Below are 69814 nucleotides of genomic sequence, written 5' to 3'. Positions count from 1 at the left end.
AAGGGAGGGGGGGTTGGCAGGAAGGGGGGGTTGGGCCAGGATCCACGCAGAGGCTGAGGGGGAAGGGAGAGGGGGCTTGGGCCAGGCTCCACATGGGGAGAGGATGAGGGGGGAGGGGGGCATATTCATTCACCGTCCGGCTTGCCTGGGGGCAGGGCCTCGGGGGAAGAGGAGGAGCAGGGCTGAGGGTCCCGGGAGCGAGGGGAAGGAGGAGCAGGGTTTGAGGCCAGAGTCCTGGCACTCCTGTGGGGCCCTTAAATTGTCCGGGGCCACTGGTACAGGCCCCGTCGGCCCAGGCAGTAATCCGCCACTGGATACAGGTACATGAAAACAATGCAAGTCACAGCCCACTCGTTCTCGTGAGGTTGAAACACCAGCTACACCCTTATATATTTAACGATCACTTTGCTCTCGAGTTCAGACATGGCTGGGCCTGGGGCTCTGGCATGAGCTGGCACCTGGTCTGCCAGCGTAACAGGGTGGCTGTAAGAATCTTGGAAGTGCCTAGCAGGCCAGACAGCACTAGGATGGGAAACGGTTGTTGGCATGGCTGGGTGGCGCTTGTGGCTTTGAACTGCCCGTGTCACTGGTAAAAGTGACCTCGCTCAGCTGGTCGTGAAGGGGGAAGAGGTGTGACAAAGATAGGAATATTGGTGATATTCTCCAGGTTCCTGTGCGTATCTGTGGGCTTTGCACGGCTATACACTGAGTGTGAAGGGAAGGGCCAAGGGGTGTGACACACTCAGCCACCTGATTGGAGAGCAGAGCCGTTAAGACGCAAACAGCATGCACACAAGTGACTGGGGGATCTGAACAGACAATTCCCAGTGACTGGGACATTCACACCTAGCAGCCAAGGACCAGGAGGAAGGAGATCCCCCCACTTCTGTGCAGGGAAGCCCAGCAAAGACCCCTAGCAGGAGCTGAAGGGCGAAGGTGCCAGGTGGAGGGGCTAAGGGCTGAGCTCACAAACACACGAAGCTCACACCTGGGACAGCAGACAAAGGCACCGGGACAGACAGTGGGAACTGAGATAGTTCCTACAGCAGCCTGACCCCAGGGAGCCCTGGGTTAACCTTAGCCATGGCTGCTCTCTGCTAATCTCAGGGCTTCCCGGTGCTGGGTCTCAGCTGACCAATAAACCCGGCTCTGTTTGGAATAGGGTGACCAGATGTCCCAATTTTATAGGGACAGTCCCAATTTGGGGGGCTTTTTCTTATATAGGCGCCTATTGCCCCTCACCCCCCCCTGATTTTTTACACTTGCTGTCTGGTCACCCGAGTTTGGAAAAGGCTGCTGGGTGTCCCTGCAAATGCTGGCTGAGTGCACTGGTCCGTGCAGTGCAGGCAGGTCTCTGCCCAGCAGTCTGGGCAGAGCTCAGTGTGAAGCTGGAGCTCAAAGGCTCGGTCTCGATCCAGGAGGCGGTGAGGCTGCATCACCGTTCCTGAAGGAAGCGTGGGACCCTTGGGGGTCTGGCCCACCGAAGGGAACCCTCCAAGGGACTGTTTAGAAGCTGGGGGTAGCCCCGATCCTGAGGATCCATGACACCTGCCTCCAAGGAACCCCTCTTCCACCATGGCACCGCACTGCTCCTCTCTCAGACGTCTCCCATTGCTTAAAACTCTTTGTGACCTGCCACAACGAGCAGGGCTGGTCCCACGATCCATTTCCATCCTTCCTGAAAAACATCTCCCCAGCTGTATGCTGGGCCGGCGGACAGAACCCAGTGTCCCTGGGTGCATGTAAACGTTGGCTCCAAAAACTGGCATGATCAGATTTCAGCTGGATCTGAGAACAGACGGCGCAGGCCTGGCAGGGGGCTAGCTGTGTTTGCTTGGACAGCCCCTGGCAAGAAGCCTGCAAAGCACAAAATCAGGCGCAGCTCCCAGGATCCTATAAACAGGAGGGGACCTAGCTGGGGTCTGACAGATTGCAGGTGCCCAGCACTCAGCGCCGATGTCTCATCGAACCATGGACTGGCTGATGCCCCTGGGCTGCGTCTTGCTGTGGCCGGGGCTGGCGCTGGCTGAAGTGGGGTCATTCACTGGCTGCAACAAGTATTTCTACCGAGATACTGAGCCACGTGGCTTTGCCACGGCCGACACGGCCGAGATCTGCCAGAGGTACAGCAATGTGTACTACTTTGCGACCCTCTATGACAGGCCCCAGCGGATCCCCCGCTGGTCAGCGTACACCCTGGGTGACCCTAACTGCCCAGGGCAGGCCCAGAAGATGAGCCAGTGGTTCGTGGAGCCCCAGGTCAGTCCCAGCGCTCTGCACGATGCACTCAGGGGTCGGAATCGCTCAGGAGCCTGTGAATAAGGGGGTGCAAGGGGAAGGGGATGGATAAAAAAAAGGGAGGGGTCACTCCTCAAGCCAGCTTGGGCTGTAAGACGTCCTGACACTGGGGGAATGGGGCCGTGGGCTGCCCTGACACTCGGGGAACAGGGCCATGGGATTCCCTGCCATGCGGGGAATGGGGCTGTGGGATGCCCTGCTGCTCGGGAAAGGGGCTGTGGGACGCCCTGTTGCTCAGGGAATGGGGCCGTGGCACGTCCTGCCCCTCAGGGAATGGGGCTGTGGGATGCCCTGTTGCTGCTGCCTTCCTCGTTCCTGGACTCTCTTGGATCTGTCTGGGTCTGGACTCTAGATCTTGGCTTGATTTTTGCTCCAGCCATGCAATCCACTGTGGCTTGTTTAACTTCCCAGCACTTAACCCACCCCCCACCCCCGGCCCAGCTCAGTGATGTTCCTCTCAGGAAGGTGGATGCAGGTCACGTCTTGCTGCCTTCTGGGACTTAACTTCCTTTTCCTGCTGCAAGTTAATTGTTGCAAAATGCTCTTGGTGCATTCAGTGTCCCACCCTCTGCGCCCACTGTCATGGATCCCCAGGATCTGTGCTACGTCCCAGCTTTTAAATACTCTCTTGAATTTACCCCTTTAATGGGCCACCCTCCCACCCACCCCCAGGGTCCCACTGTTCCTTTAGGGTGATCCCCGGAGCCTCAATACCACCGAGACTGAGCTTGGGGGGTGGGGTCCAGCCTCCGGCTTCACACCGTGAGCTCTGCCCCCAGCTGAGGTAGATTCCTGCTCAGGGACTTGTCCCCTCCCCAGGGATCAATGCACCTCAGCCGATATTTGCAGGGACACCTGGCAGCCTTTTCCAAACAGAGCAGAGGGGTTATTAGTCAACAGGAACGAAGCATCGGGACGTCTTCAGGCTAGCAGAGAGACGCAAAGGAGAAGACATGGTCCCTTCTGGCCCAGCCAGCTCTGCACCCAGCCACGCTCTTGTGTAGGAAGGGACCACTTTGGCCCTGTCTCTCTGTATCGTTATCCATCAGTCCAAGGCGTGAGCCCCGTGTCTCTGAGCTCAGCTCATAACCCCTCCAGGTGACACCTTCCCCCTTTGTTCTCCATCTCCGGCCTTCGCTGGGCTTCCCTGCAGAAAGGTGGGGGGATCTCCTGCTTCGTGGCAATTGGTCACAAGGGGTGAAGGTCCCGGCCACTAGGGTTTCTGCCAGACCCTCCGTGACCCAGTCATTCCACCCCAGACAGCTACGTGAGACGCACACACCTCATGTCCTGGCACATTAACCCTTCTATGCTGACTGGGGAGCAATCTCTAGTTCAGGGCTGCCCAGAGGATTCAGGAGCCTGGGGCAAAGCGGGGGAGCTGCGGTGCTTAGACTCACCTGGCGGCGGTCCGGGTCGTCGGCAGCATTTCAGCGGCAGCGGCCCTTCAGTCGCTCCACGTCTTCAGCAGCACTGAAGGGCCCCCCGTCGCTGAAATCCCGCCAAAGACCCGGAGCGACTGAAGGGCCCCCCGCCGCCGAAATCCCGCCACAGACCCTGAGCGACTGAAGGGCCCCCGCCGCCAAAAACCCGCCAAAGACCCGGAGCGACTGAAGGGCCCCCGCCGCCAAAATCCTGCCAAAGACCCGGAGCGACTGAAGGGCCCCCGCCGCCAAAATCCCGCCAAAGACCTGGAGCGACTGAAGGGCCCCCGCCACCGAAATCCTGCCAAAGACCCGGAGTGACTGAAGGGCCCCCGCCGCCGAAATCCTGCCAAAGACCTGGAGTGACTGAACGGCCCCCGCCGCAGAAATCCCGCCACAGACCCGGAGCGACTGAAGGGCCCCCGCCGCCGAAATCCTGCCACAAACCCGGAGTGACTGAAGGGCCCCCACCGCCGAAATCCCGCCAAAGACCCGGAGCGACTGAAGGGCCCCCGCCATTGAAATCCTGCCAAAGACCCTGAGCGACTGAAGGGCCCCCGCCGCCAAAATCCCGCCACAGACCCGGAGCGACTGAAGAGCCCCACCGCCGAAATCCCGCCACAGACCCGGAGCGACTGAAGGGCCCCACCGCCGAAATCCCGCCACAGACCCGGAGCGACTGAAGGGCCCCACCGCCGAAATCCCGCCAAAGACCCGGAGCGACTGAAGGGCCCCACCGCCGAAATCCCGCCAAAGACCCGGAGCGACTGAAGGGCCCCACCGCCGAAATCCCGCCAAAGACCCAGAGTGACTGAAGGGCCCCCACCGCCGAAATCCCGCCAAAGACCCGGAGCGACTGAACGGCCCCCGCCGCCAAAATCCCGCCAAAGACCCGGAGCGACTGAACGGCCCCCGCCGCCAAAATCCTGCCAAAGAACCGGAGCGACTGAAGGGCCCCCCGCCACCGAAATCCCGCCAAAGACCCGGAGCGACTGAACGGCCCCCACCGCCAAAATCCTGCCAAAGACCCAGAGTGACTGAAGGGGTCCCCGCCGTCAAAATGCCGCCAAAGATCCAGAGTGACTGAAGGGCCCCCGCCGCCGAAATCCTGCCAAAGACCCGGAGCGACTGAAGGGCCCCCCGCCGCCGAAATCCCGCCAAAGACCTGGAGTGACTGAAGGGCCCCCGCCGCAGAAATCCCGCCAAAGACCTGGAGTGACTGAAGGGCCCCCGCCGCCGAAATCCTGCCAAAGACCTGGAGTGACTGAACGGCCCCCGCCGCCGAAATCCCGCCAAAGACCCGGAGCGACTGAAGGGCCCCCACCGCAGAAATCCCGCCAAAGACCCGGAGCGACTGAAGGGCCCCCGCCGCCAAAATCCCACCAAAGATCCGGAGTGACTGAAGGGCCCCCGCCGCCGAAATCCCGCCGAAGACCCGGAGCGACTGAAGGGCCCCCCGCCGCCGAAATCCCGCCAAAGACCCAGAGCGACTGAACGGCCCTCGCCGCCAAAATCCCGCCAAAGATCCGGAGCGACTGAAGGGCCCCCGCCGCCGAAATCCCATTGAAGACCCGGAGCGACTGAACGGCCCCCGCCACCAAAATCCCGCCAAAGACCCAGAGTGACTGAAGGGGCCCCCGCCGCCGAAATGCCACCAAAGATCCAGAGTGACTGAAGGGCCCCCGCCGCCGAAATCCCGCCGAAGACCCGGAGCGACTGAAGGGCCCCCGCCGCAGAAATCCCGCCAAAGACCCGGAGCGACTGAAGGGCCCCCGCCGCCGAAATCCTGCCAAAGACCTGGAGTGACTGAACGGCCCCCGCCGCAGAAATCCCGCCACAGACCTGGAGCGACTGAAGGGCCCCCGCCGCTGAAATCCTGCCACAAACCCGGAGTGACTGAAGGGCCCCCACCGCCGAAATCCCGCCAAAGACCCGGAGCGACTGAAGGGCCCCCGCCATTGAAATCCTGCCAAAGACCCGGAGCGACTGAAGGGCCCCCCGCCGCCGAAATCCCGCCAAAGACCTGGAGTGACTGAAGGGCCCCACCGCCGAAATCCCGCCAAAGACCCGGAGCGACTGAAGGGCCCCACCGCCGAAATCCCGCCAAAGACCCGGAGCGACTGAAGGGCCCCACCGCCGAAATCCCGCCAAAGACCCAGAGTGACTGAAGGGCCCCCACCGCCGAAATCCCGCCAAAGACCCGGAGCGACTGAACGGCCCCCGCCGCCAAAATCCCGCCAAAGACCCGGAGTGACTGAAGGGGTCCCCGCCGTCAAAATGCCGCCAAAGATCCAGAGTGACTGAAGGGCCCCCGCCGCCGAAATCCTGCCAAAGACCCGGAGCGACTGAAGGGCCCCCCGCCGCCGAAATCCCGCCAAAGACCTGGAGTGACTGAAGGGCCCCCGCCGCAGAAATCCCGCCAAAGACCTGGAGTGACTGAAGGGCCCCCGCCGCCGAAATCCTGCCAAAGACCTGGAGTGACTGAACGGCCCCCGCCGCAGAAATCCCGCCAAAGACCCGGAGCGACTGAAGGGCCCCCGCCGCCAAAATCCCACCAAATATCCGGAGTGACTGAAGGGCCCCCGCCGCCGAAATCCCGCCGAAGACCCGGAGCGACTGAAGGGCCCCCCGCCGCCAAAATCCCGCCAAAGACCCGGAGCGACTGAACGGCCCCCGCCGCCAAAATCCTGCCAAAGAACCGGAGTGACTGAAGGGCCCCCGCCGCCGAAATCCCGCCAAAGACCCGGAGCGACTGAAGGGCCCCCGCCATTGAAATCCTGCCAAAGACCCTGAGCGACTGAAGGGCCCCCGCCGCCAAAATCCCGCCACAGACCCGGAGCGACTGAAGGGCCCCACCGCCGAAATCCCGCCAAAGACCCAGAGTGACTGAAGGGCCCCCACCGCCGAAATCCCGCCAAAGACCCGGAGCGACTGAAGGGCCCCTGCCATTGAAATCCTGCCAAAGACCCGGAGTGACTGAAGGGGCCCCCGTCGCCGAAATGCCCCCGAAGACCCGAAGTGACTGAAGGGGCCCCCGCCGCCGAAATGCCGCCGAAGATCCGGAGTGACTGAATGGCCCCCGCCGCCGAAATCCTGCCGAAGACCTGGAGCAACTGAAGGGTCCCCACCGCTGAAATCCCGCCAAAGACCCAGAGTGACTGAAGGGCCCCCGCCATTGAAATCCCGCCAAAGACCCAGAGTGACTGAAGGGGCCCCCGCCGCCGAAATCCCGCCAAAGACCTGGAGTGACTGAAGGGGCCCCCGCCACCGAAATGCCTCCGAAGACCCGGAGTGACTGAAGGGCCCCTGCCGCCGAAATCCCGCCAAAGACCCGGAGTGACTGAAGGGCCCCCCGCCGCCGAAATCCCGCCAAAGACCCGGAGTGACTGAAGGGCCCCCGCCGCTGAAATCCCACCAACGACCCAGAGCGACTGAAGGGCCCCCCACCGCTGAAATCCCACCAACGACCCAGAGCGACTGAAGGGCCCCCCACCGCTGAAATCCCACCAACGACCCAGAGCGACTGAAGGGCCCCCGCTGCTGAAATCCCGCCAAAGACCCGGATCGAGTGAAGGGCCCCTGCTGCCGAAATCCCGCCAAAGACCCGGAGTGACTGAATGGCCCCCGCCGCTGAAATCGCGCCAAAGACCCGGAGCGACTGAAGGGCCCCCCGCCGCCGAAATCCCGCCAAAGACCCGGAGTGACTGAAGGGCCCCCCGCCGCCGAAATCCCGCCAAAGACCCGGAGTGACTGAAGGGCCCCCGCCGCTGAAATCCCACCAACGACCGAGAGCGACTGAAGGGCCCCCCACCGCTGAAATCCCACCAACGACCCAGAGCGACTGAAGAGCCCCTGCTGCTGAAATCCCGCCAAAGACCCGGATCGACTGAAGGGCCCCTGCTGCCGAAATCCCGCCAAAGACCCGGAGTGACTGAATGGCCCCCGCCGCCGAAATCCCGCCAAAGACCCGGACCACCGCCAGGCCAGGGCTCACAGGGCCCCTGCAGGGCTCGGGGCAAATTGCCCCATTTGCCCCCCCACCCTCCGTCCCCAGGCAGCTCCGCTCTAGTCCAGTAAGTCACTGCCCTGCACAGCATTTAGAAAACCATTACAGAAAACCCTCACTTCTGCCACACCAGGGTGGGGCTGGTGGGCTGGGGCTGGGATTCCAGAGAATGGGGGCAGTGGGGTGAGATCCTGGGGGTGGGAGAGATAGGAAGGGATGTTCCTGGAGGAGGGAGTAGAGGCGGATGAGGCATGGGAAGGGGGGATCCTGGGGGATGGAGGGAAGGACGGAAGACCCCAGAGAGGGCGGGACAGGGGTGAGATCCTGGGGGAGAGGAGGGTCCAGGGTATGTGTGAGATCCCACAAGAGGCAGGGGAAGCCCAAACAAAGCCAAGATGTTCTGACCTTGTGTCTCCCCAGCTGGCTCATCAAGATAAGTCCCCAGAAATGAAGACGGAGGCTGAGTCAACACTGAGCCTGGACGAGCGGAGATCCAGCCAGGCCATCAATCAGGACTATGAAGACACATCATATGACCGGGGCCACCTGAACCCAAACGCCTTCCAGTGTAATGTCGGACGCACGGCCACCTTCACCCTCACCAACGCCGCCCCCATGGACCCCTGCTTCAACCGGATCCACTGGTCCAAGCTGGAGAAAACCCTCAAGGCACAGCTATCTGGGAGCTGCAGAAATGTGGGAGGCAAACCCTACCTGGTGACAGGGGCTGTTCCTGGGGACACTGAGAAAATCCCCAGAGAGGGGGAGGACAAAGAAGGGGACCGTGACCGGCCATACAACCGGGTCTCGGTGCCCAGCCACATCTGGACAGCTGTTTGCTGCGACCATCGGGACAACAACCGCAAATTCTCCTTCACCTTCATAGGCGAGAACAAGGAGGCATCCAGTCTTCAAATCATCCCTGTGGAGCAGCTAAACACAGAGCTATCACGTCTGTACAAGACTCCTGGGCCAGTCGAGGTCTTTGCAGATGACTGTGGCTCCGAGAGCCAGAAAGGACAAGAGGTGGTATCAGCAATATATAAAGCCTTGTACAATACCTTCCAGAACTTTATAACAGACTTTTACCCCCAGCTCCTTCCACCAGCGAAGAGGAGTAGACTGGACAGGGAGACCACCCAGGTGATGACAAGCACAAACTTGGATAAGAAGAAGATGCAGCTGACGGGCATTGGGTTCCTGGTGGGTATTTCTAGCATGGCAGACTGGCACAGCCAGTTTGAGAAGACGTACAAACAGGACAACCTGGCCTGTGTGCTGGCCCCTGCTGCGGCTGCAGTGGCAGAGGCGTCTGGGATTTCGGACAGAGTCTGCACCCTCCAGGAGCAGAAACACCTGCCAAACTCTCGTGTAACAGCCTCAGGGTGGAGCTGTGTTGGGCAGGCCTGTGAGTATCATGGGTGCGCCTACAGCTGGTGTTACACGTCTGACAGCGATGACTGGAATTACTGCTGTACAGGGAAGTGCACAGTGAACCCAGTGTCTGAAGTATACGAGTGCTCACGAGGAGATGGCTCCACCATACAATGCTCACCCCAGTACTCCACGGTGACCATCTCTGGGAAGCCCTGTCGGGCTGACCATCCATGTGGCCTTTATGAGGAAAAATACTTCTGGTGCTATATAGATTATAAAGGGAACTGGGACTATTGCTGCTCCCCGCAGCACTACTGTGGGTACCACGGCTATGATTACCTGTGGTGTTACATCCAGGACCCAGCAGGATCCTGGGAGCCCTGCACCCTGTGACATGCCCACTGGGGAGGGAAGGGGCAAGTGGATGCTTGTCTGGCTCCTTCACACCAAAGCCGAGAAGAAATGAATCAGCTGCCTTCATCTATTAGTGCTACAGGCCCCACCCCTCGGCTGCAGCGACTCCGCCCATTTCCTCCATCTGTCTCTTTAGATTTTAAAATGCCATAAAAAATAATCTCCCTCCCACCCAGAATTTTAGACAGCACCTTCAAGCCATTTCCACAGGAGAGTCTCTTCCACCACCTGCCCTGGGTTCAAAGGTCTCCATGTAACAGGACTGGGCTCCATTTTTAAAACCAGCTACAGACTTTGGATGCCTGACTTCAGACACTTTAAAGAAGGCTGGTTTGCACAAAATGCTGAGCACCTGGCCTCTCCAACACAAGCCACCATAGGGGGACTGTAAGCTGGTGGTCGGGGCTCAACTCTCCGGCTGGCGGGAGGGGAGCCACACCGACTCGCTTCTTGTCCCCTCTAACTGGTGAGACGGCAAGACATCAGGGTTAGCACCGCCTCCCGTTCTCAGGCCCTCTGGATCAGAGGGCGGGGTTGAATAACAATAGTTCGAGATAAGCCCAGGCCCTCTGTAGCAGGGGGGCTGGGCAACAGCGATCAGTCTCCAATAGACCCAGGCCCTCTGGGGCAGGGGGCTTGGGTAACAGCAACCAGTCTATAAGCCCTGGCCCTCTGGAGCAGGGGGCGGGGCAACAGCGATCAGTCTCCAATAGACCCAGGCCCTCTGGGGCAGGGGGCTTGGGTAACAGCAACCAGTCTATAAGCCCTGGCCCTCTGGAGCAGGGGGCTGGGCAACAGCGATCAGTCTCCAATAGACCCAGGCCCTCTGGGGCAGGGGGCTTGGGTAACAGCAACCAGTCTATAAGCCCTGGCCCTCTGGAGCAGGGGGCTGGGCAACAGCGATCAGTCTCCAATCAGAAGGTTCACAGGTTCAGACCCTCAGGCAGGGGCTGAACACAAGGCACCCAGTCAGTTAGTGGAAGCCCAGGCCCTCAGTCAGGGCGGGGCAACAGCAGTTCAAATAGGCCCAGGCCCTAGCTCAGGGCGGGGCAGCAACACACAGAGGGCTCAGACCCTTAGGCAGGGCTGAGCAGTAGTTCAGTTTATAAGCCCAGGCCCTAGCTCAGGGCGGGGCAGCAACACACAGAGGGCTCAGACCCTTAGGCAGGGCTGAGCAGCAGTTCAGGTAAGCCTAAGCCTGAGCGCTGGGGTGAGGGGGAGACTGCCACCCGTGAGTGGGGTGGCAGGGGGGACACAGGCCCACCCACTCCACTGTGTCCCAGCCCGAGGCCCTATTAGCGGCTAGCACGGCCGCTGGTCAGTGGGGTCCTGACCGAAACACACCGACATGGGCACCTCGGTGCCTATAGCCTGACAGGGGTCGGCTATCCCCGGGCTACAGTCCATCTCCCCCTCCGTGGGTACCTGCTCCTCGGTCGCCGGGAGGTCGGGCCAGTCCATCTGCATGGGCTCCTCGGGACCAGGGCTTGGGGGCAGGTCCGGCAACTCCTGCGGGAAGTCCGGCCCGGCTGCCTCCGATGGCTCCTCCGGGTAACAGCAGGGTGGAAGCGGCGGCGGCGGCTCCTCCTCGTACCGGGCGGGAGGAAGTCTTGGCGGCTGCTCCGGGTTCCGATCCCGGGGAAGTTCCGCGGGTTCCTCCTCGTACCGGGCGCGGGGCAGTGGAGGCCAGTCCGGATCGCCGCCTCGGGTCCTGGTGGGTTCCCAGTCTGGAGCTCCCGCCGGCACGTCTGCTCGCGGCGGTAGCTGGCTCCTGACTGAGCTCTGGCGTTCTCCTTTTCTACTTCCTGTCCCGCCCCTTGACTTCCGGGGGGCGGGGACAGGAAGTGGTGGCTCAGCCCAGCTGGGCTTCTGGGAGGGAGCGCCCTCTGCTGGGCAGGAGGGGAGCCACACCGACTCGCTACAGGGACATTTTTAAAGGTGCCTCAGGAGTTTAGGAGCACAAGTCTCTTTAGAAGTCACTGGAAGTGGTGCTCCTAAATCTCCCAGATGGTTTGAAATGTATCCCCTTAAAGCTTCTCATGTCATGCACCCAAAACACAGGCATCTAAGCTTTGTCATTAGAATTGGTTGGGGGCAGTGAAGTCAACGATGATGTCATTCAGATGTTTTTTTAAAGTCCTTTTGTGCAGGAATTTTCCACAGATTCTTTTTTAAATCAAAATTGGCTCAAATTTTAAGCAGTGAGGGGATTAGCCATGGGAGCAACGTAGTGGGAATGTGATGGATTTTCTGTCACTTCAAGTCTTTAAATCAGGCTAGGATATCATTGTAAAAGATCTGTTCTCATTCAGCAACCCAGTACTGGCCTCAGTGCAGGAACCACTAGGTGAGGTTCTCTGGCTTGTGTGGCACAGGAGCTCATGTAGATAAATCTCTGCATTAAGCAGCTTTGCATAACTTTCATATGACTTTGTATTATGCCTCTTCAGATAACCTTGTATTGGGTCTATCCATGTATGACCTCTGTTTTCATGCAACTTTGTGTCAAGTCCTAGATATGGGAACTTTGTATCAAATCCTCATTTAGAAACTCTGTATTAAGCCTTGGTATAAGGTCATAGCCCCTAAGGATAGATAAAGTAGAAGAAAAATGTCTTTTTGCTCAGAGTAGAACAAGATCTCCCCTCTGTTAAATGAACGAGGTGTGAATGAGGAAGGCGTGAAAGGCAGCACCTCCAGACAGCTGCAATGGTTTCAGAGAGGATGGAAGCCAGACCCAAGAACAATAAAACTTATCAAGTGGGCTCATTAAGGAAGATGGCCTTGGGGGTTAGGAGCAAGCACCTTCTTTTGAAAACACCCTCTTTGAAAATAAATGTGGCAGCATTAAGACAATACCCAGAAAGTGGCACCAGAAAGGACCAACGGACACAGACACAGATTTTGGATCTGATACAAATTTGCATGACAGGGAAGCTGCTATAAATGTGAGGTGTCTTGCAGAGTACCCCGGGTCTCCTCTTGTCAACATGGGAGCATCGATCCAGATCAGCAAAAGCTCAGCTCCACCCCTTCCCCATCTAACGCACCTGGCCAGTGCAGTTAAGGGGAGAAACTAATTGGTAAAAACAACAAGACGGAGTGTGCTTGTGTGTGTGTGTGTGTGTGTGTGTGTGTGTAATATATAATTGTATGCATGTGATACAGTGTTGATTGATACGTGTATTACCAATAAATGTGGCGCTTTGCTTTATCCCCCCTGAAATGATCCTGTGCAGTACTCTAAGTACAACACTCAGACAGGATGGTTAGAAAGGTCCCTTCTGATGTGCCAAGACTACTTCTGCCCTTGCTTTCCCTGCCAGCCTGAGGCCCCAGCAGCACCCTGTCTTGTTGAGCCAGACACTCCCGTCTGCTCCAACACAGACCCAGGGTCTGAAACACATGCCCCAAAGCTGCAGGCTTAACTGAGAGCAGCTTACAGAAGTGTTCCTGTCTTTAACACTCAGATGCCCAACTCCCAGTAGAGTTTATACAGGGTAAACTCATACATTGTTCGCTCTCTAGATAGAGAGAGATGCACAGCTGTTTGCTCCCCCGGGTATTAACACATACTCTGGGTTAATTAATAAGTAAAAAGTGATTTTACTAAATACAGAAAGTAGGATTTAAGTGGTTCCAAGTAGTAACAGACAGAACAAAGTGAATTACCAAGCAAAATAAAATAGAATACACAAGTCTATGTCCAAGAAAACTGAATACAGACAATATTCCTAACTTCAAGTACAAAAATGACACATGCCTACAAATAGAAGGAATGTATTCAGTAGATCATAACCCTCACAGAGATATGTTACATGGCATATGTAGCATAAAACATATTCTAGTTAATTTCTTTGGGGATAAGAACCATGAGCTGGACTGAGTGAAATGCTCAGCACGTTTGCGACCGGAATAGATATTCGGTGCACTGAACCCTTGGGGGACACTGGCTTTTCCGTTCCTCTGGGAGCTCGGCGGAGGGATTTTATGGAACCAAAGCTGACCTGTTATCTGTGTCGCCACCTGGCCAGCTGGGGGCTTGAGTGAAGCAGCACAGAGACAGAGGAAGTTAAACAGGGGGCACATGCCTAGCCTCGAAGGACATACACAGAGCCATGGGCGGGGGGGGGGCTCTGGATCTGGATCCCGACTGACAAATAGGGCACCCAACCGCATGCCCCAGAGAGCCCCAAAATGGCTGGCACCACCCCGTGTGAGCACAGTGTGACCAACCCTAAATGTTCAAAATCACGACTCAGATCCCCCCAGAAATCATGAGGCTGCCCCAAAGTCATGGGAGTGTATAGGGTGGGGGTTTTTTGGTCTGTCTTCTCAGTTTGAGCTCCCCCTGCCGTGTGTGTGTGCGTGTGTGCATGTGTGCACGTGCCTTACACACTCTCCCTGACATATTATGTGTAAAGGGAATTTGGCCTCCACACCTAAATTGTGTCCCATTGCACAACATTGTACAAAGGGCACCCGGAAGGTGTGTTATCACTCCGCACAGCAGCATGACCAACCGTACACCCAGCTAGATGGCATGAATGCTCCCAGAGCCGCTCACGAATCACACAGCATAAGGCACCAGCCAATTCTTCCTAGCCTTGCACCCCAGCATGGTCCTGTCTTGCCCCGCTGAGAAGTCCGACCAGTGTAGGTTCATTACCCAGGCTGCCCTGCCCTCGATGTGCAGAGGGCACGCACTAGCCTTTGTAACCCGAGCTGTGATTTCCCAAGCACTTCATGCAAAACATGCTGTGTTAGGTAAAATATATATGTTACCCTTCTGCCAGGCCGAATTGATAGCGGCAAGGGCCAGGTTCAATACATAGGGGTCCCTTCCCTAGAACGTAATGCAAAACCAGCTCAAGCCCCCACCCAGTGACCTGGGAAAATCTTACACACACCCCTGGGCGCCTCGAAGAGGCAATACTCCCCCTCTCGCAAGCACAGAGTCTCGGTGTAGCAGAAAATGTTTAATAACATGAGATAAACAACATAGCATTAAATTGGGAAAACACCTCAACTAGGCCGTGTCCTTTTCCCTGGGCTTCTGAGTCCAGCACCCGATCTAAACACCCGATCTAAATCTTAAACCTTCTTACGCTAGACACTATTTACAACAAGCAATTTTCTCACCCCTCTGGATGTTATAGTTTATAATACACAGGCCTCTACCTCAAGCCTGGGGCCTGTCTCCTGAGCTGAAGTCTTCTGAGCATTCTTCTTGATTCTAGCATCGGTGGGGAGGACATATTTCACTAACAACCATACAGCAAAATCTCAGAACTTCATACACACGAATGATATACATATTTGGACACAACAACGGGTTTCAATATATCATGACTTTTCATAAGATATCGTACACGGTGTGCTTTGTGTGAAATATCACAATGGCATGTGAATGATGAAGATGGGGGTTCCAGGTGCTATTCTGAGGTATAGAGTATCACATTGGGTTTTGCTGAACGTCTGTGAGACCCAGGGGGAGATCCTTACCGATGGTTGGGAGGCACAGCAGGAGAGAATTTTGGTGTTATGAACATCAAGATTGGGGACCACAAGGTGCCCCAAGTAGTCAGACACACGGGATGACATGTACCTAAACTGATGCCAGAGTGCAATGGTATAAAATGAATGTCCTGTAACCAAGGAAATGGAGGCAGTGTGTTGGGGTGAAGATTTGGTTAATAATTACTCTTATGGGAGGGAGCTGTCCCTAAGTGATTTTTTAAAGCTGAGTTGTACATGATGAAACCTCCGTTGAGTTAACATAACACGGTGGAAACTTCAGCCCAGTGGAGTTGCGGAGGAAGATGCCCGAAGTGCTGAGTGCACATGCGGCTGTGCTGATGGGCTCACAACAGCATGTAGGTGGAAATTGTTCTCCTTGGCTTGGTGGGTGGAATGGTACGGGCAGGGCCTGTCATTTGGGGGAGCGAAAGGGGGCTCCCTGTGCACTGTAGGAGACGGCTGGTTTGAAGTGCTGGCTGCAAACATAGCTCCACAGTGTGCTCCCACAGAGCCGTTTGCTTGTACACGATGTCCAGGATCCTCTCCTGCACCTCCTTTCCTTTGCCCACCAGCCCCCTTGAGAGCAGGGGGAGGGTGTAGCCGATAGGTCAGGCATGGGTATAAGTTATAGCAGTAATGCATGGAGCCTAAAACACCACAAGGCCTGTAAGACAATGGTTTAGCTAAACTAATCGAAGCATCGGGCCCTGTGATCAATGAGGGGGAGCAGCTCTCTTTCATGGACACCCAGCCAGTCAGTAGCTATAGAATCCTCCTTAGCAGCTGTGCCCCAATTGCCTTACCCGTAAGGGTTAAGAGGTAAGCTTAAAATGAACTGGCACCTGACATGGGGACCCAATAGGGAAGCTGCACCTTTTCAAACTGGGAAAAACTGCTGGGTGAGGGGGGCTTTTGTTCTCTCGGCTGAGAGCTAGAACTGTAAGGTGTGCTGTAAAGCTCGGGCCAGGTATGGAAAATCATCAGCAGCATCATACCTAGAAAGGACTCATTTGGAATCTCAGACATGGTAAGTAGATTAGGAATGTCTAGATAGATGCGATTAGATTTAATTCTTTATTTTGGCTTGTGGATTCCTCTGTGCTAACCCCAGGTGCTTTTGTTTTGTTTTCTTGTAACCTTTAAACTGGATTCCAATAAAGTTATTTTTGGTGTTTAATCCCTAACAGTCTGAGTTTTCAGATGTGTTGTCTTTTTTTTATTTTTTTAAATAAAAGTTACATTTTTTAAGAATCTGATTGGATTTCTCTGTCTGAAGAGGTTTGTGCACATTTTTTAGTTAGCTGGTGGCAACACCTGATTCCTCCCCTCGCCCCCTTTCTCAGCTCTTCTCTGGGGCGGGAGGTGGTGAAAGGGCTTGAGGGTACCTCACAGGGTACCCCTTCCTGGGTTCTCAAAGGGATTCTGCACTTAGGTGCTGGCAGCATTACCAGTCTGAAGCGTGTAGTATTAATCTTTGGTGTCCTTGCAGGCCCCCACCTTCTGCACTCGAAGTACTAGAGCGGGGAATCGGCCTGTGACAGGCCCAAAAAAGCCTGAACTGAAGTAGTTAACCAGAAGTATCCCTAGATGATAAGATAGCATAAGCTAGAATGCTGTGCTGCCCAAACTGCTGACAGGCGACGTATGATGCTAGTTGGGATATTTTAAGTTGGAACATAAGCAGATGTCCGACCATGGGAATGCCATGGTAACTATGGCTGTATATGCTAATGAACTGGAGGTAACAGGATTAGTGACCTATGGGAGAAGGGCACTCCTACATTAGTGCGGTGAGGAAATACAATGAGGAAAAGGGGCTAAAACCCTACTGACTCTGCATTAGGCATAGCGGCTGTGTCCTGGCCTAGGTGCTTTGAGAGCAGTAACTCTGGGGAGGTGCCAGCGCAATGACCACTGATGATGGTGACAAGGAAGAAGCTGATGAGAAAAACAATGACTCATGGGTGGGGTTGTTCTGAGAGGGCTGGTGTGACTATGTGGCGGCTCAGATGTACATTCTGTGTTAGGCCCGGCTACCCGGCTGGGCTGGCAGGTTTGTAACTTTACTAACTGTGGTAATAAAACAATTGCAAATTGCAAAGGCTTTTCCTGAGTGTGTGTGTTGCAACTCCACAGTAATTCTAATAATCCTGGGCCTGATCCCAGGCTAGAACCTACCGAGCCAGAAATTCTTACGTCATCAATATAATTGATGCACAATCTATAGATTGTGCAGCACAGGGCACTAACTTCATGTGTGCCTCACCGGCTCTCCTTGCATTAGAAACTGTCACCCCGAAGTGAGGCCCCAAGAGACGGAGAAAAGGCTTATTCAGGACAGCCGGGGAAATGATACACCCTGCGGCTCTGCCAGCATGATGTCATCAGCCCCACCCCCACAATCCCCCTGGCCAGTACAAGTGTGGAAGGGAAACCCCAGGGAAGGCTGCATTGCCTTGCAGCGCGAATGTCAAAGCACAGCTCTCCCTGTGCCTTCAATTCTTTTGTATTACACCTAAAGATAAGCACAAAGAGCACTGCAAAAGGAATCGACTTTTGCAGTAGTTGGTCTGAACTAGGGTTGTCAAGTGAATAAAAATATTAATTGCATGATTAACAAAATAGAATACCGATTATTTAAATAGTTTGGGGTGTTTTCTACATTTTTCAAGTCCATTGATTTCAATGACAACACAGAAGACAAAGTCACTTTATATTTATTTTTTATTACAACATACAGTGGCGGCAGCAGGAAGCGAAGAGCCCAGATCACAAGAGGAAGATTTTGGGGAGGGGGTGGGGATTTAATGACAGGGGGGAGGGGAGAGAGGCCACATGGAGGAAGACTCACTGGCAGAAATGTCAGAGGGGGAGGAGATCCAAGAAATGGGATGGGAGGATCCTGGGGTGGGGCAGAGGGGAGGGATCCAGGAGCAGAGAAGGCTGGAGCCAGGGAGGAAAGGGAGGGAGGGATGGGGAGAGGTCTGGGCCCTGCCTGCATTCTCACTCTTGTTCTGGGAACACCACTAAGTGCCTAGTGGTTCCCAACACCCTCAGAGCACAGCTGGGCGCTGCAGTGTAGACAGGACGGACCCAGGTCCTATTGAGCCCCAGGGGGAGTCTGCAGAGCCCTGCGCTACTCGGGGGAAGGGGATTGTGGATCAGAACCGGGTTCTACTGCAAACCCCACTCGGGTGTTTGCCGGGCCAGAGTCGCTCTGTCTAGTGATCTGAGTCCGTGGTGGGTGGTTTGATGGTGCAGATGGGTCCACAGAAGGGGAGGGGTGAGGAAGAACAGGCCACTGATGGGGAAACAGGATTGCCAACCCGAGATGTTCAACAATCATGAGTCAGGCTCACCAAACCCCAGGAGATTATGTACGAAGAAGAGCTTTGGGGTTCATTTTTATGGCCTTCCGCTTTTTGAGCCTTTAGGGTGCACTGGGGTCACATTCTGAAGCTTCCTCCACAGCCACGAGGGCTAGAAACTTCCTTTTCTTTGAGAATGAGGGCTGAAATAATCACATCTTCACATGCCTCCAGGAGCTGGGGCTTTAAGGGAAACAATCATTATCATGAGTGTTGGCAACACTGGGGAAGAGGCAGTGACCAGCAACGGGGGCAGCCAACTAGCAGAGAATGAAAATGGGACAGAGATAAGGGAGTTACAATGGGATCGTGAAACAAGAAATGCCAGGGACAAAAAATTCCCCCACCCCACTCCTTCCCCCCAGGTTCGATTTCTCTGTATCAGGAGACATGGGGGGTGCTGGGGGAGACATGGCTTTTGCCGGCAGATGGGCCCCTCTGCCCCAGTGAGTTCTCCCGCCCTACCATCTCAGGCCCCCTCACTGCAAGGAGCCCACGCTTCAGTCTTGCCCTGCACCCTACGTCGTCTAAAATGGGTGGAAAATGAGGCATGTGTGTCTCGTGTTGCAAATGTTTTGGATCCACTTCTTTCTAAAACGAGTGGGAGAAACGCTCCCACCCAGCCGGGGCTGCACAGAGAGCCGTGAGCAGGGGGACCTACTGTCCACTAGCCCCCTGCCAAGTCACTGCAGCCCGTCAGCACGTGCTTCCCGCCCATGTCGGGTGACCAGCTGTCCCGGCAAGTGGGGCTTTATCTTATATAGGCGCCTATTACCACCCACCCAATCCAGATTTTTCACACTTGCTGTCTGATCACCCTAGGCCCATTGAAGTGAATTCAGCCCCGTTACACGCAGTGACTGACGGGACAGAGACCTTTATCTGCCCTGATAGGGCCTACGCAGCATCATCTGGGGGGGGGGGGGCAGTGAGAGCGGGAGGGGGGATTTCCAGGGCCCGTCAGGGCTCTGAACTATGTTCTCAGACTCCCAAAGGAAAGGCAAACCCAGAAGCCTAGTGAGCATGATGGGGCCAGTGAGCGGCAGGTACGTCCCGGGCTTTCCTGCCCATGGAGGGGAGTGAAACGGCCCCAAGGGGCAGCGTGGGAGCAGGAGTCCTGAGAGCATCAGGGTCCAGCTGTGGGGCCTGCTCTGCACTGCAGACTCAGCCGTGTGGGGGGAGCTGGTCCCAGCACGATGGAGGGAGGGGTGGGGAGAGCTGGGGGAGGGGAATTCAGGAGCTGGGCCGGGGGAGGGGAGTGAGAGCCCAGCCCCAGCGATGGGGCCACTTTTCACCCCTGGCCCCTCAGATACGCGCTACCCCGGCCACACACACACACCTTCTCCCCTCTGCCTGGACCCTGCTCCCCCAGCCTCCACCCTCCTCCCGCCCCTCCTCAAACCTTCTCAGGGAACGTCAGCCCTTCCCTCTGGGCCCGCACGGATCAGTGCCCCAGGCTGTGCAGCAGGTGAGCGCCCTGGCCAGGGCTGTGTCTGCGGGGCTGTCTGGGAATCACAATAATCCCACCGGCAGCGCAAAGGGTCTGCGAGCTCGCAGCGCAGGCTCCTGGCTGCCTGTCCTGTGCTCTGTGCACACGGCGGGAACCGCAGCCCTGCTAGTGGTTCCCAGGCAGCGCAAAGGGCCTGCGAGCTCGCAGCGCAGGCTCCTGGCTGCCTGTCCTGTGTCTGTGCACGCGGCGGGAACCGCAGCCCTGCTAGTGGTTCCCAGGCAGCGCAAAGGGTCTGCGAGCTCGCAGCGCAGGCTCCTGGCTGCCTGTCCTGTGCTCTGTGCACACGGCGGGAACCGCAGCCCTGCTAGTGGTTCCCAGGCAGCGCAAAGGGTCTGCGAGCTCGCAGCGCAGGCTCCTGGCTACCTCTCCTGTGCTCTGTGCATGGTGGGAACCGCAGCCCTGCTAGTGGTTCCAAGGCAGCGCAAAGGGTCTGCGAGCTCGCAGCGCAGGCTCCTGGCTGCCTGTCCTGTGCTCTGTGCACACGGCGGGAACCGCAGCCCTGCTAGTGGTTCCCAGGCAGCGCAAAGGGTCTGCGAGCTCGCAGCGCAGGCTCCTGGCTACCTCTCCTGTGCTCTGTGCATGGTGGGAACCGCAGCCCTGCTAGTGGTTCCCAGGCAGCGCAAAGGGTCTGCGAGCTCGCAGCGCAGGCTCCTAGCTGCCTGTCCTGTGCTCTCTGTGCACGCGGTGGGAACCGCAGCCCTGCTAGTGGTTCCCAGGCAGCGCAAAGGGCCTGCGAGCTCGCAGCGCAGGCTCCTGGCTGCCTGTCCTGTGCTCTGTGCACGCGGTGGGAACCGCAGCCCTGCTAGTGGTTCCCAGGCAGCGCAAAGGGCCTGCGAGCTCGCAGCGCAGGCTCCTAGCTGCCTGTCCTGTGCTCTCTGTGCACACAGCGGGAACCGCAGCGCTGCTAGTGGTTCCCAGGCAGCGCAAAGGGGGATACAAGGCAGGAAGAAGCAGAACCCGGGGTGTGTGTGTGAGAAAAGGGCCCTCAGCATCGCCAAGCACAGACCGTGCAGGGAACAAGAGGCAGGAATTCAGCTCCTTTCCCTGCGTGTTACTCACCCAGACACGGAGCACAAGGCTCCTGCATTTATTCGTTATTCCAAGTGTTTTGCCAAATCAGCCTGGAAACAATGCGAATGCGCCAGCTGTTTCCGACTGGCCCGCATCACAAGCTGTAATCCCTGTTCCCTGACGGGGTGAGTGTAACGCTTAGAAATGAGGTTTACCCCATGCGGGGGGGAGGACGGGCCGATGACAATGGGCTGGGTGCCTGCGTATCCCACACACCTCCTGGGTGTGGGGCTCTGTCCCATCTAGGGGCAGTGAGACCACTGAGAGAGGGGTCACAGGACTCTGCTCTGCAGCCGGAGCTAACAGCCGGTTGGGTTTTAGCTCATGCTGCAGAGGCTCCTGCACTGAGCTCCGGAGACCCAGGTTCGATCCCGGCTGCTGACGAGCGGGATCTGTTGGCGTGATACCTGCACCAAGGTTCTGCATCCCTGAGCCCCCTCTCCTAGCCCAGGGAGGGTGGGACCCTTCTGCCCTGGCCTAGGGGAGCAAGCGGTGGCACAGGCGAGGTCCTTGCTGCTCTGCTGCTCTCTGGATGCAGCATGGAGCCCTGGAGCACCAACCTGGTGTGTGATTCCTATTCTCGCCTCCCCAGGACTCCAGCTTCAGCCCAGATGCCGGTGGAGGGGAGGCGGGACCAGGTCCTGGAATGTAATATCTCAGGGGATTTGCAAAGGGGAGGGGCCCAGCTGCGGTATTTTGGGGTCGGGCCCAGGGGACAGCAAGGCAAAGGGGGGAATTCAGAGGAGACGGGGTTGCAGCAGCAGCCCCAGCAATAGGTGACCACGGCGGGACTGTGGTGAATTGCTTTATCCCTAGGGGTCTGGAAGGAATTGGATGGGAGGGCTCTGAGAGAGCAGGGGAAGGCTGGCAGGATGTGGGGAGATGGGCAGAGAGGAGCTAGGTGGGAGGTGAGGAATCTGGGTGTGAATCCCAAGGGCTGTATGGCTGGAATGAACAGTCCCAGCTCCTCTCACAGATGGACTGGGCACTGAAGAAACAGATTCCAGATCTGTCTGTGTCTGCAGGTTTTCTTCACCAGAACGAAGCATAAGGAGAAACGGCCGGACGATGGTTCTGGGAGCAGGACGAGCTGGAGTAGAGGGGACAAAACGTCGGGCCCGTGGATCAAAGAGAAACTCCCTTCGCTGAACCCCCTGTGACCAGCGTGTCACCACCCAGGGTCGCACTGACCCTGCCCTGTGTTTGGAGAAAGGCCACGTGCACGTCATTTATAGGCATCCTAAGAAGTTTCATCAGGCTGGTTCCAAGGAACAGAAATTAACTGTTGCTGGGGACTGTTTTCTAGCGTGAGGGACTGAAAAGAAAGGGGACAGTAACTGTGTTTTAGTTAAAGCAGCAAAGAGTCCTGTGGCACCTTATAGACTAACAGACGTATTGGAGCATGAGCTTCCGTGGGTGAATACCCACTTTGTCAGACGCATGTAATGGAAATTTCCAGAGGCAGGTATAAATATGCAGGCCAGAATCAGTGTTTTATTTAAATGTCCAAATTACCTCCTCATCCATTGATATAATCCAGATCCTTCACACACACACACACGACACCACGTTGCCAGCCCCAATTGCAGAGAATTACTTTAGAACTGCGCCCTCGTTGCTCTTGACATTTCTTCGCGAGGCAGAACCCCGGCCATTCGTTAAATTCCCTTTGAGTTCACTGCACTCTGTCGGCATCTTAACCAAATGTTACAACTGCCAGAGAGCGCGCTAGGGCTCTGGCTGAACTCCCTGAGCTGAACCCCCGTCTCTCTCCAAGCCGCTGGCCGCTCCAGGGGCTGCCAGATCCCTTCGGACTGTGACGGCGAGCCAGCTGCAGCTGGGCAAATGCTGTCTCAGCTTCTCTGGGTGTGGCTGCGGCTGCTGCTCCTCTTCGTAAGGATGAGCTGTGCTCTGCTAGTGCAACGAGTTCTCCAGTCTCTGCGCTCTCACCATCACTCACTGATTCACACACTCAGTCCCCGGGTTCCCAGAACCCGTCTCTCCTAGTCCCTAAACACTGGATGGCCCCAGGTCCCTGGGGCTCTTTGTGAATAAAGGGAAAAAACGGTTCCCCAGCTACCCAGTCCACAGGACACTGGCTGGGGAACCAGGTAAGATGAGGGAGAAGATTCCAGCTGGGACAGGGACTCCCAGCAGCTGGGAGGGTGGACAGGCTTTTCCTTTGCTAACCCAGGCAGAGCCAGAGGCGGGTGGAGAAGACTGGGGCTGGCTGCTGTCTCCTAACACCAGAGATGGGTCACCAGACTCTGAAAAGTCACATGGTGGCAACATTTCTGGAATCAGCAAATCTATTAACTGTCCAAAACCTTGGTTAATGCAGAGCTAAGGCTGCCCAGTGCTGTCTTGTGCCCTTCTCCAGTGCAGCGAGTGGCTAAACCTACACCTGTAAAACCCAAGACATGAAGGTAAATGTCATTCCCACAGCGCAACCTTAACTCTGCCCCTTGGAGCTGGCAATAGCTAGTGAGAACGGTTCAGTGAAGGTGTTGCCATAATAAGTAGACATGAAGGACTAAGAAGATGGACCATTGCTCGTGTTGTATTCCGTAGATCTGAATCCTAGAATTCATCTGCATGCACTTGACTACCTTCGCTGTGTGAGGCGCCACTGTACTAAGTGGGAAAGAGATTCGCTGGAGTGGGCTGGCAGAGCTGGCCCTGGAATAGCAGGAGAGGTGCAGGTGTACTTTAAAAGGGTCAGTTATGCTTCACTGCAGTGCTGAGTTCTGCAGGCTCTGCCAGTAGAAATGCACATCTGACTCCGGGGCTTACGGCGGGGTCAGCGAAAGCCACATCTCCCAAGGAATCCTCAGGGCAAGGGTGAAGCAGTGGGAACATTTTGCTGTTCTGGGGTGGATTGTGTGGAGCAGGCTCGGTTTTTGAGTGTAAGTGAGAGCTGCTCACTATGCCTGACCTACCCCAGTGTCTTCCCTTAGCAACAGAAGGTGGCCAAATTTGTCCTACACTGCTAATCAGTGCTCGATTCCTGAAGTGTTCTGTAGCATCTGCAAAGGTAGAGAGCAAATGTGTGTTATTGGCCCGTTGGGACTTCACACAAAGAGGGCAGAGTTAAGGTTATGTTGTGGGAGTAGCATGTACACTAATGTTATATTTCCTGCTTTTCATGGGGGTTAAATTGGCACAGGGTTTCAGAGCAATCTGAATGGTAAAAGCAGCTTCTTATTGGGGGGCTGTATCAGAGGAACCCCTAGACCAAATGGCCACAACCCCCGACCCCTAGCTCTGCCCCCGGCCCAGATGAGGCACAGCAATTTTCAGGACAATCCAAGTCCACATGTGGACTTTAAAGCACACAGAAATCTGGCAGTTAAAAAGGAAGCTAGTCTCGACTGCTCCAGTCTAACTCACTTCAGCCAGTTCTAGTCGGGGCATTTATTCGTTTTCTCCCCAGTGGGTTCTCAGATGTCTACTGCGGGTTGATTTCTGACTGAAGCTTTTCCCGCACTTGAGGCACTTATAGGGTCTCTCCCCAGTGTGAACTTTCTGGTGCCTGGTCAGGTTTGAGCGCCGACTGAAGCTTTCTCCACACTTCAGGCAGTTATAGGGTTTCTCTCCCGTGTGAGTTGTCTGATGCCTAACAAGACCAGTCCTATCACGGAAGTTCTCCCCACACTCAGGGCAGCTGTAAGGCTTCGCTCTCTCTCCGGTGTGGATTCTCTCATGTCTAAGAAAGGATGACCAGTTACAGAAGGTTTCCCCACACTGAGAGCATATGAAGGTTTTTGCTTCTCTGTGGACTCTCTGGTGGCCTAGAAGGTGTGATCGCTCACCGAAGCTTTTCCCGCAGTCGGGGCACTGATAGGATTTTTCTCTCGTGTGGATTTTCTGATGTTTTTTCAGGGTTGGGATGCCAATAAAATTTTTCCCACACTGAAGACATTTATGAGGTCTTTCTCCTGTGTGGGTTCTGCGGTGTATAATAAGGTATAAACTCCGGCTGAAGCTTTTCCCACATTCGGTGCATGTGTTTTTCCCCTCCCCTTTGGAGGATCTCTGGTGCATCATATTTTTGCTAAGATTCTTCGAACCACCTTCACATTGAGTGGATTTACCCATGTTCTTCCCTGGCTGGTTTCCCTGCTGTCTCTCTGGGCTGTGCTGAGACCCACCAGCTTTTCCACACTCTGGACTCCAGGACACAGTCGCTTCAGCTCTACCCAATAAAGTTCCGTGAGTTTCAACTTGCTCAGGATCTTCCTGCTGAGGATTCTCTTCCACATTCTCACTCATCATCTCCTCACCTGCTGGGACAGAGAGAGAGAATCCAGACATGAGTCATTCCCTGCGCTGGAGAAGGACAGGAGAGAAACAAGTCCAAGTAGCACTGGAGAAACTGAAAAATCAGGACCAGAATCCTCCCCAAACCCTTTCCCAAGGGAGAAATCTGGACACCACATCCCATGTGACAAATCAGAGGTAGTGAGGGCAGGAGAGAGGGAGCTACCGCCAAGTGTCCAGAGTTCTAGGAACAACTCTGACCTGGCTAAGATGAAGCAGACCCTGGGGGACTTTAGAAGTAGGGTTGCCAACTTTCTAATTGCAGAAAACTAAACACCCTCGTCCCGCCCACCTGCCCGGAGGTCCCACTCCTGCTCACTCCACCCCCTTCCCTCCATCACTCGCTCTCTCCCACCTTCGCTCACTCACTCATTTTCACTGCAAGGCCCGAGCAGGCACCAGGAGAAGGCCAGGAGCTGCAAGGATTTGAATGTGGGAAATGGAACGTGTGACTCAAATACCCTTCGCCTCCCCAGGGAGAGATTTTAAACATTACTGTCAATTAAACTTTTTAACTTCTTCTGCAGTGTAAAGAAGATACAAACAAAATAAAACAAACCCAGGTTTAAGGAGCGTGGCAATTGAAACGACTTACATTTATACTTCTGTTCTTTTCTTGCTGCCACCACAAGCTCATTCGCTGCTTTTGTCTTCAAAAATCCAGCAAACTCGGCACATGTCATTTTACAGTTGAAGTACACTAATAACTCAGCTTTCACCATGTCCACATGGAGCTGATTCCTTTTGTTAGTGCACAGGTTTTTCATAACACTGAAAACGCGTTCCACAAATGCGTTGGTGGGTGGTATAGCAAGCACATGCTGCACAATTTTAAGCAAGTTCGGGGCCTCCCAGCGCTTAAAGAATTCTACCCACACCTCAGAGACATTGATTCGCTCTTGTTGCTGTGGGGAAAATGTCGATCCAGCATCATTTGTCAAACTCTTTAGGGTTGGTAGCGCATCATTCAATGAGCACATTTCTGTAAATAGTTCATCTCCGTCTACTTGAATGTCCCAGCTTGTAGTCAAAGCGCACAGTTTGTCTAGCTCAAGGGGTCCATCCAGATTGAGTGGTGCACACAACACATAGAAAGAGTTTTCGCTGAAATCAAACCACTTTTCCAGGTACTGTAGCGTGCGTGTGTAAGCCCGTTGGGCATCGCCAACAAATTTATTCTGCTCATTAGGTGGCAGTTTTTTCAAGAACTGTGTCACCTTGTACCCGTAGAAGCCTTGCTCTTGTCGATTCTGAATCTCTCTTCTCAGCCTGCTGAATACGCCATGCAGTTCAGTTACCTGGATGAAATCACTTTCAAGAACCTTTATGGTGTTGTTAAACTGGCTCAGAATGTTGTGCACAAAGTAGATGTACAGCTCGGGAAGTGTAATAATGTCACCATCGGATACTGCGTCCTCTTGCTGAGGAAGAAAGGCCCATATTGTGCAGCTCACTTTTTCCTCTCCTTTGTTCACAAAGTAAGATTTGAGGGCAGGCCAATGCTTCAGTAACCTGTCTACGGCAGTGAAAAGGGTCACAAAACGTGTAGGTACATGGCGTAAGATTTCCGAATATTCTGTCTCCAGGAAGTCAAAGAACTCTTTAAGTTCACTAATATTCTTTGCACTGGACGAGAATTCACTGAACACCTTGATGACCAAATTCTCTACATCATAAGAGAGCATTTTCAAGCCATGTTTCGCTGTATTGTGCACTATGTGAGTGCTGCAATACCCTGGCACAAGGTTTGGTAAATCCAACATTTGTTTTAGGTGCACCAAAACAGACTCGTGTTTTCCAAAATTGACAGATGCGTTGTCTGCTCCATATGCCACAATTTTATTATGTATCAGACCAGCATTTTGAAGACAACTCCTTAAGTTGTTTGCGATTGCCTCTGATGTTTCATCTGCATCCTCTAAAAAGTCTACGATACATGTGCAGCTTCCCTTATTTTTGTTAAAGTAGCGGAGGGCAACTGGGAATAATTTTGTGTTCCCTTTATTAGAAGCATCTGTCACTATTGAAAATGATGTAGAGCCAATGTCTTGCACAGCCAGTTTTAGTGAATGGGGTGCCAATATATTCTCAATCAAAGCCTCCGCTTTACTCCTTCCACAGTGAATTTTGGAAGCTATCTTGGAATCAGTGAAAATGGAGGGGTACAGTATATTTCCACAGTCTTGAGAATGGTAGCTGTGCTGGTGTTTAACTCCATGGTATGTTAAGAGCAATTCAGCCATGCACACCTGTTGTTCTTCGGAAGTATCAGTCTTTACGAAGAATTTATCGATTGGACTGGACTGGACTTGTCCTTGTACTTTGATTTTGTGACCCGCTGTCTCTGCATGATGCTGGATAGCTTTTACAGAATCCAAGTGAACCTTGAACTGAACACGACAAATAGAACAGTATCCCGACTCTTCACTTGCCTTTGTAAGCCAATTCCGATACTCTGGGAGTTGCAACCACTCGTCTTTAAAAGAGCACCGCCTTTGAATCTTTTTCTTTTCGGGTTCCGCCATTTCACCTCGCACTAGTGTGACTGCAGCATAGTTTAGCTGATAGATAGATAAAACAGCGTTGACTGTGGATGGCACAACGCTAACTATGTTGCTGACCATTGATGCCAGCTGACTAGGTCCTTAACTCTTTAAAGGCTAGTTGGTCCCTACTGCTTCTGACTGTGCACTGAAAAAGTTATTCAAAGATTCAATCAAATATATTGTTTTGACAGATATATTATGCTAATTTCAGGTTTTATTTTTTACAGCACACTAGAAAACTAAAGAAAATTATGGTAACTGGACTTATGGTGTCCGGTCAATACTTCTGACGGCACAGGTCCCCTTAAAACTGGACTTTTACTATTCTATTCCATCGTATCATATTAGCTTCTATAATTTGTCATAAGCTATTTTTTCGGTTTTCAGTGGAGCTAGAGTTAACACAGGTGTTTTGAACAGCATGTGTAACATCCAGTTCTGCAAAGACCTCTCTAGATTTGCATCAGTTCAGTTAGCACCACCCTGGGAACAGCATGAAGTGCTGCAGCTGGCACATCAAATGGAAAACGGCATGCTCACAGGGTCACCGTTTTTCATGATTAGTACAGTTTTATTAAGTCACGACAAAATGATGTGAAATAGGATAACAACATAATTTACATTGGATAGCAGCTACTCTCAAGATTAACAAAACAAGGCACTAGCATGTTAATATATTAACTCAACTGTATTAAGATAATATATTCAGAATTTTGTTTGAACCTTTAAGACAATTAAAAGACCCACCCAGAAGAGAGCAGGGCATAGTTTAAAAAATATCAATCTGCCATATATTTGTAAGATGGGGATTTTCAATGGTCATCATCCTGTCCTGACGCTTACATTGTCACCTCACCTCAAAATATCCCCATATTGGCGATGGGCTCTTGCAATGGGGTGCTACTTTTTATGGGTGCCACGTGACCTTGAGACTTGTGACCATACCTAAAACGGTGGCTTGCCTGCACAATCTGGAGTGAGGGCAACCCTGTTTTTAGAGGATTTGGACCTTTTATTAGACTAGTGGTTATTGCTAAATGTTGTACAAAAGAGGTCACAAGCTAACTGGAGAAAATGCATGCAATAACCAAACCACCCCCACCCCCAAAGCCGTGTTTTAAAGGTTGTATATACATACAGATAAAGGAAAACAATAGCACATTACATGTAAAATTGGTTATAAATGGCCCTAGGCAGATTTCAGTAACATCAAACGGCATTCTGCTAGCTAATTATCATTACTATTAAACATCCACCTTAGTGCAAAATACTGCACAGGCGCTTTAGGGCTCAGACTAATCAAGCAGCAAGATTAGCAACTGATGCAGGCCATCTTTGCCATAACTCAGTCGATACAAAGCTGCCACTCACTGCTTTTTACCACCCAGTAATTTATATTGGAAAAAACAAAAGGATCTGAGATACTGGATTAATGACATTCTTATTACTTGGGGACCAGCCACAAGTCTCACCATTCCAGTGCAAAAAACTAGCTGTATAGAGGACAGAGCATTAGATTCAATCCAGTGATATATCTTCTAGGTCAGTGCTTCCCAAACTTGGGATGACGACGTTGGGGAAGGGAAAGCCCCTGGCGGGCCAGGCTGGTTTGTTTACCTGCCCCGTCTGGAGGTCCAGCTGATCGCGGCTCCCAATGGCCGCAGTTCGCTGCTCCAGGCCAATGGGGGCTGCTGGAAGTGGCACGGGCTGAGGGACGTACTGGCCACCACTTCCAGCAGCTCCCACTGGCCTGGAACAGCAAACCGCAGCCAGTGGGAGCCGCGATCGGCCGGACCTGTGGATGGGGCAGGTAAACAAAGTGGCCCGGCCCACCGGGGCTTTCCCTGCACAAGCGGTGTCCCAAGTTTGGGAAACACTGTTCTAGGTTATTCCTTTTTATAAAAGTGCTACATGGTTCCACCTTAAATGCTCACACATTGAAGGAAGGTTGTAAACATTACTTATTTGTATTACAGAGGCACTTTCACCAGACAATTATGCTGCTAAGCAATGTACACATCTGTAACATACAGTCCCTGCCCCAAAGATCTTACAGTCTACACATTAGCCAAAAGGTGGATCTAGAAACAGACGGGGGTAGCAATGGTAGTGCAAGTTTCATCAATGTGCCTCAACTGTGCAGTGGAGCCTCCCAGCCATGAGATATCTTGATGCTCCTGATTCCCACTTCTGTGTCTTTGCTGGGAGTGCCAGTTGTAACAAGAACGTGGGGCTGAACCTAGGGCGTGATGCTGCAAGCGCTTGTTCACCTGGATATTCGTATGGAACCGAATGGGACTAATTACAGCCGGATTCATACCCTTGATCTGGAGAGGAAAGGGTGTGGCTCCCATTACCAGTTCTCTGAGCTTCCTAGTCTCCCAGCCCTTCACTGTTGGGAGACTGTTCTCCACACTAATCGATGAGGCTGCACTTTAGTCATGGTTTATTTTCAGTAAAAGTCATGGACGGGTCACGGGCAGCGAACAAACATTCACAGCCCCTGACCTGTCCAAGACAGTAACATTACAATATAGTATAGCCCCAAGCGAACTGACAACAGGAGCCCTTGGAAGAAATTCCATCCAGGGAAAAAAAATTCTCAAAAAAGGAGAAATGTTCAGCAGATCAACCTCAGGGGGATAGAAACAGCTGGCGAACCCAAATCCCTCCAGCTTATTTCTCACAGCCACTGGGGCGCCCCTACAGAATACAACTGAACTGGTTGGAATTACTTACCAGCTGTAAACAGCTCACAAGAATGAACTCGCATACAAGATAATTAGCTGTACCACAAGGCCATGTTACTCACTCATCCATCGTTAGCCTTTCCTCTGCTCTGCCACCTGGCTATCAAGTACCCCTCTGCCTGCTGCCCCCCCCTCCCCGACAAGGGCTCATATGTAGCTCCTGAGTTTGGAGTTAGATGTTACCATATCTTGTGTGGGCAAGGTTTTCCTTATGTAAGAGCTCTCCCTTTTCCAAGAGTCCTCAAAAAGAATTTCAGAAATTAAACATACAAGTCCTAGGTGTTATTAAAGATCGTGTATATTTTCTTAATCATGTATGATTGTACATGAACGTCTCTTTTGGTACTAAAAACAACTTTTTGAACATTAATTTTACTTACATTTGCTGTTTCAAATTTAGAAGCAGAAACACAAATCCTGAATGATTCAGCTTGAATCGTTCTGTTCTTTGAACTGGACTTCCCCACTCTGTAGCTACGTTTCTTTGTCTGTGTCACCCATCACAGTAGTAGCTAAGCACATACATGTTAAATTAGTGGACTTTTATAATCCCACTGTGATTTTTATCTTGTAATATCACTTGTAAATACATGTGGCAATTTTAGCAATGGTGGGACATTTCCAAATCCTTGATTGATTTAAAGTTTGGACGTGTTTTTTAACTCTATGCCCTGAACACTGAAGGGAAATCTCAGTTAGGAATATCAGATACTGCGGTGCCTAGAGCAAACAGGGCCCTTAATTAGTGAAGGACAGAACTTGCTTTTCATTCCTGCAGCTACAGGACCTTCGTTCATTGCCTGTGGACTGTAGTTTGTTCGGGAAGTTTTGCAGCTTTAACAAACAGGGTTGGCACTTGCTTAATTCTCATCCCAACCTCTAGCTTGCTCCCTGGCCCGCCGAGGTTAGCAAACACAGTGGGGGTGGCAAGGGGCAGCCCGTAGCACTGCTATAGGCCCTGGCCCCAGGCAGGGCCAGGCCACGACACCAGGGCCCGGGATTGGCAGGAGCCAGGGGTCTGAGGCCAGAAGGGCCCCACTGGCGAGCTGGGAGGAAGCCGAGGCCCGCAGTGCTGGCAGGATGTGGGCCCTACGGGAGAGGACATGCAGGAGTCCCTGCTGGCCACAGGGCACCGAAAGGGGCTGTCTTGTCCGCCTCTCCTCCAGCAGCCCCATTCCCAGAGCCCCTTGCAGCGGTCCGAGATGGGGATACCTCGAGCTCCTGGGTGTGGGCGACGGGGAGAGAGAGTGCAGGGTCGCCACCAGGGCATGGACCGCAGCTCAAGCCTTGGCCAATGGGAGTGGCGCCTGCAGGCCAGGGCAGCACCTGGAGCCACCCTGGTGACCCCTCTGCCTGGGAGCCGAACATGCTGTCCGTTTCCCAGGAGCGGCGCGGAGCTGGGCAGGGACCCTGCTCGCCCTGCTGCACCTCGCCAGCGGGACTTTTAACAGCCCGGTCAGCAGTGCTGTCAGCCACTGGAGTCCCTTTTCGACTGGGGGTTCTCGTCGAAAACAAGACACCTGGCAACCCTATTTAGAAGGCACTGGTGGGAGTTACAGCTTCGCTTGCTGATTCTTTACTGTGTCAAGTTATTTGATTTCTCACCCGTGTGGGCACCTCTCAGCAGCTCCCTTTCCTCAGAGACCTGGAACTCCAGACGTCTGGCTCTTCACCCCACTCCAACCGGGAAACCACCTTAACCCTGAAAATCCTGCTATGGAGAAAGAGAACAAACGAGACCTGATGAATCTGCGGGATATTTCTCACAAAGCATGTTCCGTGATTTTAAACCTGAACCCGTTTTAAAGCAGTAAAATCCTAAATACACACTCAGCAGTACGTCTTCATCAGTCACATTTCTTTCCAAATACAGACAAATTCCTGCAGTTCAAAAGGTGTATGTATGGGGGGAGGGGGAGCTGAGAAAACGTGATATAAACATTTTAAAAATAGGGGGAAAGGAGGCAAGGTGTGAGGAGGTTTGCTTTTTTAAATCAACCTTTGAGGATGAGATGGAAAACAGCAAAATCTGAGAGATTTGATATTAAAAGTCGATAACTGGAGAAAAATGTGAGGGGATTTTATGTCATTCAATAACTAGGGAGAAAAGAGGCAACTACAGGGGAATTTAGATCAGTACTCAGAATCGGAGTGGATATTCAATTATTAATAGGTAAGATGGTAAGAAAATCGCAGGCTGTGACTTTGTTGCAGAAAGCACAATGTTTAGCACACACTGCAAATGTGAGCGCTGTTGCGACCCCGTGCACCAGGTCGCAACACCCACCTACGTTCCCTGTAAGCTGCACGGCCGCGCACCAGGATCTCAAGAGCCGCCCAGGCAGGTGGGGAGAGGCGCCCCGCCCCTGGCCCACCCGAGCTGCCGGGGAGAGGAGCCCCTCCCCTGGCCTGGCCTAAGCCCACCGGAGCTGCCGCTCCCTGGGGGTTGGAAGAGTGGGGCACTCTCAGCTGAAACATTCCGGTGACCCAATTTTGGGTCCCGATCCACAGGTTGGAAAGTCTGATCTAGAGTACATGGAGCCCCCTCCCCGAAGGCGTGGGAGCACGTGTCATTCCATGTGCAAGTGAATGACAGAAAGGTAAGAGACGTGTCGTTCCATGTGTAAAAATCTACAGAATTGTAATTTCAGTCGTGTCACCCTCTGCGCTGTGGCGGGGGACTCGGTGTCACCCGGATCCCAGGGCCAGGTCCTGCAGTTGGTGGATATTTTCACTACAGTGTCATCGGAACTGGGTTGAGCCGGGTATCACTCGAAAGGCCTCTCTCCCATGGACACGCTGGTACCAAGCATGTTTTTAATTTTTTTTAATTATACTTTAACACAGGCATGTCGGCACAGGCAGCCTCACAAAGAAACTCTGGCCCTTGACCGACTGTCCTATGACAAGGTGGGGGAGGTAATATCTTTCACTGGGCCAACTTCAGCGAAGATGCTGCAAAGAAGGGCTGTCTTACGAAAAAAAGAGGAGTGGGTATTTGGGGAGACATGGGCTTAAACTGCTGCAAGGAAGGTTTGGGTTGGACATCAGGAAAAACTTTCTAACTCTCCAGGTGGTTAAGCACTGGAACAAATTGCCCAGGGAGGATGTGGACTATCTGTCACTGGAGGTTTTTAAGAACAGGTTAGACAAACACCTGTCAGGAACAGTTTAGATATTAACAGAGAGCCATGCTGTCTACAGGACGGATCAGGGCAGTCACCCCGGGCCCTGCGCTTTGGGGGGCCCCACTCCTCCACCCCATCCCTGCTTCAGGGGGACCTGGCGGGGCCAGGGCGGCGGGTGGGTGGGGGCCATCAGCCGTGCTACCAGCCCAGCCCTGCTGTGCCCTGCCAGCGCCTGGCGGCGCTCAGGGGCAGGGGTTTGGGGGAAGGGGTGGAATGGGGGCTCGGCTGGGCAGTGGCAGAGCAGGGGCTTGGGGGAAGGGGTGGGGCCTAGGGTGGAGTGTAGGGGTTGTCCCGGGCCCTGCACCTCCCTAGGAACAACCCTGGTTATTACATGGTCCTGGCAAGAGTGCAGGGAACTGGACTAGATGACCTCTCGTGATCCCTTCCAGTCCTGCACTTCTATGATTCTATGCCGTATTTTCTCTTCTTTCTGCCTTTTTCCCCTTTCTTGCTGTTTTAAAACTTTCCCGATTATCACTGAAGGTGTAGCTAGGTCTATGATTATAGTTTCTCTTTCTATCACTCATATCTGGAGACCTTTGTGAAATTGTTTAATCAACTTTATTTAGAATGGCATTAACCGCAGACATCATGCATGTGATGAAGTGGGTTTTAGCCCACGAAAGCTTATGCCCAAATAAATGTGTTAGTCTCTAAAGTGCCACTGGATTCCTCGTTGTATTAACCACATTCAAATTATTTTTCTCTAGTGCTTCTATATATGTGTTAATACTTCTTTATTCTGCTGTTACTCAGGTCTGGGCTATAATACAGACTTACATCAATCCATACCCGGAATGGCATCGTTATAGCAACCTAACCCCTAGGCCGTGGCTACACTGGCACTTTACAGCGCTGCAACTTTCTCACTCAGGGGTGTGAAAAAACACCCCCCTGAGCACAGCAAGTTACAGCGCTGCAAAGCGCCAGTGTGAACAGTGCCCCAGCGCTGGGAGCGCAGCTCCCAGCACCGTAAGCTAATCCCCTCGAGGACGGGGAGTACCTGCAGCGCTGGGAGAGCAGTGCTGGGAGAGCTCTCTCCCAGCGCTGGCGCTGCGACCACACTCGCACTTCAAAGCGCTCCCGCGGCAGCACTGAACGGCTGCAAGGGTAGCCATACCCCTAGAGTAGCCAGTGCTATGTCAGTGGGAGGGTCTCCCGTCTCCTCTCCCGCAGGTGGATTCACTATGCCAATGGGAGAGCTCTCTCCCGTCAGTGTAGAACGTCTTTACATTAAAGTGCTGCATCAGTGCAGCTGTGCCAATGCAGGGTTTTACGTGTAGACCTGCCCTACGATTTTGTAAATTATTCAATGGCTATTTAGAAATGCACAGGCTGCATTAAAATTCGTTTCCTCTAAGAATGCATGTTAGCACTTGATTCTTTTGTCATTAAGACTATGAACACCTGTTTGCGGGACTTGATTTAGAATTGCACTAAATGTACAGAAACCATATATTTTTTCTCTAAAAATGAGGAGATGGCATCAAGGTTATATTTACTTCTTTCATTGTAATGCTTCCAATAAGGATACATTAGGTGGAGAAGGGACATGAAAGAGGGCTCCTTTATATCTGGGGTGACCAGATCTCCCGATTTTATAGGGCCAGTCTCGATTTTTGGGTCTTTTTCTTATATAGGCTCCTATTACCCCCCACCCTCTGTCCCAATTTTTCAGATTTTCTGTCTGGTCACCCTATTTATATCCCAGGTGAGTGCTCTGACCACTGGGCTAAACGCTGCCTCTTCCTTGCTAAAACGGCATTGGTGCCGAAGGCCAAGAAAGGGTTTGCAGTTGAGATTCCCACGCAGAGGGTGGTGCCTCCCTACAGGCTGGATTTAGGGACCTCTTTCCAAGAGCCGAGCGGGGCCCTACCGCATTTAAAAAAACAGGACTTAGGAGCCTTTGAAAAGCTGTACCATCCAGCCTGCCAGGGCCACAAAAATATTTCATCGTCCACTGAAATCAGTGGGAAATGTTGCATTCGATGAAGTGGGCTGTAGCCCACGAAAGCTTATGCTCAAATGAATTTGTTAGTCTCTAAGGTGCCCCAAGGACTCCTGTCCTTTTTAGTGGAAAACAGGGTGTCCAGATGTCCCGATTTTATAGGGACAGTCCCGATATTCAGGGCTTGTTCTAAGACCGGTGCCTATAACACACACACAGACACACACAGAGCCTGGCCCGATTCTTCACACTTGCTGTCTGGTCACCCTCACAAGAGCCTGCATGTCTTTGTGGCTCTGGGCCTAAGTGATTTCCCAGCCTCGCCCCAGAGCTGAACACCGGGCCGGGGCCCGAACAACCATGGGGCAGTTTAACCAGAGCCTGCGCGGGGTGGGAAGGGGTAGGGGGGTCCGGCCCCGGGGCCCCACGCCCGCCCGCCCCCCGCCGGCAGGTTTCCCCACGCGAGTCCCGCTCACCTTTGCTCTGCGCTGGGGGCCCCGCCGGGAGACGGGCCCGGGGAGCAGCGGCCGCGGGGGGGTGGCGGGGAGGCGGGCGGGGCTGGGCTGAACGCGGCAGTGACTCCGAATCACTTCCTGCCGCGGGACCCGTTTCCATGGGACACCGGTCCCCGGGCGGAGCCGCTGCTGCTCCCAGCGGAGGGTGCGGGGAGAGCCCGGCCGGGGGGCGGGGGGCAGCCCCGGCCCGGAGCCTGCAGGCGGGGGCAGCAGGAGGTTCCCGGCTGGGGGACGCGCTGCCCGGGGGACCCCCCAAGGCGGCTCCCCTGGCCCGGCTCCGCCCGTGCCGCTGTGAAGGGACCCGCTGAATTGCTGCTCACGCTCCCAGGTACCGGCTGCAGCCCCGGCCTCGGGCAGCGCCGTGTCCAGCCCCGGGGCTGGAGGCCTGGCGCGGGGGGGGAGGCCCCCCAGACCGGCCGCTTTGGAGAGGGGCCGGGGAAGGAGCTGCCGGGATGTTTCGGGTTAAAAACTCGTTTTCCTTTCTCAGCAGCGTCGGTGCCTTTGGCGAGAGGTGTTCCCAGTGACTCCCTAGCGGGACAGGCGGGGCTCAGCCCGGGACCCCGTGTGGCAGGCTCAGCGCTTGTGAGAATCCGGCCAGGTGCTGAGCGAACTGCGTACGGATTTAAGCGCCGAAATGTAGATGCTTTTTCCTACATCTTAACTCAGCCGGTTCCCCAGGAGAGCAGCGTCTGGAACCGCTGGCTGCGGGGGAGGAGTCTGAGCTAACTGGAGGATTTCAATGGACACAAGCCCCTTGGGAAACCTCCAATTTCCCTTCTCCCCTGTCAGGCTGCAGAACCACGTCCCGTTTGGCTGGAGACCGTCCCATCCTGCCAGGTGCTGGGGAAGGGACATGGCTGCCGCGGAGCCGGTGACCTTCGAGGAGGTGGCTGTGTGTTTCTCCAAGGAGGAATGGGCCCTGCTGGCCCCGGGTCAGAGAGCCCTGTACTGGGACGTCATGCAGGAGAATTACGAGACCGTGACCTGGCTGGGTAAGGATTCCTGTCCCCTCGGGTATGAGAAGCATCTGGGTCAGATTCCGTGCAGGGATCTGCACTGGTGCCCCAGTATTCAGGGGGATCAGGCCCTGTAATTTGCAGCTCCTGTGTGTAAGACACTGTCCCTGGGTCAGGGAATGTTCTGGACGTCAGCGTCCATAAGCCGATTATTGTGAGGAGAAATGGAAACGTGTATGGGGGTGAGGGATGGGGACAGATTCAGGAAGACAAGTGGTAGGTGGAGGGGAATGGGAGTTAGGGGGAGGGGCAATGGGGGCACAGAGAATCCCTGTCGGGGGGGGGGAGGGGCGCACAGAATCACTGGAGGGGAGAGATGTCATCTAGGAATAGGGGGCGGGGGGATGGGGAGAGGGGGAAATGGGGGCACGTAGAGCCTTTGCCATGGAGGAGAATGAGGCACCCTGCTATGGGAGAGGGAGGGGGTGGGGCACACATCACACTCCCTGGAAGGGGCAATGGGGGGCTGCAGTGAGTCCCAGAAATAAAGGGGGATGGGAGGGTGTGGAGGAGGAATGGAGGGATGCCAGGAGGCCCCGGGGTGTGCAGCGAGCTTGGTCTGCACAAGCAGCACGGTGCGTGACCAGAGTGGTGCGGGAGGAGTGTGGGGGCTGTTCTCTGCACAGACACAAGAGAGGAAGGCTGCTCTCCTGTTCCAGGAGCTGGCCTGGGACTCAGGAGACGGGGTAGATCCTTGGTTGTGCCACAGACTCCCTGTCAGTCACTTAGGCTGGTTTCAAAGGGACCAGAGGGAGGTGACTTGACCACCTCTCCCCTTATGCTGCTTTGAAAGTCCCAGCTGTGGTCTCTCTGGGCCCCGGTTCCCCTCTGTGAAATGGAGGTAAGACTCTGCCCTTTGTCTGGCTCGTCTATTGACAGCGAAAGCCGCTTGGGGCAGGGACTGTCTCTCACTGTGTGAATACTGGGGGCCTGCTGTCAGAGGAAGGGTGACCCAGTGGTTGGAGCACTGACCTGACACTCTGGAGACCCAAGTTCAGTGCCCTGCTCTGCCCCGACATCTTGCCTGCCCTTATGCTAGTAACTTGGGGCTAGATTCAGAGAGGAACTTAGCTGTGGTGACACTGAACATCGCCAGGACTCCCAGAGCCTGCATTATGTGCCTGCGCTCCCTGTCGTGAGGAGAGGTTGCACGTCTGGATGGGATTCACAGCTCCCGGCAGCCTAGGTGGCGCCTCCCCTGACCTAGCCAGCTAGCGATGCCCAACAGAGGGGCGTTTGCTCAGCCCTGCCCCTCTCTCTGAAAGAAACGCCTAAATCCAGTCTGCAGGGAGCCATCTTGCTCTGCCTTGGAGTCTCAGGTGCAAGTGTGGGCTGCGGGCGATCTATGGCTCTAGCCCCCTCTGTGCCAGAGATCTCTGGTGTCTCCTAGTGCTCAGACCCTGTGCTAATGGTAGGGGACAGACAGATAAGTACCACTGACAGCACAAAGGGGCCTTATTCGGGTTGGGGATTCCAGGTCCTGCTGTAATTAATACTCTCTTTCCCTCCTGCTGCAGCAGCGGCAGAGGGTTACAAGAATTCCTTGTGCCCAACTCCCTGACTCTGCTGGGGTTCCCCATCATCGGTGCTCCACTGTTCTCCCTCCCTGCTTTAGCAGACACCTCAGGATTGTGGGGGGCTGTAGGGAGGGGCTCTGCAGTGCCAGACGGTCGACAGCAGCAGTGGGGAACTGATTGTCATGCCTGGCTAATTCTTTTCCTCCTTGTCCCGTGGCCTGTGTGGAGTTTGCATTCAGTCAGTGCTGCCATTGTTTGAGGTTCATGACTTTCCAGCAGTGACACATGATGGGAATTGAACAGATTTACAGGGCTTTGTGTCTGCGTGTGAGACGCGCTGTGAGCAGAGAGGTTACTCCCGGTCTCTGGGGCTGTGGTGCACAGAGCAGCTCGAGTGGATATACAGGGCAGTTCTGGCATTTGACATCCGTGCCCAGTCCAGGGTGTAGCCAGCTGCGCTGTGGGAGCAGAGGAGCAAATGAGCTGGACAGACTGAGGGGAGGTTTTGTGCTGCTGTGTCTGAGGAATTATCTGTGTGGTTGTCACTGTCCCCAGCACCATGAGCCTGGTTCATCACCATGTCAGACAGTGTCTCTGTGCCCTGCTATGGGGAGCTTTGGGGAATCAGTGGCCCTGGTGGAAGCCATCTGAACATGAGCATCTGGTGTGATGCTGTAGCTAACAGAGTTAATGTGATCCTGGGGAAGCTAAACAGAGGACTATGAAGTAGCAGTAATGAGGGGCACTTCATTAGTTCATCATATGGCATTAGTTAGACCATTAGTGGGAACTGCGTCCAGTCCTGGTGTTCACACTGCAGAAAGGTTGTTGACAAATTAGCACGGGTTTAGAAAAGAGCTACAAGAATGATTAGCGGACTAGATAACCTGCTTTATAGTTTCATAGTTTATAAGGCCTAATTGGATCATTGTGATCATTGAAGCATAGAATCTCAGGGTTGGAAGGGACCTCAGGAGGTCATCTAGTCCAAGCCCCTGCTCAAAGCAGGACTAATCCCCAACTAAATCATCCCAGCCAGGGCTTTGTCAAGCCTGACCTTAAAAACCTCTAAGAATGGAGATTCCACCACCTCCCTAGGGAACCCATTCCAGGGCTTCACCACCTTCCTAGTGAAAAAGTTTTTCCTAATATCCAACCTAAACCTCCACCACTGCAACTTGAGACCATTCCTCCTTATTCTCTCATCTGCTACCACTGAAAACAGTCTAGATCCATCCTCTTTGGAACCCCCTTTCAGGTAGTTGAAAGCCGCTATCAAATCCCCCCTCATTCTTCTCTTCTGCAGACTAAACAATCCTAGTTCCCTCAGCCTCTCCTCATAAGTCATGTGCTCCAGCCCCCTAATCATTTTTGTTGCCCTCCGCTGGACTCTTTCCAATTTTTCCACATCTTTCTTGTAGTGTGGAGCCCAAAACTGGACACAATACTCCAGATGAGGCCTCACCAATATCGAATAGAGGGGAATAATCACATCCCTCGATCTGCTGGCAATGCCCCTACTTATACAGCCCAAAATGCTGTTTGCCGTCTTGGCAACAAGGACACACTGTTGACTCATATCCGGCTTCTCGTCCACCGTAACCCCCAGGTCCCTCTCTGCAGAACTGCTTCCTAGCCATTTGGTCCCTAGTCTGTAGCAGTGCAAGGGATTCTTCCTTCCTATGTGCAGGACTCTGCACTTGTCCTTGTTGAACCTCATCAGGTTTCTTTTGGCCCAGTCCTCTAATTTGTCTAGGTCCCTCTGTATCCTATCCCTATCCTCCAACGTATCTACCACTCCTCCCAGTTTAGTGTTATTTACAAACTTGCTGAGAGTGCAGTCCACGCCGTCCTCCAGATCATTAATGAAGACATTGAACAAAACTGGCCCCAGGACCGACCCTTGGGGCACTCTTCTTGAAACTGGCTGCCACCTAGACAGGGAGCCATTGATCACTACCCATTGAGCCCGACGATCTAGCCAGCTTTCTATCCACCTTATAGTTCAATCATCCAGCTCATACTTCTTTAACTTGCTGTCAAGAATACTGTGGGAGACCGTATCAAAAGCTTTGCTAAAGTCAAGGAATAACACATCCACTGCTTTCCCCTCATCCACAGACCCAGTTATCTCCTCATAGAAGGCAATTAGGTTAGTCAGGCATGACTTGCCCTTGGTGAATCCATGCTGACTGTTCCTGATCACTTTCCTCTCCTCTAAGTGCTTCAGAATTGATTCCTTGAGGACCTGCTCCATGATTTTTCTAGGGACTGAGGTGAGGCTGACTGGCCTGTAGTTCCCTGGATCCTCCTCCTTCCCTTTTTTAAAGATTAGCACTACATGGGGGGAGGGAGCGCTCAGTGGTTTGAGCATTGGCCTGCTAAGCCCAGGGTTGTGAGTTCAAACCTTGAGGGGGCCATTTAGGGATCTGAGGCAAAAATCTGTCTGGGGATTGGCCCTGCTTTGAGCAGGGGGTTGGACTAGGTGACCTCCTGAGGTCCCTTCCAGTCCTGATTAGCCTTTTTCCAGTCAGCCGGGACCTCCCCTGTTCGCCATGAGTTTTCAAAGATAATGGCCAATGGCTCTGCAATCATATCCGCCAACTCCTTTAGCACCCTCGGATGCAGCACATCCAGCCTCATGGATTTGTGCTCGTCCAGCTTTTCTAAATAGTCCTGAACCTCTTCTTTCTCCACCAAGGGCTGATCACCTTCTCCCCTTACTGTGCTGCCCAGTGCAGCAGTCTGGGAGCTGACCTTGTTTGTGAAGACAGAGGCAGAAAAAGCATTGAGTACACTAGCTTTTTCCACATCCTCTGTCACTAGGTTGCCTCCCTCATTCAGTAAGGGGCCCACACTTTCCTTGACTTTCTTCTTGTTGCTAACATACCTGAAGAAACCCTTCTTGTTACTCTTAAGATCTCTTGCTAGCTGCAACTCCAAGTGTGATTTGGCCTTCCTGATTTCACTCCTGCATGCCTGAGCAATGTTTTTATACTCCTCCCTGGTCATTTGTCCAATCTTCCACTTCTTGTAAGCTTCTTTTTTATATTTAAGATCAGCAAGGATTTCACTGTTAAGCCAAGTTGGTCGCCAGCCGTATTTACTATTCTTTCTACACATCGGGATGATTTGTTCCTGCAACCTCAATAAGGATTCTTTAAAATACAGCCAGCTCTCCTGGACTCCTTTCCCCCTCATGTTATTCTCCCAGGGGATCCTGCCCATCAGCTCCCTGAGGGAGTCAGTCTGCTTTTCTGAAGTCCAGGGTTCGTATTCTGCTGCTCTCCTTTCTTCCTCGTATCAGCATCCTGAACTCGACCATCTCACGGTCACTGCCTCCCAGGTTCCCATCCACTTTTGCTTCATCTTGTCTGACCTCCTCTGTTACACAGGTTAATAGGAGTTCCCTGAATTAATTCCTGTTTAAACAGGGTGATTCTTTTGGAATAAAACTCTGTTCTTGATATAAAAATTTCCAGTGATGGTGAAACCACCAGAGCCCAGGGTAAGTTTTGTCCAATGGTCAGTTAGCCTCACTGTGAAAACTTTACAACTTATTTCAAATTTAAATATCTCTCACTTTGACTTCCAGCCATTGGCCCGTGTACTTGTGTCTGCTGGATTGAAAAGCCATCTATTGTTTATTTCTGTTCCCTGTGTAGGGACTTTTAGATTATCACGTCACCCCTTAATCTTTTCTTTGATAGGCTGGATGGGTTGAGCTCCTTTATAGGACCTGTTTTCCGATCCTTTTATGATTCTTGTGGCTCTTCTCTGAGGGCTCTAATTTTTCAGCATCCTTCTTTAATTGTGAGCACAACTGTCACATACAGAGGTAATATCACCTCTCTAGACCTCCCCCAGATATGCCTCCAGGGATGTCTGTAGCCACTTTTGTCAGAGTCTACCCTCACTTGGAACTGGGCGGTTTCAAAGTGAGGACCCGCATGTATTCCCCCACCCTAAAATCCTAGGGTAGGTCTCCCCTTTTGCTGCCACCACCCGGTCAATTTCGTGGGCCGGGACACCCCTGTTTCCCCCGTCTCCCTTCAAAGACACTCCCTGGGAACACAGATCAATTCATAGAGGAGGAACCTTCCCCCTCCCCCCTCTCTCCAGCCTGCTCTGGAGACAGAGATACCGTGATTCAACTCCTTGAATCCCACACACACAGGGAAGCAGCCCACTTCCCCCCCCCCTCTCTCTCCCAGCCACCCTGGAGAGATATACACTGATTCAACTCTGTGAATCACTGAGAGAGAGTGTCTCGGCCCCTTCCCCGATCCACAGTAGAAGGGATTTAATCAAATCTTTATAGAAAGAATTTATTAAAAGAAAAACAAGAAAATACAGAATCTCTATGAGTCCAAGCTGGACACTCATAGGGTATAACCTTGCTACGTTCTGGAGAGAATCCTCTCTCTTTCTCAGTACAACCAGTACAAGCAGAATTAAGAATAATCAACAACAAACACACAGAATTGCAAACATAGGATTATTAGATAAGGTTACAAAGTATCTTTCTAATACTCACTATCTTGACTAGAAGAAATTAGTTCAGAAAGGTGGAAGCTGGTAGACTTGATTAAAACATCTGGACTCTTGTAATTCCAAACGGCCAAAGACAAAGACCCCCCCAAACAGAGGGAAAAGTTCCCTCCTAGGAGTTTCAAATTCTCTTCCCTGATTGGTCCTCAGGTCAGGTGCCCACCAGGTACTATGCTTTAACCCTTTACTAACTATTCATGACAACTTTGCTCACAGCAATGCACTGCTTCCCAGGATAGAGTTCCCATCCTACCCGTATGGCCTACATTCCTCGTTCTCGTGGTAAAACTTCACATTGAGCAATACCGAAAGCGTTGTCCCCAGCAAAGGAAGTGATGCAGATTGCTCTGTGTCAGCGACCTGCCTTTTTCGTTATTTACCACTCCCCCAATCTGTGTGTCATTGGAATGGGGTTCCCACGAGGGCGCCTCCTTGTGTCTAGGTCAGGGAATGCAGCTTTCCTGGTATCATCTGCCTCCTGGCCACTTATTGCTTGCTTCACTCTCAATTAATCTTGGGCCTCCCTCTCTCAGGTGATGCCAGGTCACCTATTTGGCCTCTCGCAGCCTGGTTGAGGTGCGCACCATGGGACAGTCATTTGTAAATGTTATCACTAATTACTTTGTTTTCTTCCAGGTCACTGATAAAAATGTTAAGTGGAGTAGGGCCAACAACTGATCCTTATGGGGGACTCACCTGAACCCTCCCACCCTTGTTTGCAATTACATTTTTAGACCTTTTCATATGTACCACATTCGTTTTGTATCATTCTAGTTTTGTTAATCAAAATGGCATGAGCTACCAAGTCAAATGTCTGAGGACCAGATTTTAACTATATTGAACTGTCTAACTCCAGTTGGGAGCACAGTAAATGAACACTAACTGTATTACATTAACATACTCTATTTATCAATCAATCATGTAATCTCATCAAAAAAAGGATACCGGGTTAATTTAATATTTATTGAACCCTTCTTTTTTCTGCATTATCATTCTACCCTTTCCATCTAGTAATAAAACAATACTAGACCATTGTTATCATTCCAATTCCTCCTAATATACTTGTAAAAGTTCCTTCTTATGCTCTTTTATTCTGCAGATTAGAGCGTTTTCTTTGTGTCACTTTGCTTCCCTTATCAATTTTCTACAATTCCCAATTTCTAATTTATATCTATTGCTCTCAGTTTCCCCTTTTATCATTTGTTATATATTTAAAAACAATATATGCTGCTTTTATTTATATATATGTGTGTGTGTGTGTGTGTGTGTGTGTGTGTCTATATATATGCCTCTGTTTCCCATTTAGCTGGTGGTTTTTAGTTAATTGGCTTTACTGTACAATATGTCCTTCCTTCTTCTTTGCGGAATTGTGGCTTTTTTGGAAATCTATTGAAATGTTATTGCAGTTCTACATAAGCATTTGCATTTGTTCATTGTAAGTTCATTCTCCCAGCAGATTTGCCACATAGTTGTTTGTAGCTTTGTAAAACTAATCTTTCTAAAGTGTGTGTATGTTTGTGTGTGTATAGATATAGATATATTCTTGGTTTAGAGTTGGTTCCATTTCCACGTACCAAATGCAATCTGAGCAATGCGGAGTGAGCTGCATTGTCATGTTGGAGCATTACCTTTGGATTAAATTCTCCTTTGTAACTGAAAGATGTTCATAAATTGCACTGCAAATAAAATAAATAAAGAATGGAATTCTGCAGTATCACCAAGGGAGGAGTGAACTCTTTCATATGCTTTAACATCTCTCTTTTTCAAAATGTCTGTGTAGTGTGATTTAGGCTATTTGCACATAATAATGCCACTACAGAGGTGTTTAATGAAACTTTGATCGATTACAGCATTTTGTTTCTTTTTCTGTGTGTGGTGGGTAAAATCCGTACACTGTAGTAATTTTTACAATGTTGAAGAAATTGGGCAGGTTTAGTCTATAAGAGAGAAGGCTGTAGGGGCACATGATAACTGACCTCAAGTATGTAACAGGCCTTTAAAAAGAGAAGGGTGATGAATTGTATCACATGTTCACCAAAGGACAGGACAAAAAGGTATGAAGCAGTGGAAATTTTAGTGAGATATGAGAAAAAACTTTCTAATGCTTACAGATATATTGTCACTGGAGAAGATGATGTAGGGAGGTTGTGGAATCACTGGAGGTTTTAAAGAGGAATTGAGAAAGACCTGTCATTAATGGTGAAGTTTGCTTAATCCTCATTAAGCATGGAGGGAGTGTGGGGGAGCTGGACTAGATGACCTCCCGAGGTCACTGCCAGCCTTACATTTCTGTGATTCTGTTTCCAGTTCCCCTTTCTCTATGGAGATGAAGTCTGCCGCAGAGTTCCCCTGTGTCGGATGTAACACCTTTGGAGTTGGACATTTTCCTCTTTTTAAAGAAATTCTGAGGGCACTTTATAATGAGATACTTAATGAACTCAATCTATTTTTCTCAACAAAGAGAAGGTTGAGTTCTGACCAGTCTTATTCAGAAAGGATCTGGAAAAAGGGGTAAACAGTGAGGTGGCAAAATTTGCAGATGATAGAAAATTACTAAAGATAGTTAAGACCCAGGCAGATGGTGAAGAGCTACAAAAGGATGTCTCAAAGCTGGGTGACTGGGCAACAAAATGGCAGATGAAATTTAATGCTGATAAATGCAAAGCAATGCACGTTGGAAAACATAATCCCAACTATACATACAAAATGATGGGATCTAAATTAGCTGTTACCACTCAAGAAAGAGATCTTGGCGTGACTGTGGATAGTTCTCTGAAAACATTCACTCAATGTGCAGCAGCAGTCAAAAAAGCAAACAGAATGTTGGGAATAATTAAGAAAGGGATAGATAATAGGACAGAAAATATCATCTTGTCTCTATATAAATCCATGGTACACCCACATCTTGAACACTGTGTGCAGATGTGGTCGCCCCATCTCAAAAAAGATATATTGGAATCGGAAAAGATTCAGAAAAGGGCAACAAAGATGATTAGGGGTATGGAACAGCTTCCATACGAGGAGAGATTAATAAGACTGGGGCTTTTCAGCTTGGAAAAGAGATGGCTAAGGGGAGACATGATTGAGGTCTATAAAATCATGACTGGTGTAGAGAAAGTAGATAAGGAAGTGTTGTTTACTAGTTATCATAACACAAGAACTAGGGGTCACCAAATGAAATTAATAGGTAGCAGGTTTAAAACAAATAAAAGGCAGTGTTTCTTCACACAACGCACAGTCAACTTATGGAACTCCTTGCCAGAGGATGTTGTGAAGGCCAAGACTATAAAAGGGTTAAAAAAAGAGCTAAATAAGTTCATGGAGGACAGGTCCACCAATGGCTATTAGCCTGGATGGACAAGGATGGTGTCCCTAACCTCTGTTTGCCAGAAGCTGGGAATGAGTGACAGGGGATGGATCACTTGGTGATTCCCTGCTCTGCTGATTCCCTCTGGGGCACCTGGCATTGGCCACTGTCGGTAGACAGGATACTGGGCTAGATGGACCTTTGGTGTGACCCAGTACGGCCGTTCTTATGACTTGAGCCTTGTACACAAAGTTTAACATGGGGAAATAGGACACGGGTCTTCAGTCTAGCAAATAAAAGGAAAAGAAGCGGCTATAGTGGGAAGCCGAAGCTTGATCAGTTCAGGCTAGAGATGAAGTGTAAATACAGAGCAGTGATGTGAATTAACCACTGAAACATCTTACCCAGGGACCACGTGGATTTTCCGTCGCTTGAGAAATGTACTTCAGAGCTGGAGATCTCTTTGTAACAGTGTGGCCTAGCTGGGCGGGCGAACAGGTTTCAGGGGTCCCCCGAACAGGGCCAGTGTTGACTTGCTGGGGCCCAGGACAGAAAGCTGAATCCCGAGGCCCTGAGCCCTGCCACCTGGGACTGAAGTCAAAGCCTGAGCCCGCTGAGGGTGTGGGGCCCTGGGCAATAGCCCTGCTTGCTGCCCCCGAACGCCGGCTCGTCGTTGTGGCACAGCTGGGCCGAGGAGTTTTTATAAATGGTTGGGGGGCTCAGAGAGAAAGAGGCTGAGAGCCCCTGCTCCACCTTAACGAGATGATATGGATTTGCATTTATGGACACACGTCAGATATTAGGAATGGCAATATACAAAAACCTTGTACGACTGGGATAATCATATTCAGTAAATCATAACCTTTCCAATGATACCGTGCAGGAACCATCTTGCATAAACTATATTTCAGTTAAAAAGCGACAGAGAGTCCTATGGCACCTTATAGACTAATAGTCGTATTGGAGCAGGAGCTTTCGTGGGTGAATCCCCTCTGCGTCAGACACATTTCAGTTATGTCACATTGTTTTCATAAAGCACATGAAATGCCACATCACACACACCACACAGGGAAGTTCTTTGCTCTCCTCGCTGCACTGCGGTGGGGTCTAGTGATCATCTTTCCCAGCCCAGGGTGAAGGTTCCTCTCTTGATTTCCTCACGGCTTGAATTAGGCACCAGCGAGAGGCGGCAGTAAAGGACCAAAGCCTCAGTGAGCCAGTTGCTGCGCAGACACATAGTGAGGGACAGTCCCCACTCCAGAGAGATCCCCTCCCATCTGGCTGGCGCTGTGGAGGGACAGGCGTGTGCGTGGGGGCAGGGGAGTGGCAGCGATGGGGATGTACTTGCTACCCTCCATAGCTAGAGTTGGTAGCAACACAGCACAGATCCCCAGGGGAGTACGTTGGGGCCATTCCCTTGGCAGAGTGGAGGAACCCTTACTCCAGACCAGTGCATCAAGGGCTTTGTATGATTTATAGCCCAGTCCCCATAGGGTGGGGTTGGGGAGAGGAAGGAAGTGAAATCAGGAAGGCCAAATCCCACTTGGAGTTGCAGCTAGCATGAGATGTTAAGAGTAACAAGAAGGGTTTCTTCAGGTATGTTAGCAACAAGAAGAAAGTCAAGGAAAGTGTGGGCCCCTCACTGAATGAGGGAGGCAACCTAGTGACAGAGGATATGGAAAAAGCTAATGTACTCACTGATTTTTTTGCCTCTGTCTTCACGAACAAGGTCACCTCCCAGACTGCTGCACTGGGCAGCCTGGCATGGGGAGGAGGTGACCAGCCCGCTGTGGAGAAAGAAGTGGTTCGGGACTATTTAGAAAAACTGGACGAGCACGAGTCCATGGGGCTGGATGCGCTGCATCCGAGGGTGCTAAAGGAGTTGGCGGATGTGATTGCAGAGCCATTGGCCATTATCTCTGAAAACTCATGGTGATCAGGGGAAGGCCCCGGATGACTGGGAAAAGGCTACTGTAGTGCCCATCTTTAAAAAAGGGAAGGAGGAGGATCCGGGGAACTACAGGCCAGTCAGCCTCACCTCAGTCCCTGGAAAAATCATGGAGCAGGTCCTCAAGGAATCAATTCTGAAGCACTTAGAGGAGAGGAAAGTGATCAGGAACAGTCAGCATGGATTCACCAAGGGCAAGTCATGCCTGACTAACCTAATTGCCTTCTATGAGGAGAAAACTGGGTCTGTGGATGAGGGAAAAGCAGTGGATGTGTTATTCCTTGACTTTAGCAAAGCTTTTGAGAATACGGTCTCCCGCAGTATTCTTGCCAGCAAGTTAAAGAAGTATGGGTTGGATGATTGAACTATAAGGTGGATAGAAAGCTGGCTAGATCGTCGGGCTCAACGGGTAGTAATCAATGGCTCTATGTCTAGTTGGCAGCCGGTTTCAAGTGGAGTGCCCCAAGGGTCGGTCCTAGGGCCAGTTTTGTTCAATATCTTCATTACTGATCTGGAGGATGGTGTGGACTGCACTTTCCGCAAGTTTGCAGATGACACTAAACTGGGAGGAGTGGTAGATACGCTGGAGGTTAGGGATAGGATACAGAGGGACCTAGATAAATTAGAGGACTGAGCCAAAAGAAACCTGATGAGGTTCAACAAGGACAAGTGCAGAGTCCTGCACTTAGGACGGAAGAATCCCATTCACTGTTACAGACTAGGGACCGAATGGCTAGGAAGCAGTTCAGCAGAAAAGGACCTGGGGATTACAGTGGATGAGAAGCTGGATATGAGTCAACAGTGTGCCCTTGTTGCCGAGAAAGCTAACGGCATTTTGGGCTGTATAAGTAGGGGCATTGCCAGCAGATTGAGGGATGTGATCATTCCCCTCTATTCGACATTGGTGAGGCCTCATCTGGAGTACTGTGTCCAGTTTTGAGCCCCACACTGCAAGAAGGATGTGGAAAAATTAGAATGAGTCCAGCGGAGGGCAACAAAAATGATTAGGGGGCTGGAGCACATGACTTACGAGGAGAGGCTGAGGGAACTGGGATTGTCTAGTCTGCAGAAGAGAAGAATGAGGGGGGATTTGATAGCTACTTTCAACTACCTGAAAGGGGGTTCCAAAGAGGATGGATCTAGACTGTTCTCAGTGATGGCAGATGACAGAACAAGGAGGAATGGTCTCCAGTTGTCATGGGGGAGGTTTAGGTTGGACATTAGGAAACACTTTTTCACTCAAAGTGGTGAAACACTGGAATGGGTTACCTAGGGAGGTGGTGGAAGCAGGGGGTTGGACTAGATGACCTCCTGAGGTCCCTTCCCTCTCCCTGATCCAGCAACATCCGTTGTCTGGCATAGGTGGAGCATGCTGGCAGTTCCCGCCCAGGAGCTCCGATGTGGCCCCAGGTCTGCGCTGCCGGCCCTTCTGCAGCCACCCGGGGTCCCGGCCGCCAGCCCCAGGTCCCCCTCGACCCCCTCTGCAGCCGCCCATGGCAGCCGCCAGCCCCTCTGCAGCTGCCAGGTTCAGCTCTTGGTCCCAACCCAGGGCTCCGCCGCTGCCCCCAGCTGTGGTCCCAGCCTTACCCCGTCCATGCCCCTCACTGCCCCGGGCTGGGACCACAGCTGGGGGGCAGCGGCGGAGCCCTGGGTCAGGGCCAGGAGCAAAGCCTGGTGGCCAGGAACCTGGCGGCTGCAGAGGGGCCGGCCGATGTTGACCTCCCCTGATCCGGCAAGTTCCCTGGTTCGTCACCGGTCAGGTCCTGAGGGTGCCGGACCAGGGAAGTGCGGCCAGTAACAATGACATGGAATGAACCTGATCAACATTTGTTTCCTTGCACCTTACTAGGATTTCCAGTTTCCAAACCAGACCTCATCTCCTGGCTGGAAGGAGGGGAGGAGCCGTGGGTCCCTGATCTCCAGGGCTGTGAGGAAAGGGAGATCCCAAGTGATGCCCACACAGGTGAGGAATCACACGACTCAGAAGCCAATTATTGTATCCTTTTAGCAGACGTTACTCATGCATTTTCATTACGCCTGTCTGACCCTTCAGCTCCTGCTGTCATCTGTACTCAGGGGGTGTGGAGGAAGGATGGGCCCCTTTCTCTCTCGTCTGGAGCAGGATATGGGTGGAGTAGGATTCAGCTCTGAATAGTTCAATATCCCCAGCAGTTATTTGGGTTTCTTCTCCTCTTTCCTGTTCCCTTTTGAGGTTCCCTGTCCCCTGGCACAGGGACTGACTCCTGTCTGGATTCTCTCTCTGTCCCAGCAGGTGATGGGACGGTGAGTGAGAACGAGGAGGAGAATCCTCAGCAGGAAGATCTTGAGCGAGTGGAACCACAGGGGACGGTATCGGGAAGAGGTGAAGGGGACGTTTCCCAGAGTCTCAAGCAGGGAGAAACCCGTGAGAGTGAGAGCAGTGCGGAGAGGCAGCAGGGAAACCACTTGGAGGAGACACTGGTTAAATCCACTCACAGCAGAAGAGGAGTGAAGAAAGTCAAAGAAACTGTTCAACAGAGAATCCACGCTGGAGAGAGACCCTATGTGTGCGATGACTGTGGGAAAAGCGTCCGGTACAGATCAGAGCTTATTAGACATCAGAGAGTCCACACGTGCGAAAGACCTTACAAGTGTCCAGACTGTGGGAAAAGCTACAGACATAGGTCAACCCTTAGTGGGCATCGTACGCTGCACACAGGAGAGAAGCCCTATAAGTGCCCTGACTGTGGGAAAAGCTTTGGTCAGCGCTCACTCCTTATTCAACATCAGAGACTCCACAGAGGGGAGAAACCCTACAAATGCAATGCGTGCGGGAAAAGGTTCAGTCTGAACTCAAACCTCCTATCACATCACAGAACTCACACAGGAGAGAAACCCTTTAACTGCCCTGACTGTGGGGAAAGCTTCAGATACTGGTCAACCCTTTTCAAGCATCAGAGAATCCACACAGGAGAGAAGCCCTATAAGTGCCCTGACTGTGGGAAAAGCTTTGCTCAGCGCTCAGCCCTTAATAAACATCAGCGACTCCACAAAGGGGAGAAACCCTACAAATGCAGTGAGTGCGGGAAAAACATCAGTCGGAAACACCTCCGATCACATCAGAGAATCCACACAGGAGAGAAGCCCTATAAGTGCGCTGAGTGTGGGAAAAGCTTCAGGAACAGCTCAATCCTTATTCTCCATCACAGAATCCACACGGGAGAGAGACCCTATGAATGTAGCGAGTGCAGGAAACGCTTCCGTCAGAAGAACGCCCTTCTATCACATCAGAGAACCCACACAGGAGAGAGACCCTATGAATGTCTTGAGTGCGAAAAAAGCTTTAGGAACAAGGCACACCTTATTAGACATCAGAGAACCCACACAGCAGAGCGACCCTATGAATGCCTGGAGTGTGGGAAAAGCTTCCGTGAGAATTCACAATTTCTATCACATCAGAGAATCCACACAGGAGAGAGACCCTATATCTGCCCTGACTGTGGGAAAAGCTTCAGGCAGAACTCACACCTCCTATTACATCAGAGAATCCACACAGGAGAGAAATCCTATAACAGCTCTGACTGTGAGAAAAGCTTTGGTCAGCGCTCACCTGTTTTTGAACATCAGGGACTCTACATGGGAGAGAAACCCTACAAATGCAGTGAGTGTGGGAAAAGCTTCACTCGGAAGTATTCCCTTCTCTTACATCAGAGAACCCACACGGGAGAGAGACCCTATAACTGCCCTGTCTGTGGGAAAAGTTTCTATGAGAGAACAGCCCTTATTCAACATCAGAGAATCCACACAGGAGAGAAACCCTACAAATGCAATGAGTGTGGGAAAAGCTTCTGTCGGAACACATACCTCCTATCACATCAGAGAATCCACACAAGGGAGAAACCCTATAACTGCTCTGACTGTGGGAAAAAATTCAATCAGAGCTCAGCTCTTATTGAACATCAGAGACTCCACATGGGAGAGAAACCCTACAAATGCAGTGAGTGTGGGAAAAGCTTCACGCGGAAGTATTCCCTTCTCTTACATCAGAGAACCCACGCGGGAGAGAGACCCTATAACTGCCCTGTCTGCGGGAAAAGTTTCTATGAGAGAACAGCCCTTATTCAACATCAGAGAATCCATATGGGAGAGAAATGCTATGAATGCAGTGAGTGTGGGAAAAGCTTCACGCGGAAGTATACCCTTCTCTTACATCAGAGAATCCACACGGGAGAGAAACCCTAGAAATGCAATGAATGTGGGAAAAGCTTCCATCAGAACGCACACCTCGTGTCACATTAGAGAATCCACACAGGGGAGAAACCCTATAATTGCCCCATCTGTGGGAAAAGCTTCAGCCAGAGCTCACACCTCCTATTACATCAGAGAATCCACACAGGAGAGAGGCCCTTTAACTGCCGTGACTGTGGAAAACCTTCAGTCACAGGTCAGCCTTTGTTTCTCTCTGGAGAATCCACACAGGGAAGAAACCCTTTTAATGTCCAGAACAGGGATAAGCAACCTATGGCACCAGTGCCAAAGGCGGCACGTGAGCTGATTTTCAGTGGCACTCACACTACCCAGGTCCTGCCCCCCAGTCTGGGGGACTCTGCATTTTAATTTAATTTTAAATGAAGCTTCTTAAACATTTTAAAAACCTTATTTACTTTACATACAACAATAGTTTAGTTATATATTATAGACTTACAGAAAGAGACCTTCTAAAAGCGTTAAAATGTATTACTGGCATGTGAAACCTTAAATTAGAGTGAATAAATGAAGGCTCGGCACCCCACTTCTGAAAGGTTGCCAACCCCGGTCCAGAATGTGGGGAAAACTTCACTGTGAGCTCAGCCCTTCCTACACATCAGAGAATTCACAGTACATTCAATCCAATGAATGTATGGATTGTGTGAAAAGCTTCAGTCAGATCTCACACATTCAACCACATCACAGAACACACATGAGAGACAGACCCTACAAGTACCCTGGTTTTGGGAAATGCCTTATGTCACAGCTCAAACCTCAGAACACATAAGACAATCCACAAGCAACACAAACCCAAGAAGCATCCTGGCTTGCAGTGGGGCAGGTAAACAACGCTTCTGCCAATTCCCACGAATCTCAGTGGGTCAGACCAGATGTGCTGGAGTGGCCATGTAACGAGGACACGGCATAATTATTAAAGCAGAAAATGAAATCACTTTCCCAGAGCAGAGCTGTTTAGAACTGGGGGAGGTTTCGGTTGAATATTAGGAAACACTATTTCACTAGGAGGGTGGTGAAGCACTGGAATGGGTTCCCTAGGGAGGTGGTGGAATCTCCTTCCTTAGAGGTTTTTAAGGCCCGGCTTGACAAAGCCCTGGCTGGGATGATTTAGTTGCGGTTGATCCTACTTTGAGCAGGGGGTTGGACTAGATGAGCTCCTGAGGTCTCTTCCAACCCTGATAGTCTATGATTCTATGATAAGAGTCTGAGATAAGTCTTCCACATTGTGATGGGATTTGAGGATAATTTTCAACCAGTTTTCATTGAGGTTTGCCATTGATGGTTGGTTTATATACCTAAAATCGACCTTATTTTATATACTCCAACTTCTCATTAACTGTTGATAGTATTGGAGGCTGGGATCTGCCAAGGGACTTCGATGCTGTGACACTCAGCAATGCCAAGACTAAATTTTTAGGCACCTAGAAAATCACAGGAATGACACTGGAGCAACGAAGCCTGATTTAGGGGCGCTGGCTCACTGTACAGTGACTGGAGAGAGGTATGATTGACAGAAGACAGCAGGCGAGGCAGGGCACTGCCTAAGCTAGTCGATGGGAGATTGCCACACAGCTGTGTGGCAATGTTCCCGCTAATATTTTGCATCCATATGTGAAATGAATTTTGTTATGTGCACTGAGGTATGTGTGGCTGTGCACCACCAATAGAAACAAAAAACCGAGCTATCATCTGTCTTTTTAAAAAGTTACCATAAGATAATTACTCCAGCCAGGACAGGTGAGGCATTTTAGAACTCACCCCTCAAAGAATTAAATTTAAGCATAAGAGAGAAATAAAAGTATGAAATGCACAGACCAGTCAAAAAACGAAAACAGCAGCACTTTGAAAGGATAAAATTACAGAGAATAAATGTGCATTGCGGGAAGTACCAAGTAGTAACAACAACAATAATACAAGTATGTGTTGGGAGGTGAGTGTGAAAGAGACTGTGCGTGTGACATTGTGTGTGTGTGTGTGAGAGAGAGAGAGAGACACACACACACACACACACACACACACACACTGGGTGTGTGAGAGAGACTCCATGTGTGATGTGTGTGTGTGTGAGAAAGAGAGAGAGAGAGAGAGACTCTGTGTGTGTGTGTGAGAGAGAGAGAGAGAGACTGTGTGTGACGTGTGTGTGTGAGAGAGACACTCTGCCTGTCTCTGTGTGTGTGTGTGTGAGAGTGAGTGAGAGAGAGAGAGAGACACACTGTGTGGGTGTGTGAGAGAGACTCTGTGTGTGACGTGTGAGAGAGAGAGAGACTGTGTGTGTGTGTGTGTGTGTGTGTGTGTGTGTGTGTGAGAGAGAGAGAGAGAGACTGTGTGTGTGATATTGTGTGTGTGTGTGTGAGAGAGAGACACTTTGCCTGTCTGTGTGTGTGAGTGAGAGAGAGACACACACACTCTGTGTGGGTGTGAGAGAGAGACAGTATGTATGACGTGTGTGTGAGAGAGAGAGGCACTCTGTGTGTGTGAGAGAGACTGTATGTGTGACGTGTGTGTGAGAGAGACACTCTGCCTGTCTGTGTGTGTGAAAGAGAGACTCTGTGTTTGTGTGCCATTGTGTGTGTTAGACACTGTGTGTGTGTGTGTGAGAGAGAGAGAGAGACACTGTGTGCGTGTGTGAGAGAGAGAGAGAGACTTCTGTGTATGTGTGCGCATGCGCGTGCTGGGGGAGTATATGAGACACAAACCTGCCCCTTTAAGTAGATTGGCACTTACCAGCCTGAAGGCTGCTTGTTCAGATACAACAGCAGCCTCAGCAGCTCCATCCCATGTCCCCCCCACCCCGGCTCTGCGGTTACAGAGGCGGAGGGGAGGACAACACCCTGACATCAGCGCCCCCACCTTCCTCCCCGGTCTGCACAGCCAGCAGGAGGCTCCGAGGTGGGGGGCAGGGGGGGCGGGGAGCTGATTGGCTGCGCAGCTGAGAGGGAACACGGTGTGTGCTAAACCTACCTCCCCCTCTCTCCATCTGTGACTGACAAAGCAGGAAAGGTGGATGCTCCTCTGCCGTGGGGCCTGCTCCAGTCGGTGGGTTCGGAAGCCACCTAAGTCTGCACAAAACAGTGGGGAAAAATTGCCTAAGGACATCACCGGACTAAGTTCTAGGATTTGAATGGGACAACGTTGTGACTAAAACTGAGGCGGTGCTGATTTCACCTGCCACGTGTGCACCCACAACAGCCAGAGTTTCTGTTCCCACTTGTTCGTGTGGTGCTCAGCTGATCTTACTGCCTGAACGAGCTGCCCGTCAAAGCTTTGGTTTGTGGGAATCCATTGCTTGGGGGCTAATTTTCTTTGGTTGCCTTGTTTCAACTCAATTCCTAACTTTACGAGCTACTGAGAACTGGGATCTCTGCCAGTCACTGCATCGTACACTCACCCGCGGTGCTGCCTTTGCATGTGAGAGTCAGAATTACCTGCTTCCTTACACTTCTCTCCTTTGGGACATCACACCGTCTGTGTGAGCGAGAACAGCCATCTTCTAACTTCACAGTCTCACTTCAATCTTTGTGTACGTGAATATGTCTATGTTAACTTTAACAATGTGTGTTTCTAACTACAGAGTTGTTTAATGGGTTCCTGCTTTACACTCCAGACTAGCCTCCTGGGAGCTTCATTAATTCCTGTTTTACCTTTGCCTATTTTTAATTTTAAAAACGCAGGGTACATGGTGGTAGCTCTCTTTCTATATTTGAATAATACAGTGGTCGCCCGTGGATGTGTGGTATTACCTTTAATACAAAACTAACAATGTAATAATGGCTGTTTTAGCTTTCATGTTGTTGACTCTCCTTTAAATTCTCTGACCTCAGCCAACCTAGCTAGTTTTGTCCAAATTCCTTTTTAGTTTAAAGGTTTAAATATCAGGTTAATTATAGTTGTTGTAATCTAGTTACTTCACTGAGTTTATTCTTGTTTACCTGATACTATTTCTTTATAAAGTTCAGCGGCAGGGCCGTCCCTGGGGGGTGCAGGGCCCGGGTCAGACGTCACGTCACTTCTGGGACTGACCGTGCCGGGTAGGGGCGTCTGGGGCAGGCGGTACCTCCCCAAACAGCAGGGCTGGCTCTAGGTTTTTTGCCACTCCAAGCAAAAAAAAATTTGGCTGCCCCCCACCCCCGCCGTGGGCACTCCCCTCCCCCACCAGTGTCCTCCCCCACCCGCACCCCCTGCCACCCCAGCCCTGGGCTCTCTCTTCTCCCCCCCCCCGCACCTCCTACCACCCCAGCCCTGGGCTCCCCCCTACAACTGTGACCTCCTCGTTCACCACAGCAATCCCCGTTTACACTTGCAGTGAGGATCAGACCATTTATCCTATTTTTATTTCACCTTAGTATAAATCTCCCCCCGCATCCCCATCTTTAGTGCTCCAAATGCACGTGGAAGCATAGGGACTAACCCTCAAACCTTGCACCCGGCAAGGGCTGGGGACCTAGTAAAGAGGGTTCAGCAGAGCGGGTGTGGGGGGCTCTACACTGGGGGGCTCTCCACTGGCAGAGGAGCAGGGTGTGATGTACTCACTGAGGAGGAGAGGGGGTATCAGGAGGGTTGTGGGAGAAGAGGGGCTATCAGGGGAAGGGGGAGGAGTGGGAGGACAGGGCTGGGGAGGGCACAAGGGGAGAGGAGCGGGGGAGGGGAGGGTGCAAGGGGAAGGGGTGCAGCGAAGGAGCGATGGGGGGAGGTACAAGTGGAGGGGCTGCGAGCGGGATGGGGGTGCAAGGGCTGAGAGGGGCAGGCGCTGACAGCAGCTTCCCCAGCCCCCTGTAGGCAGAGCTGAGAGGACAGACGCTGCCCCCCAGGTGGCCGAGCTGCAGGGGTCCCCCGGGGGGTAGCCTCTGCCGCTACCCCGCTCGGAGCCGTCTCTGCCTCTCCCCGCCCCGGGCAGGCAGCGCGGGGCTGAGGCGGGAGAGGTGCGCAGCGGGCTGGCTCTGGGGGCAGGAGGCGGCAGTTCTCTGGCAGCTCGGGCTGCCCAGCCACTCGCCCTGTCAGCGCGAGAGCCGGGATCCGCGCCCCCTGCCCAGCCCGGCGGCGCCCTGCCCAGCCCCCTCGGGCGGGGAAATGCCGCGCGGCCCTGGGGAGACTCGGAGCAGCGCAGCAGCGGTGGTGGCAGCAGGACCCCTCCCCCCAGGGCCGGCTTTAGGCCTAGTCCACCAATTCCCCCCGAATCGGGCCCCGTGCCCAGTGAGAATCCCTTCCCTGGCTAGAGGCGCCTTTTCAATTTTTACTCACCTGGCGGCACTCTGAGTCTTCAGTGGCACTTTGGTGGCGGGTCCTTCGCTTGCTCTGGGTCTTCAGCAGCGGGTCCTTCAGTGCCGCTGAGGCCCTGGAGCGAGTGAAGGACCCCGTCGCCGACAACGTGGAGCACTGTCCAGTGAGTACAAGCCCCACATGTTTTTTTACGTGTGTTTTTATATTTTTTTAGTCATCCCTGCCGGGGGCCTGTCGAAACTGTTCGAATTGGGCCCCGCACGGCCTAAAGCCGGCCCTGGCTGCAGGGAATACATCACCTCTCTCTATGTGAGACCGATTCATGTATATCTATCATTCTCGATAGAGATAGAAAGATCGTCAGGTACCTTTATTTGCTATTTTTCTCACTGTCTCTGATACTATGGGACAGTATTAAAATGGAAAAAAGTCAGTGATGGTTATGAAGGCGATTAGAGCGAGACAGTGGCCGATAGGAAACAGTTAGTATGAAAGTCTGAGAGTTCACTGAAATAGCTGAAAGCTAAGAAATAAAAACGATGACACAAGATGACAAAGCGCCAGGTTTAATTTTTAAAGCAAATTTTCCTCAACATTTTCTACTGATGCCCAGGCAAATTTCCATCTATGCAGAGCCCTTCCCTGCTATGGTGACACTGAATGCAGGATGTCAAGTAACACACAGACTGAAACAATGTTAATGTCAGCTTTTGCCTTGTGGCCCAGCTCCCCCACTGGAGCTCCGCAACCCCGTAGCCCCGCTCTCCTGGCCAGAGCCCCGCAATCCCGTGGCCCCGCTACCCCGGCCGGAGCCCCGCATCCCCACGGTCCCGCTACCGCAACCCCGATTGCAGCGCGGCAGGTCCCGCGGCCCCGCTACGCCGGCCAGAGTCCTGCTACCCCGCAGTCCTGCTCTCCCGGCTGGAGTGCAAAGGCCCCGCTACGCCGGCTAGAGCCCCACAGCCCCACTCTCCCGCCAGAGCCCAGCGACCGCTTCTACCCCGGCCAGAAGCCCGCAACCCCGCAGCCCTGCTCCTTCGGCCGGAGTCCCGCAACCCCACAGCCCCAGTCCCCCGTCCCCAGAGTGGCAAGTGCAGCTGCCCCGCTCATGCGGCCGGAGCCCCACTACCCCGCGGCCCCGCTACCTCATGGCCCTGCTACCACCCCCGAGCGCAGAAATTCGAAGTGCCACCCGGAGAGTACATGCCCCACGAATCCAGCCAGCACTGGCTAAAGCCGGCCCTGTCCCCCCTCCCTGCATCCCGGGCCCCACTTCCCTCTCTCCCCGGCTCCTCACGCACAGGCTGGGCTGCAGTTCAGGCTGCCCTGCCGCTGGGGAGCCCGAGCATCATCCCCGGAGCTGAGCCCCTCTCTCCGCTGCAGCCCGGGCCCAGCTCCGGGGATGAGGCTCTGGCTCTCCAGTGGCAGGGCAGCCTGAACTGCAGTCCAGCCTGTGCAACTCAAGCTGCCATGAGCAGTGTCAGTTCCAGCTCCGCCTGAAAGCCTCAGCTGACAGGGAACATCTTGGTTCAGGGCCGGCTCCCAGCTTTTTGCTCCCCAAGGAGAAAAAAAAAGAGGAGGAGCAGGAGTGCTGTCCCTTGGAAAGTGCTGCCCCAAGCACATGCTTGGCATGTTGGTGCATCGAGCCAGCCCTGCCAGTGGGGTCCTGGGTTGTGTGCTGCTGCCCACCTTCCCCCCCCCCCCAGCACCCGCAGGGACCCTGGGCAGACCCCCCACCCTCATTTTATTCACAGGTATTTTTAGTAAAAGTCATAGACAGGTCACAGGCCATGGATTTTTATTTACTGTCTGTGACTCTTACTAAAAAACCCATGTCTAAAACGTAGTCTTGTTTGTAACACATAGGCTTCTACCGCAAGCCTGGGACCAGTCTCCGGAGTTGAAGTCTGCTGTCTTCCCAGCATCCTTGTTGCTTCCAGCATAGGTGGGGGAGCAGAAAGGCAAAAGCATGTTGTCACTGTCCCTTATTTTAAACCCTTAGTCCATGTGCCTAGAACACACTTGTCCCGACCTGTCCTGGGGGGCTGACTGAGTCCCAGGGTGGAGCAATCCCCCTGGTGGTCTTGTGCAACCGAGTCAGAGTTCGGTGCGTGGGCAATGCTCATTGAACTGTAAATCCCTTGATAACAGCTCCCCTGCTGATTAATGGTCCTTAACACCCTTCTTGGCAGAGAGATCACCAACCTTACAGTAGAACTGCTCAAACTTACAACACATTTCACTCACAACCCTACAGCAAAATCTCAGAACTTCATACACGCTAATGATGTACATATTTGCACAAAACAACAGGTTTCAGCACATCATGACCTTTCATAAGATATCATGCCTGGCATGCTTTGTATGAAATATCACAACCACCCGTGAATGATGAAGATGGGGGATTCCAGGGTGCTGTTCTGAGGTACAATGCATCTGTGACACTCTGTACTTTGAGGGAACACCCCACACCTCCATGTTCATCTTTATAAAATGATTGTGTGGTGTCCAATGCAAAGTTTGTCATGTCAGGTGTCTGCGGAAGGCTCATGATGCACTGAGCATGAGTATTAAAGGGATGTTATAGTGATTGTTACAGGGATGTTATAGTGATGTTATATGTTATAATTTTATGTATATAGTTATGAGGCTGAAAATGTGTCCTCATGGCTTAAATCAAGCCCAGACAAAAACTCTCCAGGAGCAGAGGGGCAGTTCACACCTCATCAGGGCAGGTATGGGACAAACCCAGCCCAGCCTCCCAGGAACAAAGGACACTGGCTCAGGCAGCAACAAAAGAATCTGTCAGACCCTCGAGGAAGTCACCCCCCCCCTTTGGGCAGTCAGGGACTGCGATGAGGTGATGCTCACCTGACTCTGAAGGTGGGGGGGACAAAGCCAGGAGGGAAGAAAGGACATGATAAAAGGGAGACACGTTTGCCAGGCTCTTCCTCTCTCTCTCCCGCCTACATCTACAGACACCACCACCAAGCGACTGACATGCTGATCAAAGGGAGACTGACTGAAAAGTAACCAACCAGCCTGTGGTGAGAAACATCTAAGTTTTTAAGGACATTGAAAGTGTTATGAGCAGCTTAGAATGTGTTTTTGCTTTTATTTCATTTGACCAAATCTGACTTATTTGCCTTATAATCACTTCAAATTTATTTCCGTAGTTAATAAATCTGTTTGTTTATCCTACCTGAAGCAGTGTCTTTGGTTTGAAGCGTGTCAGAGGCTCCCCTTGGAATAACAAGCCTGGTACATATCAATTTGTTTGTTAAATTGATGAATTTATATAAGCTTGCAGCGTCCAGCAGGCATAACGGCACTGCAAGACGGAGGTTCCCAGGGTCGTGTCTGGCACTGGAGATACTGGCTGGTGTCATTCGCCTGCAAGTAGCTGGGAGCAGCTTCCATGCCAGAGGCTGTGTGTGACCAGCCCAGGAGTGGGGTTCTCACAGCAGAGCAGGGTCAGGCAGGCTCCCAGAGTCGAGGATTGGAGAGGCCCAGCAGACCACCGGACCGGATAGCACCACAGGGGAACGTCACACCTGAGCGTGCTGGCCCTGGGCTGTTCTGCTGCGGGGGGTCCCTGCAGCTCTCCTGCCAAAGCTGTGCCACTGGGGGTAAATAATGGAAGAATCACTGGGGGGAAAGAGGGGCAGCGAATGAAGAAATAAGCCCGAGACTCACTCTGTAGCTGGATGGGTAGAGAGCTCCTCTGGGAGGTGGAAGACTCAGCATCCAGTCCCCTCATTTCACTGGATTTTTAAATCATATTTATCCACAGCAGCACAGGTTCAACGGGAGGCTGAGAGGGCCCCACACGGAGTATCCCACAGGTCGGGGGCAAGGGCCCTGAGAGGCAGCAGAGCCCTGTTAAAAATCTATCTCCCTCTGGGGGGCTTCCACCAGGCCTCTCCCACAGCCCAGGAGTCCCCTAAGCCCTGGGCTAACAGCAAGGAGGGAGGGACTCCCCCACCCCGGTTTTGTGGCAGTTCATCTCTAGGTGCCGATGTGGGAGGGGAGCTCTGAGCCCATTGACCAGACTGGGCCCTGCAGGACAGGGAGGCAGCAGGACGCCCATCAGCTCCTGGTCTGTGCATCACCCTGGGGCTTGGACGGCCGGATGCCTGGTGAGAGGATGCCCTGTGCTCGCTCAGAGGCAGAAACATAGATGCAGAGGGAAAATTCACTGCAAAAAGGTGTTCAGCAAGTTCAGGGGCCTGCAGGGTTTGGTGGCAGCTGAGCGGGGTTTGGTTTTGTGACTCCTAGTGCTCAGACCCTGTGCTAATGGTAGGGGACAGACAGATAAGTACCACTGACAGCACAAAGGGGCCTTATTCTGGTTGGGGATTCCAGCTCCTGCTGTAATTAATACTCTCTTTCCTTCCTGCTGCAGCAGCGGGTTACAAGAATTCCTTGTGCCAAACTCCCTGACTCTGCTGGGTTCCCCACTGTCGGTGCTCCACTGCTCTCCCTCCCTGCTTCAGCTGTCGGAGGACTGTGGTGGGCTGTAGGGAGGGCCTCTGCAGTACCAGTCGACAGCTGCATTGGGGAAATGATTGTCATGCCTGGCTAATCATTCTGCTCCTTTCTTTCTACAATTCCCTGTTTCTAATTTATTTATTGCTAACAGTTACCCTTTTATCATGTGTTATATATTATAGCTTCTTTTGTATATGTCTGCTTTTGTTTCCCATTAACACTGGTTGTTGGCGGTTGGCTGGTTGTTTCTAAACAGTACATCCTTCCTTCTTGTTTGTGGAAGTGGGGCTTTTTTGGAAATCTAGTGAAACATTATTGAAAAGTTCTAAATTAGCATTATATTAGCCTACTTAAATTCTTTGTACCAGTCAGATGATTCGCCAGATAATTGTTTGTAGCTTTGTGAGACTGACCTCTGTGGCGCGCGCGCGCAAATAGGGATATATTCCTGATTTAAACTTTGTTCCATTTCCACATATCAAATGCAATCTGAGCAATGCAGAGTGAGCTGCATTGTCTTGTCTGAATATTACCTTTGGCTTAAATTCTGCTTTGTTAACTCCCAAAGGTCTTCGTAAATTGCACCACAAAAAAAAACCCGAAATAGAATTCTGCAGCATCACCAAAGGAGCAGTGAATGCTTTCATATTCTTTAATGTCTGTGTAGTGTGATTTGGGCTCTTTGCCTTATGATAACTCCCAAACAGAGGACTTTAGCAAAACTTTGATTCATGACAGGTTGGTTTTGTTTTTCTGTATGTGGTGGGTAAAATCCTTACATTGTGGTAATTTTTGCAACACTGATGGAATTGGGCAGGTTTAGTCTATAAGAAAGAAGGCTGTAGGGAGACATGGCGTTCCCTCCGGGAGAGCTGGCAACCCTACAAGTGAGAAAAGTGGATCCTTCAACCAAAAGTCTCTGTGAATTGACTGTAGGTGAGAAACCTGCTTAGACTAAGACTGCAGCTTGCTGCAGTTAATGTTGAGTGATAAGAAAGTGTGTTGTGTTTGTAACTTTTCAAATCTCTCTCACGCTTCCCTAAAAATCTCTTAAGCCTACGTTCTGTCGTAGTAAACTTACTCTTGTTTTACTACAAAGCATCTCAGTGCTGTTCTGTTGAATTGAAGTGTGGGAATTCGGATAAACTACCAGGCTGGTGTGTGTCCTGTCTCCTTGGAGGCAGGAAACTTAGTGACTTCTCTGAGGGTTCAGTGTGAGGGACTGGGTTGGGTTGACGGCTTTGGGGAGACTCAGGGCTGTTGGGGTCACCCTGCAGGGAGTACCCAGGCTGGTGGAAGCCAGGGTGAGGCCATTGTGCTGTGAGCCTGCTGCAGGTGTCAGGGATCTGAGCTGCACAGGACAGAGGCAGGCCGTGAGGGACCCCTTGCAGGTCTGAGTGAGCCCCCAAAGGGTCACGCTATGAAAGGAAGTTCTTTGCTGTCCTTCATCTTTCCCGGCCCAGGGTGGAGGTTCCTCCCTTGATTTCTTCACAGCTTGAATTAGGCACCAGCAAGAGGCGGCAGTAAAGGACCAAAGCCCCAGTGAGCCAGTTCCTGCCCAGACACGTAGTGAGGGACAGTCCCCACTCCAGAGAGATCCCCTCCCATCTGGCTGGCGCTGTGGAGGGACAGGCGTGTGCGTTGGGGCGGGGGAGTGGCAGCGATGGGGACGTAGTTGCTACCCTCTCTAGCTATGGAGGGTAGCAACACAGCACAGCTCCCCAGGCAGCGTGGAGGAACCCTTGCTCCAGACCACTGTGTCAAGGGCTTTGTACAATTTATAGCCCAGTCCCTGTAGGGTGGGGTTGGGGAGAGGAAGGAGCCGCTCTGGGTTTTGCTGCTCAGATGATGGATTCTGTAGTAACAGTGCTAGGGAATGAACATGATCAACATTTGTTTCCTTGCACCTTACCAGGATTTTCAATTTCCAAGCCTGACATCATCTCCCAGCTGGAACAAAGGGTGAAGCCTTTAGTCCCTGATCTCCAGGGACATGAGGAAAGTGAGATTGCGACTGATGCTTGATAGAGGGCTTATTCCTTCACCCTCTCACTTCCCTGGTCCTTCTCGCATGAACAGAGAGCAACACCACCTGAAGTCCAAAGGAGTAAACAATCTGATGTTTATCGGGGTGAACTTCCAGCCAGCACGATTCCAGTTTCCATCCTTAGTGTCCCCCTTCCCAGCTCTGACACCACAGAGCCTTGCCTGTGTCCCTGTTCCCATTCACTATTCCCCCTCCCCTGTAGCACAGCCTCCTCCCGGCTCCTCCACAAACACAGTCAGAGACCAACGGAAGTGCAGCACCTGGGTCCTTTTATTGTTTGTGTCCGTTCCCACCACCTATTATGTACAGGTATTTACAGAGACCAGCGCTCTGGGAGGCTGCTAACTGCCCAGCCAGCAGGGACCTGCAGCCCCCACTCCTCCCTTTCCTGTCTCTGCCAGCTTTATAGGGCAGGCTGGCTACCCAGGCCTGCAGGTGGATCCACTCTGGTTATTAGGGTGTGGCCCCCTCAGCCAGCCCAACTAATACCCTTCTTCCTCTGGAACAGGGCAAACAGGGGCCTGGCTTGTTTCTCCTAGCCCGCACCCTGTTACACCCCCCCTTAGCAAACCATGATTCCAATTCCCCCAGCCCCAGTCCCTGTTCCCATTCCTGATAGGCTGCAGACTATATAGTAAAACTTGAATTCTGTTTAGCTATATCTTAACCAATCATTTTACTGAAATTTAACTAACCAATCCTAACATATTGTAACATGGTTATCTAGCCAATTACATCCCACCACCTTCATTGGTTTACACCCAACAAAATTAATTATACAGCAGCCAGACACAATCACAGAGCCAGACAGAGATTATACAGCCAAACAATAGGGAAGTGGAGACTACAGGAATAGAACAATACAGAAATGAGGATTTCACATCCCAGCTATTGATAAGTGAGTTCTTGCCAGACAGGCTGCGATCAAACTAAGTTTCCTTTTACATCTTCTAGGCTCTTCCCTTTCTCTGGAGGTGATAGATCGGATCACCTTCCTAACAGCCCCAGATTGCAAACTAGTCACAGTGAAATCAGGCAATGTGAGGAGGTGACCATTCACTTCCCAGCTTATGGCTGCCTCTGCTACTTAGCCAAAGGCCTCAGCCTAAGAATAGGGCTCAGACTGTCACAGTGAGAGAAAGCCCTTACACTGGCAGACAGTGATTTTGATTTTCACTTTTGTACCTCTATAAAAAGTGTGACAAAGTTCCTCCTCTACCTTGGTGGGTCCTGCGCTTATTGGCGGGTTTGCTCACCTCAGTGATCTTCCCCACAGTCTGGGTCAACTTCTCCTGTGTCTGATCAGGAGTTGGGGGGAACCCAGGCCCACCCTCTACTCCAGGTTCCAGCCCAGGGCCCTGGGGATCGCAGCTGTCTATAGTGCCTCCTGTAACAGCTGCATGACAGCTACACCTCCCTGGGCTACTTCCCCATGGCCGCCTCCCAACACCTTCTGTATCCTCACCACAGGACTTTCCTCCTGGTGTCTGATAACGCTTGTACTCCTCAGTCCTCCAGCAGCACAGCCTCTCCCTCTCAGCTCCTTGCGCCTCTTGCTCCCAGCTCCTCACACATGAATCTCACTAACTGGGAAGTTTTTAACTAGTTCCAGCCAGCCCTTGATTGGCTTCAGGTGTCCCAATCAATGTAGCTATCTCCACTGCCTTCTAGAAGGATCTTAATTGGCCCCAGGTGTCTTGATTAACCTGGAGCAACTGCCATTTGGTTACCATGGCACCAGGGATTTGTGTAGCCTGGGGCTAACATACCTGTTCCTCACTACTTTACTGTAGCCGTCCGGCCTTGCCCCACCACACTAGCTACGTGATAAGCATACACCTAAATTCTTAAAGGACAGGCCTTTGCAGACAGGCCTGGATATCAATATCCTACCAGTGCTCACAAAGGTGAGGAATCACCTGAATCAGAAACTAATTTTTTTCGCCTCATGGCAAACGTCACTCATGCATTTTCATCACGCCTGTCTGACCCTTCAGCCCTGGCCATCGTCTGCACTCCGAGGATGTGGAGGAAGGATGGGTCCCTCCTCTCCCTCCTCCAGAGAAGGGTTGGGGGGGGGGGGGAGTAGGACTCAGCTCCTGGTTTTTCAATGTCCCCAGCAGTTATTTGGGTTTGTTCCCCCATTTTGGGGCACCACATTTCCTGGTGCCCTGCGCAATTGCCTGGTGCTCCAGCCCCTGCTCCGGCTCCACCTGCCCTGCCCCAGACCCACCCCTGCTCTGCCCCAGCCCCGCCCCCACTCCCCTGAGCTCTGCAGCAGGGCCAGGCCTGCACTCACCAGCGGTGGGAAGTGCAGAGACCCAGCCCCAGCCGCACCGCCAGTGAGTGCTCGGGGGTGGCTCCTCCCTGCCCCCCAGGCCAGCCCGCTCCCCCCACGGAGGCCCCCCATATGAGGGGGGGCTGTGTTGGGCCCCAGCATAGCTAGGGATGGCCCTGACTCCAGTGATGATGAAAGTCTTATTTTCTACACATGCTACAATATCTCGCCCTGGAGCCTTATTTGGGGGCACTAACCTCCTCGTGCCCTGTGAGTCTGAAAATGTAAAGGCAGCTACAACCTTAGGACACTGATCACACTGAGCCAATGGATCTCTCTGACTTCTCCTCTTTCTGTATCCACTGCTCCAATAAACATCGCTGCTCTGTGCTGGGCTTTTAAACCAACCTGGTTCCATCATCCTGAGCAGGGGAGAAGGGAGAGAGAAGTTAGAATAACAGAATAGAATCACAGAATATCCAGGTTGGAAGGGACCACTTTCCTCTCCTCTAAGTGCTTCAGAATGGATTCCTTGAGGACCTGCTCCATGATTTTGCCAGGGACTGAGGGGAGGCTGACTGGCCTGGTGTTCCCTGGATCCTCCTTCTTCCCTTTTTTAAAGAACGGGCACTACAGTAGCCTTTTTCCAGTCATCCGGGACCTCCCCCGATCGCCATGATTTTTCAAAGATAATGGCCAATGGCTCTGCAACCTCATCGGCCAACTCCTTTAGCACCCTCGGATGCAGCGCATCCGGCCCCATGGACTTGTGCTCGTCCAGCTTTTCTAAATAGTCCCGAACCACTTCTTTCTCCACAGAGGGCTGGTTACCTCCTCTCCATGCTGTGCTGCCCAGTGCAGCAGTCTGGGAGCTTGTTCGTGAAGACAGAGGCAAAAAGATCATTGAGTACATTAGAAGCAGCAAAGAATCCTGTGGCACCTTATAGACTAACAGACGTTTTGCAGCATGAGCTTTCGTGGGTGAATACCCACTTCTTCAGATGCAAGTGGTGGAAATTTCCTGGGGCAGGTATATATAAGCAAGCAAGAAGCAAGCTAGAGATAACGAGGTTAGATCAATCAGGGTGGATGAGGCCCTGTTCTAGCAGTTGAGGTGTGAAAACCAAGGGAGGAGAAACTGGTTCTGTAATTGGCAAGCCATTCACAGTCTTTGTTTAGTCCTGAGCTGATGGTGTCAAATTTGCAGATGAACTGGAGCTCAGCAGTTTCTCTTTGAAGTCTGGTCCTAAAGTTTTTTTGCTGTAGGATGGCCACCTTAAGATCTGCTATTGTGTGGCCAGGGAGGTTGAAGTTGTTCTCCTACAGGTTTTTGTATATTGCCATTTCTAATGTCTGATTTGTGTCCATTTATCCTTTTTCCTTAGAGACTGTCCAGTTTGGCCGATGTACATAGCAGAGGGGCATTGCTGGCATATGATGGCATATATTACATTGGTGGAAGTGCAGGTGAATGAACCGGTGATGTTGTGGCTGATCTGGTTTGGTCCTGTGATGGTGTTGCTGGTGTAGATATGTGGGCAGAGTTGGCATCGAGGTTTGTTGCATGGATTGGTTCCTGAGCTAGAGTTACTATGGTGCGGTGTGCAGTTACTGGTGAGAATATGCTTCAGGTTGGCAGGTTGTCTGTGGGCGAGGACTGGTCTGCCACCCAAGGCCTGTGAAAGTGTGGGATCATTGTCCAGGATGGGTTGTAGATCCCTGATGATGCGTTGGAGGGGTTTTAGCTGGGGACTGTATGTGATGGCCAGTGGAGTCCTGTTGGTTTCTTTCTTGGGTTTGTCTTCCAGTAGGAGGCTTCTGGGTACACGTCTGGCTCTGTTGATCTGTTTCCTTATTTCCTCGTGTGGGTACTGTAGTCTTGAGAATGTTTGGTGGAGATTTTCTAGATGTTGGTCTCTGTCTGCGGGGTTAGAGCAGATACGGTTGTACCTCAGTGCTTGGCTGTAGACAATGGATCTTGTGGTGTGTCCGGGATGGAAGCTGGAGGCACGAAGGTAGGCATAGCGGTCGGTAGGTTTTCGGTATAGGGTGGTGTTGATGTGACCATCACTTATTTGCACCGTGGTGTCTAGGAAGTGGACCTCCCGTGTAGATTGGTCCAGGCTGAGGTTGATGGAGGGGTGGAAGCTGTTGAAATCCCTCATTCAGTAAGGGTCCCACACTTCCCTTGACTTTCTTCTTGTTGCTAACATACCTGAAAAAACCCTTCTTGTTACTCTTAACATCTCTCGCTAGCTGCAACTCCAAGTGTGGTTTGGCCTTCCTGATTTCACTCCTGCATGCCTGAGCAATGTTTTTATACTCCTCCCTGGTCATTTGTCCAATCTTCCATTTCTTGTAAGCTTCTTTTTTGCATTTAAGATCAGCAAGGATTTCACTGTTAAGCCAAGCTGGTGGCCAGCCATATTTACTGTTCTTTCTGCACATCGGGATGGTTTGTTCCTGCAACCTCAGTAAGGATTCTTTAAAATACAGCCAGCTCTCCTGGACTCCTTTCTCCCTCATGTAATTTTCCCAGGGGATCTTGCCCATGAGTGTGTAGGGAGATTTTTTTTGCTGCAGACTGTAACATCACAACACCTCCCAGCACCACGCGTCTGTGGCCTGTTAATTAGGGTTGGTCACACTTTAGACAGGATAATAGTGGGATATTTTAGATTGTTGAGAAGTTTTGTAGAGGTTAAGTTACAAGTTGTATTAACTGTTTGCATCAATGTGGAGTGTATGTAAAGGGAAGAAGATAAGCATGAAGGTCACCGTTAACACCAGATTGTCAAGGGAGGTGTGGAGAGACTTGAAGACACCACGAGCTTATTGGAAAACATCCATGCCTAACAAAGGGCAATATCGACAACCCTGAAACTAAAAGTAAATGCCCACAAAGATACAATAATGCAGACGTCAAGACCTGGCCCTTCCCC

The 69814-nt window shown here is 52.0% G+C and overlaps 3 protein-coding genes across 4 annotated transcripts; 2 read left to right on the top strand and 1 right to left on the bottom strand.

Moving 5' to 3' along the window:
- Positions 1 to 1941: 1941 nt before the first annotated feature.
- Positions 1942 to 9498, top strand: LOC123378315. The gene is made up of 2 exons (XM_045031909.1): positions 1942 to 2259; positions 8149 to 9498. The coding sequence occupies exons 1-2, from the start codon at positions 1957 to 1959 to the stop codon at positions 9496 to 9498; spliced, it is 1653 nt and encodes a 550-aa protein (XP_044887844.1). The 5' UTR covers positions 1942 to 1956.
- Positions 9499 to 24010: 14512 nt separating this feature from the next.
- LOC123378314 (zinc finger protein 157-like) lies at positions 24011 to 26993 on the bottom strand. The gene is made up of 2 exons (XM_045031908.1): positions 25904 to 26993; positions 24011 to 25271 (listed from the first exon to the last, which is right to left on the bottom strand). The coding sequence occupies exons 1-2, from the start codon at positions 26991 to 26993 to the stop codon at positions 24403 to 24405; spliced, it is 1959 nt and encodes a 652-aa protein (XP_044887843.1). The 3' UTR covers positions 24011 to 24402.
- Positions 26994 to 36438: 9445 nt separating this feature from the next.
- Positions 36439 to 56924, top strand: LOC123378581 (zinc finger protein 883-like). 2 transcript variants are annotated; one of them, XM_045032589.1, is made up of 5 exons: positions 36439 to 36583; positions 37045 to 37247; positions 50444 to 50557; positions 50864 to 52738; positions 55835 to 56924. In XM_045032589.1, the coding sequence occupies exons 2-5, from the start codon at positions 37109 to 37111 to the stop codon at positions 55894 to 55896; spliced, it is 2190 nt and encodes a 729-aa protein (XP_044888524.1). In that variant the 5' UTR covers positions 36439 to 36583; positions 37045 to 37108; the 3' UTR covers positions 55897 to 56924. The 2 variants fall into 2 exon arrangements, with proteins under 2 accessions (XP_044888524.1, XP_044888523.1); XM_045032588.1 differs by lacking the exon at positions 55835 to 56924 and having other exon boundaries at positions 50864 to 53207.
- The last annotated feature ends 12890 nt before the right edge of the window (positions 56925 to 69814 follow it).

The sequence above is a fragment of the Mauremys mutica genome, chromosome 10 (assembly GCF_020497125.1).
Source record: "Mauremys mutica isolate MM-2020 ecotype Southern chromosome 10, ASM2049712v1, whole genome shotgun sequence".
NCBI lineage: Eukaryota > Metazoa > Chordata > Testudines > Geoemydidae > Mauremys > Mauremys mutica.
The sequence above is the reverse complement of the archived record's forward strand: the minus strand, read 5'-3'. Positions and strand labels throughout refer to the sequence as shown.

Bases quoted from the DNA above. Each gene is read 5' to 3' on its own strand.
- LOC123378315 (XM_045031909.1), top strand. From the start codon at position 1,957: ATGTCTCATCGAACCATGGACTGGCTGATGCCCCTGGGCTGCGTCTTG. The intron at 2,260-8,148 runs GTCAGTCCCAGC...GTGTCTCCCCAG, and splicing joins AGTGGTTCGTGGAGCCCCAG to CTGGCTCATCAAGATAAGTC.
- LOC123378314 (XM_045031908.1), bottom strand. From the start codon at position 26,993: ATGCTCTCTTATGATGTAGAGAATTTGGTCATCAAGGTGTTCAGTGAA. The intron at 25,272-25,903 runs GTAAGTCGTTTC...CTGTCCCAGCAG, and splicing joins AAAAGAACAGAAGTATAAAT to GTGAGGAGATGATGAGTGAG.
- LOC123378581 (XM_045032588.1), top strand. From the start codon at position 37,109: ATGGCTGCCGCGGAGCCGGTGACCTTCGAGGAGGTGGCTGTGTGTTTC. The intron at 37,248-50,443 runs GTAAGGATTCCT...GCACCTTACTAG, and splicing joins CGAGACCGTGACCTGGCTGG to GATTTCCAGTTTCCAAACCA. The intron at 50,558-50,863 runs GTGAGGAATCAC...TCTCTGTCCCAG, and splicing joins CCCAAGTGATGCCCACACAG to CAGGTGATGGGACGGTGAGT.